Source organism: Geotrypetes seraphini, chromosome 12 (genome assembly GCF_902459505.1).
Source record: "Geotrypetes seraphini chromosome 12, aGeoSer1.1, whole genome shotgun sequence".
NCBI lineage: Eukaryota > Metazoa > Chordata > Amphibia > Gymnophiona > Dermophiidae > Geotrypetes > Geotrypetes seraphini.
In genome coordinates, this window is record NC_047095.1 from 96082353 (window position 1) to 96154441 (window position 72089).

The window sequence follows — 72089 nt, forward strand, 5'->3', positions numbered from 1 at the left end:
TGAATTTTGAATTTGCATCCTCTAACCGGTGGGGAAATAAAATTCAAGTTTGAGCTTCTTTTATGTCTGTTGGTTGAAAAGGAGAATAGGTCGGTTATGTATTTTGGGGCTAGACCGAAAAGAACCTTGAAGCAAAAACAGCCGGACTTAAACCTCACATGTGCCTCCATTGGCAACCAATGCAGAAGTCGGTAGGAGGGAGTTATGTGATCAAACTTCTTCAACCCGAAGATCAGCCTGACTGCTGCATTCTGGATCAGTTGCAATCGCCGCATATTCTTCTGGGAAATTGCCAGATAGGCGATGTTTCAGTAAACCAGTTGGCTCAGTATGAGGGATCGTTCCAGGATTGTAAATGATGGTGTGTCAAAATATGCTCTAATGGACCGAAGCTTCCAGAGAGTAGAGAAAACTTTTTTGACCAAAGAGTCTACCTGGTTTTTCATGGTTAGGCCCTAGTCCAGCGTTATGCCCAGAATCTTCAGAGTGGGTTGAATGGGGTAACAAAGATTATTGATGCGTATTGGAGTTGTAGTATCTAATAATAATAATAATAACTTTATTTTTGTATACTGCTATACCACAAACAGTTCAAAACGGTTTACAGAGGAAGAGACTGTATATATACAGCGAAGATACAGAGAGGAATTGTCAAGTGTATTGGAAATCAGTTTTCAATTACAAGGAGGGACAGGAAAAGGAGGAGAGATGGTTAGAGTTTGGTAGTTTGGCCGGGAGGGAAAGGGTTAGAGAAATTTATCAAAGAGGTATGATTTGAGAGATTTCCTGAAGGATAGGTAGGATGGAGCATATGAAATGAGGGTGGTCAGGCAATCATTCCATTTGCCAGCTTGGAATGAGAGAGTTTTGTCAAGGAATCTTTTGTAGATACATCTCTTTGGAGAGGGTTAGGCAAACAGGTAGGCATTGTGCCTGGAAACACAAAGTGGTGTTGCAGGTATATGAGCCAGTTAAGGTTTTGAAGCAGAGGCAGGCGAATTTGAAGATGACCCTTGCTTCTATTGGTAACCAGTGAAGTTTTCTGTAGAAAGGGCTAATATGGTCTGACTTTTTGAGGCCATAGATGAGGCGGACAGTGGTGTTCTGAATGATTCTCAGGCGTTTAATGGTTTTCTTGTAGGAACCCAAATATATGATATTACAGTAATCCAGGGTAGTTAAAATTAGGGATTGGACCAGCAATCTGAAGGAGGGGAAGTCAAAGTAATTTTTGATAGTACGGAGTTTCCAAAGGGTGGAAAAGCATTTTTTGACTTGGGCATTGGTATGGTCTTCGAAAGTGAGGCAGCAGTCCAGGATGACTCCGAGAATTTTAATAGTGGAATTGATTGGATAAGTTAGCCCGTTAAGTTGCAGGGTGGTGGTCTTTAATTTATGGTTGGGAATTGCAAGGAAAAACTTGTTTTTTTCTGGATTTAGTTTCAGTTTGAACCGTGTGATCCAGTGTTCAACCATGGTAAGTATAGATGAGATGTGTTGTTCAGTGAAGTAATAGGGATGATGATAGTAATGTCATATGCATAAATGTAGGATTTCAGATTTCGGTCCAATAACATGTGACCCAGTGATGCCATGTAGATGTTGAACAGAGAAGGAGATAGTGGGGTGCCTTGGGGAACTCCACAGGGGTTACTCCAAGTATGGGAGAAGGTTCTATCATTGTGGACTTAGTAGGTGCGGTTTTTTAGGAAGCCTGTGAGCCAAGTTAGTACCTGTCCCGAAATGCCAATAGAGTCGAGGCAACTAAGCAGTATGTCATGGTCTACAAGGTCGAATGCACTGCTAAGGTCAAACTGGAGTAGCAGTGCGCTATTTTCCAGGGAGAATAATTGGAGGAGGTGGTCGGTTAGTGAGGCTAAGACGGTTTCCATGCTGTAGTTAGTGCGGAATCCTGACTGGGAGTCATGAAGAATGTTAAACTTCTCTAGGTATGACATGAGGTCCTGATTAACAAGACCTTCCATAATTTTGAGTAAGAGAGGTATGTTGTGGGTATCTAGTGAGTGTGGCGAAGATATGAAGAATTTTATTTTTTCTGGATTGAGCTTCAGTATAAATTCAGTCATCCATTGATCCATCGAGTTTAGTGCTTCTGTTGCCGTGGGAGTACTTTAAATTGAGCTCTACTGCTTCAATGATTCCTTCTTCTCTTTAAAATCTCGGACAGACGCCGAGTTGCCATTTCTTAAGGAGAAAATCATTTAAGCAGTAGAGCTCAATTTAAAGTAGGTAACATTGCAATAAGGATATAGTTTAAAGAAAATAGTTGTTCCTAAAGGTTATTAGATCTAATGTGTTTTTCAGGTATTCCCCTGAGGCAGCAGATGCACGAAACAGGGTCTGTCAGAATATCTAAATGAAATCTATATATGAAATTTAAACTAGTTTCCTGAGTGCGGTAAATCGGCACTTGGTTTCAACTGCAGACTGTGGTGATTTTGTAATATCAGAAGATATAAGACAAAGAGATAAGTGCCCGTTTCTTTTTTGAAATACATTGAATACTTATGATAAATGATGGAATAGTGATCATTTTAAAGAAACATAATAATGGATGCTATAAGAGATTACGGAGTTTTTTCTAAGACCAAGGATGTATTTCTCTATGGCAATTAAGTATTTACCATAGAAAGTTTCCCAGGTTTGGACCTGAGAAACACTGAGGTCTTTTTCTCCGGTTAAATATTATAAGAAACGTGGCATACAGTTTCTGATATTAGGAGTGTGGATGAATATCATTTAGGTGTGGATATATTGATTTAAGATATTCAGCTTGTACATATATACATTTTTTACATATATACATTTTTACATATATACATTTTCAAACATATTTCTATTTTGTATGCAATCAGAAATAACAGTAACACGATACTCCAATTCTTTTCTTTATTATAGAATTAATTGTTCTCCTTTGAAAAGAAAATGCTACTACAATCATTTTTAGGCCTTTCAAGGTCTTTAAGTGATTACATTTTTTGTTACATACTTCTTGCTGTTCTTTTCAGGCCTCAGAAGAATAATATAGCATTTAGGGAAAAAGATACAACCCAACAGTCCAGTGCTGGAGGCCAGAATAGCAAATATCTCCACTGCCACCATGTACTTGCCCTTCGCACTCAAGTATGTTGGGATGAAGGAGATCCAGACGCTGCAGAAGACCAGCATGCTGAAGGTGATGTACTTGGCTTCATTGAAACTGTCAGGTAGATTTCTTGCTAGGAAAGCTATGATGAAGCTGACACCAGCCAGAAATCCTAGGTAGCATAGAACACAGTAAAATGCAATTACTGACCCTTCATTACATTCAATTAGTATTGTTCCAATTTCTGATCTCATATTAGAATATGCAAATGGGGGAGCAGTGCACAACCAGGCAAGACACAGAACTGTTTGTATAAGGGAACAGGAAAGGACTATAGAGTTAGATACCCTGGAACCCATCCATTTCTGGAGTTTGCTTCCTATTTTGGTAGCTTGGAAGGCTGTGACCACAGTGATGGTTTTTGCCAGTATAGAGGAGAGAGCGATGGAGAAAGTAATCCCAAATGTAGACTGTCTGAGAATGCAGGTGATATCCTCAGGATGCCCAATGAATAACAATGAGCAGAGGAAGCAGAGCATGAGGGAAATAAGGAGAATATAGCTGATGTGTCGATTGTTGGCTCTCACTATAGGAGTGTCTCTGTAATAAATAAAGATTCCCAAGATGACAGCAGTGATGAGAAAGAAAAGCATATTGATGGAAGTTAAAACAATCCCTAGAGGCTCTTCAAAAGACAAAAAAGTTATCACTTTTGGGATGCAGGCATCTCTTTTCTGATTTGACCATTGATCATCGGGGCATGTTGTACAGGTGTCCATATCTGAGAAAGAAGATTATCATCTCATTATATCACATATATCATGAGGCTCCTTTACAGACAGAGCAGTCTAATTCACACTAACTGCACGGAGAGTGAAGGACTGTGAACTGCAAATTGAGTTAGCACCTGGTAGTTTACCTCTAATGTCTGCAAATAACACAGCTTCATGTAAGAGCAGGTAGTATATGCACTCATGCTACCCACAAGCAGATACCACAGACCATAGCACAAAAAAATGCAACCATTCCCCCAAATCTGAATCCTGAACTTCTCCCATTCCACAGGTAAAGACCTAACTCTTCTCTCACTCATACTGATCATCCGGTTCATAGTTAGTGGCGCACAAGAAACCAGCGTGCTGACAATCCAGCGCTGACAATTCATTGCAAGATAGAAGCGCACTGCCGAAAGCTGGCAAATAACTTATTTTTTAAGAACTCCAACGGGGAGTGTGGGGGAAAACCCCTGCACTTTAATGCATAGTGTTCCCGCTGCCATTAGGGGGGTGGGGGATGCAACCCCCCACATTATAGAGAAAACGGAACAGTTTCTGATTATTTTCAGGATAAGTTCCGTCCCCACTATCAGAGCCCTTAAAAAAATAAGTTTTTCAGCGGTTTTCGGAGGCGCGCTTCTATCTTGTCAGTGCTGGATTGTCGGCACGCTGGTGTCTCGTATGCGATTATCCCATCACCGATCATCCAGCCTCTAATGATGGTGTCTCTGGGGGAATAGGCTGGGGCAACGAGCAATCCTCAGACATTTTTGTTTCTTTTCAAGCTAAAATTGAAAATAATGGCTCTGATCCATGGTAGTACAGTCTACCAAATAAGGATGATTCAACTTTATTTGATAATTTGACCCCTAGAGATAGTTCTGAAATGCTGATAAAGCAACATGAGGTAATGGGATCATTACTGCCCCACTTGTAATGCATGAAAGATACCCATAATAAGTGCTTTGGTTGTGATTCAGGGCATGGGTCTCTGGCCATTCAACAGGGAATTATTGGTCAAAGATATTAAGAGGAACAAATGTCCCAAACCTTATTGGGATGGTGGGAAGGGTGGACTGGTGAATAGTATGGAAATCTAGAATCCTGTCAGGGGTGTAAGTTGAAAACAACAGCATATTCCACACTTCATTCAGTTTATCCTTGGAACTTATTCTCTATATTTTATCACCTTAATCCAAGACAGGTCCAAACAACTGTAAACTGTGCACAACGTGGCTGCTACTTCATTTCAGTTTTTGCAGCCATCCTTGTGGGTTTTAATTAATTAATTTCGATCTTTTTTATATAGTTTATCTTGTTTTAATCCATTTAGATATCTTTGATGGATGTATTTCAATAAACTAATAAACTTGAAACTTATGGAAAGTGTATTCAAGCAACTTTGTATAATGCTGCAAGCAGTGAACCAGTTTAGACAAGCCCACATATCTCTGGAGGAGTCAAGTGATTAAAGAACAGCCTGCACTTGTTGCTAATTTCCACAAGCCTAGCAATGGAAGGCAAAAAGGTGGAACAGTGAGCGAGCAGCACTGAGAAGACACAGGAAACGAAGCAAAAACCCAGCCACATTTGGAAAGGAGAATCACAGCCGCCAAAGAAACCAGGTCATACAGCTACAAGATTTTGTATTTGAATTCCCTGAAACTGAAATGCAGGAAGGTGTTCTCAGGAAAGACAAGGCCATAGTCAAGAGATTAAATGAATGTTTTGTATTTGTCTTCACTGAGGAAGGTAAGGGGCAGATACTGGTTCCAGAAATGGTAGTCAATGCTGATAAACCAGAGACACTGAAACAGATCTCTGAAACACTGGAAGATATAATGGTTCAGTTTGACAAACTGAATATTAGCAAATCACCTGGACTGGACGGTATACATCCCAGAGTGTTGACAGAATAGAAAAATGAACAGTATGAACAAAAATGACAGAACTTGTACATAAGAATGGATTAATGATAGAAAGCCAACATGAATTTAGTCAATAGAAATCTTGCCTCACCAATCTACTACATTTCTTTGAATGGGTGAATGAACATGTGGATAAAGGTGAGCCGGTTTATATTTTGCATCGTTTTTCAAAAGGCATGTTAATTTTTGAACCTATTGGTTATAAAGAAATATATATTTTATAGCTGGCATGGGATAGAAAAGACCTAACAGTTTTTAAAAGACTTAACTTTCTATTATCCAGCAAAGGTAATGTAAATGCGCAGGCATTCCCATAGAATGTCAATGCATGAAACTGATTGGCTGGAACAAGTCAGCAAGCTGGCTGAGGAGTGGCAGTTGAGAGAGTGTCTGTTATTAACAAGGAGATAAGCATACTGAAGGGCTGCTCAGTGAGAATGAGTAAATTGAGAAAAAAAAGAAAATGTATGGTTTATAAGAAAACATCAGACATACCCGATCCCTCTTAGAATCAAACCAACTGAATGTTAACGTTGATCCTCAGATGTACCACTCCACGTTCAAACCATTTCATCACACTAAGCTTGATGTGCAAAATCTTCCCCAGAACAATTTAATTTTTAGTTTTTAATTTTAAATACTGTATTAAGTTAATAAATAGTTATTTCTTAATTTATTCTTAATTATAAATACTTAGCTTTAGTTTTGTGGTCACTGTTAGGGATTGATTTTGCCAACAAGTTTCATGACAAACACTTTTGCAAGGCTGTGTCATAGTCAAATGCGCGCAAGACAACAGCGCGCGGACAAACGGGCGCAAAACAAGTGAGCACAAGACAACTGAACACAAAGACGACTGAATGGCAAGACAATTGAGCGCAAGACATTTGAGCGCAAGACAATTGAGCGCAAATCATTTTCAGTAACAAGCACGAGCAGGACAACTGAGCACAAGACATCTGAGCAAGAGACATCTGAGCGAGAGACATCTGAGCGCCGGCAAGTGAGCGCAAGACATCTGAATGAGAGACATCTGAGTGAGAGACATCTGAGCGCCGGCAAGTGAGCACAAGACATCTGAGCGCAAGACAATCTGAGCGCAAGACATCTGAGCGAGAGACATCTGAGCTCCAGCAAGTGAGAGCAAGACATCTGAGTGAGAGACATCTGAGCGAGAGACATCTGAGCGCCAGCAAGTGAGCACAAGACATCTGAGCGCAAGACATCTGAGCGCCAGCAAGTGAGCGCAAGACATCTGAGCGCCGGCAAGTGAGCTTATAGTTGTCATAATGATTAAATAATTAAATTATTATAGTGATAGAAAATGCATTTGCACACCACAGTATCAGCGCGCGTTTGACCCAGGTGCTTCTGTCCCGTTACCAGACATGCATTGAAAGCAGTGCATGCAAATAGATCTCATATTCATTGGGGACTTTGAGACCTGTTATAGTGTAAGGTAAATGGGCATAGTGGGTGTTTTCAATGGGTTCATAGACAAATGGATGGAAGACATATTGTGCTTTCCATATTTTGTTCTGATGCCCCTAGTCTGATACCTGCAGTGTCTATTCCTCTGATCCAAGCTAATCTGATCCATCCATCCTGTCTCCCAGTTCATGGTCAAATGCTAATGTAACCAGGCTAATGTAACCAGGCCTCCTACTAGAGGTGTGTAACATTCAGTAAGTTATGTTATTTTCATTATTCAAAGTTTCATTATTTCTAAGTTTAGCACCTGTAATCATTTAGTTGTGTTTGTCTATGCACTTCATGATCTTGTAAGTCTCTATCATATCTCCAGTTTCTCCAATCTCTCCGTGTATGAAAGGTTTTCCATACCTTTTATGAAACGGGTCGCTCTCCTCTTAACCCTCTCGAGTATCGCCATATCCTTCTTAAGATATGGCAACCAATATTGAACGCAGTACTCCAGATGTGGGCGCACCATCGCCCGATACAACGGCAGGATAACTTCTTTCATTCTGGTTGTAATACCTTTCTTGATAGTACCTAGCATTCTATCCGCCTTCTTAGAGGTCGCTACACACTGTGCCGACACTTCATTGTCTTGTCCACTATTACCCCCAAGTCCCTTTCTTGGGTACTTTCACCCATTACCAACCCTTCCATCGTATAGCTGTATCTCGGGTTTCTGTTTCCTAAATGCAAGACTTTACATTTCTCTACATTAAACTTCATCTGCCATCTTGTCGCGCACTCTCCTAGTTTGTTCAGGTCCCTTTGTAAATCTTCGCAGTCCTCTTTAGTCCTAACTCCACTAAATAGTTTGTTGTCATCTGCAAATTTTATTATTTTGCACTTTGTCCCTGTTTCTAGATCATTTATAAATACATTGAACAGCAGCAGTCTGAATACCGACCTCGTGACCCTCCTCCAGTCTGAGTAGTGGCCCTTCATTCCTACCCTTTGCTTTCTACCCACCAACTAATTTTTGATCCATCTGTGTACGTCTCTTTCCACCCCATGGCTCTTCAGTTTCCATAGTAGGCGTTCATGGGGTACCTTGTCAAAGGTTTTTTGGAAATCTAAGTATACGATGTCGATGTGTCTCCCTTGTCCATCCATTTGTTTATTCCTTTGAAGAAGTGCAATAAGTTCATTAGGCACGATCTGCCCTTGCAGAAGCCATGTTGGCTTGGTTTCATCAGTTTATTCCTTTCTAGATGCTCATTGATGCTGTCTTTTATCAGCGCTTCCGCCATTTTCCCCAGAACCAAAGTCATACTCAACGGTCTGAAGTTCCCCGGTCACCTCTCGACCCTTTTTAAAAGATGGGCGTAACATTAGCTATCTTCCAATTCTCCGATATCACGCCTGTTCTCAGGGACATATTACAAATCTGCTGTAGTAGTTCCGCTATTTCCTCCTTTAGTTATTTCAATACTCTAGGGTGGATTCCGTCCAGGCCCGGAGATTTGTCAGTTTTTAATCTATCTATCTGCTTGTGTACGTCCTCAACCTTGATAAATGTTAGTTTTTCTGCTTGATCTCCTATAAAGATTTTTTCAGGTTCCGGCACATTGGATGTGTCCTCTTTTGTAAATACTGATGAAAAGAGCATGTTTAGTCTATCTGCCATTTCTTTTTCCTCCTTCACCACTCCTTTCTTATCTCTGTCATCCAGCGGTTCCTCCTCCTCCCTTGCCGGCTGTTTCCCTTTAACATATTTGAAGAACGGTTTGAAATTTCATGCTTCCCTGGCTAGCCTCTCTTCATATTCTCTTTTTGCTCTTCTCACCATGAGATGACATTCAATCTGTAAGTCTGTACTTTGTTTATTCCACTCAATCTGTAACATCTTTAATCATTGTAAACCACATAAAACTTCATGGTCCTGTGGTATATAAATTGTTATTATTATTATTATTCTTTTTGATGCTTCCTGTGCTCTTTCCAGTTCTCCCCTGGATTTGTCCTTTTTTCATTTCCAGAATGAATGTTTCTTACTCCTATCGCTTTCTTTACTTCTTTAGTTGTCCACCCCAGGTCTTTGTTCGGCTTTTTTTGCATCCTTTTCTAAATCTGGGGATATACAGATTTTTTGCCTCACTCACCGTTTCCTTGAATAAAGACCAGGCTTGCTCTACAGTCTGCGATTTCTTTGAGCTGTTCCTAAGTTTCTTCCTTACCATTACTCTCATCGCTTCGTAGTTTCCTTTCATGAAGTTAAAAGTTGTCGCTGTGGTTCTCTTTCCCTTCGATATTCCTATTTCAACTTTGAACTTGATCATATTGTGATTGCTTTTTCCTAACTGTCCCACTACTTCCACTTCCATTGCAGGTCCTCTTAACCCATTGAGGATAAGGTCCAGAGTGGCATTCCCTCTCATCGGTTCTTTGACAAGCTGCTCCATGAAGCAGTTTTGTATAGCCTCCAGGAATCCGGTTTCCCTAGTGCACCTTGAGTTTCCAAGACTCCAGTCTATCCTGGGATAGTTGAAGTCTCTCATAACAATCGTGTTACTGCTTTTGCATTCTCGCTTCATCTCAGCTTTCATTTCTTCATCATTTACTTCTAAAGGTTGGACACATCTAATTAACTATTTTTATAAAAAAATATGCATATTTCTTATTGGTAATTTAATGAGAATTTTGGAATTTTGAAGTTGTAAGAAACTCTTGTAATACTTTTCAGTAGATTACAGTTTCAAATTGTTTAGTATAGGACTTTTATTGGGCAAGTGCAATACATTTATATATGCACTTTACAACCAAGTCTTCTTACTCATTTCAAGTTTTAAATATTTGTAACATGTCATCTGATTTTCAAACCACATTTAGTCCTGGCCAAGTTCTCTTAAATAATTTATTAATTTAAGAGTGACTAGTATTTGTTTGTCTGACCTACTGCTTCCTTTGAGTGTTTAGCTGGCCACTTGTATATCATGACTACAGATTTATTGTAAAAAAAGGAGCTACACCACTTGGAAGCAATGGGAGAAAATCTTTAGATTATAAGCCTTCTTGGGACAGGGCATTTCATTTATTTATTTTTTTTTACATATTAAAAATATATAAAAACCACTCTATTCCAAAGTGATATACAATACCTACAATGTCTACAAAATCTGAATGTACATAAGAAGTGCCTATGCTGGGTCAGACCAGAGGTCCATCATGTCCAGCACTCCGCTCATGCGGCGGCCCAATAGGTCCAGTACCTGTGTAGTAGTTCTCTATCTATACCCCCTATCCCCTTTTCCTTCAGAAAATTGTCTAATCTCTTCTTGAACCCTATTACCTTACTCTGTCCTATCACGCCCTCTGGAAGCTCATTCCAGGCTGGGTGAAGAAAACCTTCCTAGCATTGGTTTTGAATCTGTCCCCTTTCAGCTTTTCTGAATGTCCTCTCGTTCTTGTAGTTTTTGAAAGTTTGAAGAATCTGTCCCTCTCCACTTTCTCTATCCCCTTTATGATCTTGTAAGTCTCTATCATATCCCCTCTAAGTCTCCTCTTCTCCAGGGAAAAGAGCCCCAGTTTCTCCAATCTCTCCGTGTATGAAAGGTTTTCCATACCTTTTATCAAATGCGTCGCTGTCCTCTGAACCCTCTCGAGTATCGCCATATCCTTCTTAAGGTATGGCGACCAATATTGAATGCAGTACTCCATATGCGGTCGCACCATTGCCCGATACAACGGCAGGATAACTTATTTCATTCTGGTTGTAATACCCTTCTTGATTATACCTAGCATTCTATTCGCTTTCTTAACGACCACCATCACTGTGTCGATGGCTTCATTGTCTTGTCCACTATTACCCCCAAGTCCCTTTCTTGGGTACTCTTAGTCAATAACATCCCTCCCATCATATAACTGTACCTCGGGTTTCTGCTTCCCACATGCAATACATTACATTTCTCTATATTGAACTTCATCTGCCATCTCGTATTCAGGTCCCTTTGTAATTCCTCGCAGTCCTCTTTAGTCCAAGCAGCACTAAATAGTTTGGTATCATCTGCAAATTTTATTATTTCGAACTACGTCCCTGTTTCTGAGAAACTGAAGGGAGATAGGTTCAAAACAAACGCAAGGAAGTTTTTTTTCACCCAGAGGGTCGTGGACACTTGGAATGCATTACCGGAGGAAGTGATCAGGCAGAGTACGGTCCAGGGATTCAAACAGGGATTGGACGGATTCCTGAGGGATAAAGGGATCATGGGATACTGAAGGAGGAGCTGGGATGTAACACAAGTATAGAAAGTTAACCAGGTAATGAGTAAAAACCAACCAGGTCGTGCATGTGAAAGACCGGAGGGCTAGGGCTTCGATAGGAAGGCAGGACTTAAATGGGAAGCCAAGGTGGCAAGGGAGCCTCTTCTGATGATTCTGACAGGTCGTGACCTGTTTGGGCCGCCGCGGGAGCGGACTGCTGGGCGGGATGGACCTGTGGTCTGACCCGGCGGAGGCACTGCTTATGTTCTTATGTTCTTATATCATTTATAAATATATTGAATAGCAGCGGTCCGATCCCTGACCTCTGTGGAACACCACTCGTGACCCTCCTCTAGTCCGAGTAGTGACCTTTTACTCCTACCCTCTGCTTCCTCCCCGCCAACCAATTTCTGATCCATTTGTGTACGTCTCCTTCCACCCCATGGTTCTTCAGTTTCCAAAGTAGGCATCTATGGGGTCCCCTTTGTCCATCCGTTTGTTAATTCCTTCGAAGAAGTTCAGTAAGTTTGTTAAGCACAATCTCCCCTTGCAGAATTCATGTCTATGGGGTCCCCTTTATCCATCTGTTTGTTAATTCCTTCGAAGAAGTGCAGTAAGTTTGTTAAGCACGATCTCCCCTTGCAGAATTCATGTAAGTCCTCCTTCAGCTACAAATACAGAAAGTGAGTGTTAAACGTATTATCTTAAAAATTCTACTATAGAATTTTTTAAAAACATTTTGGTGATGGTGTGGCGTGCGGCGAAGTTGAGCGGCAAAGGCACTCGCCTTAGCGAGAGCGCTTTTGCAAAGGGCCTCAAGAAGGGCCGAATCAGTACACCCAAGGACACCAGGAAAGACCAGCAAGGTAGGACAACAACAAGTAACAGCTAAATAATCAAACTAGCACAAAAACCATAGTACACGCAGAGGGAACACACACACATATGAAACAACAACAGGAATAGGGAAGTAGCAAGCAGAGAAAACACACACACACAAGCAAAAGGATATGAGTGATATAATAAAGAGTACTCCAAGAAGGAAGATGGAAGCAATGGAAGTGGAGGGAATCCAGAAGAGGAGCTTTCCGGTGTACTGCACAGACTGCCATATGTATGACTACCTGCCCTCGGGAAGGCAGTCATATGTATGCGGTCGGTGCCAGGAACTAAAAAGCTTGAAGACGGAAGTTAGTCAGCTGAAGTACAGGATTTAGGACCTGGAGGGATTTAACATCATAGAAGACCCAATCAGGATGACTGATGACCCTATGAGAGAGAGGCACATCAAGGAACAAGTCCGGGAGCTCAAGAAGTTTATTGAGGAGGCCTACAGGAGGGTGGAAGACAATGGACAGCATAGGAAAGATGAAGTTACACCGACATGGAATGGAGAACAGGAGCAATCTGACTCCAATGAAGAGGACGCCCATAGAGGTATTCCGTAGGAAGAGGAGGCAAGGTCTTGTCGATGCCTAGAAGAGGTAACAGCAGGGCCGCCATCAGGGCAGTACGACCAGTCCTGCATTCAGGGGCCCGGAGCTGACAGGGGGCTCGGGCTCCCCCAGGGTTCTAGGCCACCGTTCTTCAACCGCCGGTCCCAGTGGCGTACCTAGGGGGTGCGGTCCGCCCCAGGTGCACAGGAGAGAGCTGGACGGGGGACCCACGGAGTTCAATACATCTCGAGCCGCGAGGCTTGTCTTCTGTCCTACCTGCCCTGCCGCTCACATATAGCCGATCGGAAGTGTTCCCCGATGTCAGCGCTGATGTCGGAGGGAGAGCTTAAGCAAAGCCTGCCCTCCAACGTCAGCGTTGATGTCGGAGAATACTTCCGGTCGGCTATTTGTGCACAGCAGGGCAGGCAGGAAACAGGAGACAAGCCTCTCGGCTTGAGCTCTGTTTTGCTGAGAAAGTTGCAAAGATGGGCTGGGAGGCAAACACGGAACACAAAAGGTGGAGGGAGTGCGTTTTGGACACAAGGCATGAACTTGGGAGAGAGGAAGAGAGGGAAAGAGATGCTGAGGTGGGGGATGGAATGGGTTTTTGGACACAGAAGGCATGGACTTGGGAGAGAGGAAGGGAGGGAAAGAGATGCTGAGGTGGGGAGGGAATGGGTTTTTGGACACAGATGGCATGGACTTGGGAGAGAGGAAGGGAGGGAAAGAGATGGTTGTGTACACGGGGAATAGAAGAAAGGAGAATTTTTGGTCATAGGGGGGGAGTGAGGTACAGATAGTGGCATACCAGGGTGGGGGGGCGGTCCGCGCCGCCCCGGGTTTACGTCCCAAGGGGATGCACAGCTGGCCACCCTCCAGTGTTCTCCCTAGGCCGGCAAACTGCGGCTCTTTAGCCACTTGAGTGCCGCCGAAGCCATCGGGAACAGGCCGGCGCCAAGTTCTCCCTGCTTTTCCCTGTGGGGCCGACCAACTCTCGCCACTCGCGTCAATTCTGATGTCGGAGAGGACGTTCTGGGCCAGCCAATCACTGCCTGGCTGGCCTAGAATGTCCTCTCTGACGTTAGAATTGACGACAGGTGGCGACAGTTGGTCGGCCCCGAGGGGAAGAGAACCTGGGCGAACTCGGCGCCGGCCTGTTCCCGATGGCGGCAGTGGCAGCCTATTCCCCAGTGTCAGTGGCAGCATTTTCCCAATGGTGGTGGCATAGGGGAGGGCAGGGAGAAAGAAAGAAAGGGGGGACAGGAAGCCAGAAAGAAAGAAAGGGGGCAGGGTGAAACAAAGAAAAATGGGGCACGGAAAGAGAGAGAAAGACAGACATACAGAACGCAAGAGGGTATGGAGAGAGAAAGAAAGAAGGAGGCAGGGTGAGAGAGAGAGAAAAACAGACATACAGAAAGAAAGGGGGTATGGAGAGAGAGAAAAAGAAAGAAGGGGCAGGGTGAAACAAAGAAAAAGTTTGGGGAGGGAATGAGGTCTGGAGGAGAGGAAGCATACAGGAGGCTGAAAGAAGGGAAGAAATATTGGATGCACAGTCAGAAGAATAAAGTGCAACCAGAGACTGATGAAATTACCAAAGGTAGGAAAAATGATTTTATTTTCAATTTAGTGATCAAAATGTGTCTGCTTTGAGAATTTATATATGCTGTCTATATTTTGCACTATGGCCCCCTTTTACTAAACCGCAATAGCGTTTTTTAGTGCAGGGGGCCTATGAGCGTTGAGAGCAGCGTGGGGCATTCAGCGCAGCTCCCTGCGCTAGAAACCGCTATCGCGTTTTAGTAAAAAGGGAGGGGGAATATTTGCCTATTTTTGTATAGTTGTTACTGAGGTGACATTGCATAAAGTCATCTGCCTTGACCTCTTTGAAAACCCGCAGAATATAAATGATAATTAACATTTTCTCTGCATACAGCGTGCTTTGTGTTTTTAAAATTTTATTGTTGGTAGATCATTTTGACTTGGCCACAAAGGTAAGGGGGAGGGAGGGAGGGGAGCTGCTGAAAGACATCTAGTAATCCTTGCAGGCTTGACTGTGCAGGGAATTATTTTTGTAAAATCATGTTTTGTTATGTGACTTGCATTATCTAGACTTTAATTTCTATGAATGAATAGAATTAAAATGATATAAATTACTTGCTTGTTTTTATGTGCGTGTGTTGAAGGAAAGTGGAGAGAGAGTGGGCTGAGGACACTGAAGGGAAATGAGGAAGAGAGAATGGGGAGAAGACGCTGATTTATAAATTGACAATTGTACATAATATTGTTTCTTTTTTATATTCATCCATAGCTGCATGTTAATGATGTGCTCATATGCACTTATTTATCATCATAACATATACATCATCATTAACATGCAGCTTTGGATGTGTAAGGACAGGCTGAGGAGGATGGATGGGAAGGAAGGAAGGTGCACATATCAACATATCGTACATTTTTAACATGCATGATGCAGCTATAGGCAAGCAGAGGAGGATGGGATCATACAGATGTGTATGTTCAGATATGCGCTCAGATGTGTAGTTTTTTTCTGATATATTTATTAAGCTTACAGTATTTATAAAAACACATTTAATACTTGTTACAAAAAATGTGCAATTGTGATCTACTTCTGGCCTACAAAGGTCAAAAGAAATCCTTAACTGAGATTTTACATTCAAAAGTGAATTATATCTACTAGCACTATTATTTATTAGTTATTTATTATGCAGATGTTTGTTAGTTTGTTATTAGTTCAGTATTATACATATGTTAGTTTAGAATAGATAGGTATAGATTAGTTTAGGTTAGGTTAGGGCCCTGCTGAAAGAATCTACCTTGACGTGGTTGCAGGCTTACAAATCTTTTGGTCAAAGAGTGCGGCAACAGAGAAAAGTATGTGTGTATTCGGCCCATGGAAGAAGGGGGGGTCGGGGAGGGGGGAAGGGGTGCGTTGGGGGCCCAGTAGGATTGCTCAGTAAGGGGCCCAGAAATTTCTGATGGCGGCCCTGGGTAACAGCGAAGCACATGGAGGACACAGACCTACAACCAGAGTGAAAACTGAAGAAAGGAAAGTCTGCGATCCTAGTGGGAGACTCAATCCTAAGGCAAGTAGATAGCTACATAGCAGGAGGGAGAGAGGATCGACTAGTGACTGCCTCCCAGGAGCAAGATCAAAAGGACATCGTCGACAGAATTGAAAGGATCCTAGAAGGTGCAGAGACAGAAGAGGAGGACACAGACCTACGACCAGAGTGAAAACTGAAGAAAGGAAAGTCTGCGATCCTAGTGGGAGACTCAATTCTAAGGCAAGTAGATAGCCACATAGCAGGAGGGAGAGAGGATCGACTAGGGACCTGCCTCCCAAGAGCAAGATCAAAAGGACATTGTCGACAGAATTGAAAGGATCCTATAAGGAGCAGAGACAGAAGAGACTGCAGTGACGATCCACATCGGGACAAATGATGTCAGCAGGAGAGACTACAGAAGAAATGCACTGATTGAACAGTTCAAGATTTTGGGAAGGAAGTTGAAGATGAGGACTTAGAAGATAGTGTTCTCAGAGATCCTACCAGTGCCAAGGGCAGATGTGAAGAGGCAGACAGAACTACAATCAATAAATGCATGGATGAGGAGATGGTGTGAGGAAGAGGGGTTCCACTTCGTGAGGAACTGGACAATGTTTTGGGGCAAGAACAAGCTCTTCAGGAGAGATGGACTACACCTGAGCATGGCGGAAACAAGACTTCTAGCAAACTACATCAGAAGAGGAATAGAAAAGGCTTTAAACTAAGAAGGGGAAAGCTGACAGTCGACCAAGTGTCGATGATTCGGAAAAAGGTATCCCGAGAAGATACTGAGAGGGAAAAATGGTGGAATGAATCGACGGGCAAAAAACAAGACCTGACAGACCAAGAGGATGATGAGAGGAAAGTGGCACAGGGGGAAGACACAATGGGAAAAAAACATGAGCTGACAGCTCGAGATGAGGATGATAAGAAGAACATAACACAGGAAAAGAAAGCGAAGACAAAAAAACACCAGGATTTAAACTGCATGTATAATAATGCAAGGAGCCTAAGGAACAAAATGGGAGAACCTAGACATCATTGGAGTCTCTGAAACATGGTGGACTGAAGAAAACAAATGGAACATAGTACTACCAGGGTACAACTTTATCGCAAAGACAGATCAGGTAAGAAAGGAGGAGGAATAGCCCTATACATAAAGGATAACATGTACTCGACCAGTGGACACAGCGGTGACAATCAACAAATTGGAATCACTATGGGTTAAGATACCAGGAAGAAATGGGCCCGAGATAAAGATGGGCCTGTACTATCGTCCACCTGTGCAATCCGAAGCAAGCAACGAAGAAATGAAAGCCGAGATGAGGCGAGAATGCAAAAGCGGTAACATGATTGTTATGGGAGACTTCAGCTATCCCGGGATAGACTGGAGTCTTGGAAGCTTGAAATGTGCTAGAGAGACCGGATTCCTGGAGGCTATACAGGACTGCTTCATGGAGCAGCTTGTCAGAGAACCGATGAGAGGAAATGCCATTCTGGACCTTATCCTCAATGGGTTAAGAGGACCTGCAAAGGAAGTGGAAGTAGTGGGACCGTTGGGAATATCGAAAGGGAAGAGAACCGCAGCGATAACTTTAAACTTCAAGAAAGGAAACTACAAAGCGATGAGAGTAATGGTAAGAAAGAAACTTAGGAACAACCCAAAGAAATCTCAGACTGTAGAGCAAGCCTGGTCACTATTCAAGGACGCGGTGAGTGAAGCGCAACATCTGTACATCCCCAGATTTAGAAAAGGATGCAAAAAGAACCGAGCTAGAGACCCAGCGTGGATAACCAAAGAAGTGAAGAAAGCGATAGGAGACAAGAAACATTCATTCCAGAAATGGAAAAAGGATAAAACCGAGGAGCACTGGAAAGAGCACAGGAAGCATCAAAAAGAATGTCACTGCGTGGTTAGAATAGCAAAAAGAGAATATGAAGAGAGGCTAGCCAGGGAAGCAGGAAATTTCAAACCATTCTTCATATATGTTAAAGGGAAACAGCCAACTAGAGAGGAGGTAGGACCGCTGGATTACGGAGATAGAAAAGGAGTGATGAAGGAGGAAAAAGAGGTGGCGGATAGACTAAACATGTTCTTTTCGTCAGTATTTACAAAGGAGGACACATCCAACGTGCCGGAACCGGAAAAAATATTCACAGGGGACCAGGTAGAAAAATTAACATCAATGGAGGTAAGCCTCGAAGACGTACATAGGCAGGCAGATAGATAAATTAAAAGGTGATAAATCTCCGGGCCTGGACGGAATCCACCCCAGGGTTTTGAAGGAACTAAAGGAGGAAATAGTGGAACTACTACAGCAGGTTTGTAACCTATCCCTGAGTACAGGCGTGATCCCGGAGGATTGGAAGATAGCAAATATTATGCCCATCTTCAAAAAGTGACCAAGAGGTGACCCGAGGTACTACAGACCGGTAAGTTTGACTTCAGTTCCGGGGAAGATGACGGAAGTGCTGGTAAAAGACAGCATCGATGAGCATCTAGAAAGAAATAAACTGATGAAAACAAGCCAGCATGGCTTCTGCAAGGGAAGATCATGCCTAACGAACTTATTACACTTCTTCGAAGGAATTAACAAATGAATGGACAAAGGGGACCCCATAGACATCATATACTTGGATTTCCAAAAAGCCTTTGATAAGGTACCCCATGAATGCCTACTACGGAAACTGAAGAGCCATGGGGTGGAAGGAGACGTACATAGATGGATCAAAAATTGATTGGCGGGTAGGAAGCAGAGAGTAGGAGTGAAGGGCCACTACTCTGACTGGAGGAGGGTCACGAGTGGTGTTCCACAGGGGTCGGTGCTCGGACTGCTGCTGTTCGGTGCAGGTGATCGAGGCAAACAGCGTGCAAGAATTTAAGAGCAAATGGGATGCCCATGTGGGATCCCTTAGAGGGTTAAGCCAAGGGAACTTGTCACCAGTAGTGGGATCCCTAGGATAGTAGACTTGGGGGTGGGTCAGTAGAGTGGGCAGACCTGATGGGCTATGACCCTTATCTGCCGTCATCTTCTATTTTTCTATGTTTCTATGTAATGTATTCATAAACGATCTAGAAACAGGGACGAAGTGCGAGGCAATAAAATTCACAGATAACACCAAACTATTTAGTGGAGTTGGGACAAAAGAGGACTGTGAAAATTTACAAAGGGACCTGAACAAACTAGAAGAGTGGGCGGTGAGATGGCAGATGAAATTCAATGTAGAGAAATGTAAAGTCTTACATGTGGGAAACAGAAACCCGAAGTACAGCTATACGATGGGAGAGCTGGAAATGGGTGAGAAAAGGGTCCTAGAAAAGGACTTGAGGGTAATGGTGAACAAGATAATGAAGCCGTCGGCAGAGTGTGCAGCAGCCTCAAAGAAGGCAAATAGAATGCTAGATATTATCAAGAAAGATATTACAGCCAGAATGAAAGAGGTTATCCTGCCATTGTATTGGGCGATGGTGCACCGGTATCTGGAGTACTGCGTCCAATATTGGTCGCCGTACCTTAAGAAGGATATGGCGACACGATTGATAAAAGGTATGGAAAACCTTTCGTATGCTGAAAGACTAGAGAAACTGGGGCTCTTTTCACTGGAAAAGCGGAGGCTTAGAAGGGACATGATTGAGATGTACAAGATCATGAAGGGCATAGAGAAAGTGGAGAGGGACAGATTCTTCAAACTTTCAAAAACTACAAGAACGAGAGGTCACTTGGAAAAATTAAAAGGGGACAAATTCAGAACCAATGCTAGGAAGTTTTTCTTCACCCAAAGGGTGGTGGACACCTGGAATGAGCTTCCAGAGGGTGTGATATGACAGAGCACGATATCGGGGTTCAAGAAGGGATTAGATAATTTCCTGAAGGAAAAAGGGATAGAAGAGTATAGATAGAAGCATACTATACAGGTCCTGGACCTGATGGGCTGCCGCGTGAGCAGACTTATGGTCATGATGGACCTCTGGTCTGACCCAGCAGAGGTAATGCTTATGTTATGTTCTTATGTTCTTAAGAATGATGCATGCCGTTTTGAATTCAGATACAGTCTTCATCTCCACCACTTCCATGAGAGGCCATGGAAGGCCATTTCACATATCTACCAGGGATTCAAGACAAAGTTAGGCAAGTTCCTACTGGACAAGGACGTACGCTGGTAGGGCTAGTCTCAGTTAGGGCACTGGTCTTTGACGAAAAGGGCCCCCGCGTGAGCGGACTGCTGGGCATGATGGACCACTGGTCTGACCCAGCAGCAGCATCTCTTATGTTCTTATGTTAAATTACTCCTGAGACTATCACCACTTAGCTTCATCCTATGCCCTCTCCATCTGGTATCCTACCCTATGGTGTTTTGTTTTTAAAGAGACAAAGGGCAGTTCCTGAATTATCACCATGACTGCTTGGCCATCTGGTGAAAAGGGAGGCATCTTATCCAGTATTTTCTCCATTCTGTAAAGAAAAAAATTGTCCCACCCAGCCTGTGTTTCAAGTTTTATTAAAAATTGATATAGTAGCTTATCAAGTGTTCTCCCTTTTTGTATCTCTATCCTATCAATAATTGCATTTCCCACACCTTATCATATGTATGAAATTAAATGTCTTTGTCTGTTGGTTTGTACTTGACACCCCATATTTATTTACATTTTTATTATTATGTTCACAGCTTAGATATCTGTTAAGCGGTATATAAAATTTTAATTAAACTTGAAACTTAATTACACTTTTTTGAGATCTACATCCCTCTGTATTTTCAAGAACAAGGACCATTATATATACCCTATATTTATTTATATCCAATGTTTTCCATGATATCACCCACCAGTTTGGTTGGAGATCTCTCCGTCTGCACACTGAATACAGTCATAGCAGCAGACAGGCTCTCCTTCCCTGATTAATTTCCTGTAACCAGGATGGCAACTTGGACTGCATCTGAACTGTGGAGGTGTCTGAGAATTGAGAAAACATGATATGTAACTTCATTTAATACTGGACAGTTGTTTCTGAAATGGAATGTTCCTTTTATTTATTTTTAAATTGTTGTCATGTGTAACAGCATATTTCATGCTTAGGAAGGTACTTTTAAAAATACCTCAAAAGCGTTGATTTTTGTCAGTGCATAGACAGATTAGACCAGCCTCAGATCAGATGGGACTACGTTCATGGAGATAAATTTATAAAAAAACTAATTAAGTTATATAATAATATTTAGAGCTCACTAAACTAAGGATAGGTTATAGTAATCAATAATTGAACATTCATAATACATCACATTAAAAACAAAAACTGTGCAAGAAAACAACCTATTAAAAAAGGAAGAACAGTCAACAAATACCCAAAAAGTGTTGATTTTTGTCAGTGCATAGACAGATTAGACCAGCCTCAGATCAGATGGGGCCATTTTCATGGAGATAAATGTATAAAAATAAGTTATTTAATAATATTTAGAGCTCAAGAGGATAAGTTATAGTAATCAATAATTGAACCTTCATAATACATCACATTAAAATAAAAACTGTGCAAGAAAACAGCCTATTAAAAAAGGAAGAATAGTCAACAAATAAGAAAAAAACAGCAACATGCCTCTCTAGCATCCCACTTGCTTCCTGAAAAAGAACACCATCTCCTTTCTAAGTGGTGGAGTGGCCAAGTGGTTCAAGCAGCTGCCTCAGCATCCTGAAGTTGTGAGTTCAGTTCCCAAAGCATCTCCTTGTGACTCTGGGAAAGTTGTTTAATACTTCATTGTTCCAAATTAGGTACCTGTCTAAAACATGTAAAACACTTTGGAGACACAGAAAAAAAGCTGTATATCAAGACCTATCCCCAACCTTTCTATTTTAAATGAGCCAGGAGTTTGTTCCAAGTAAGTAGGCAGACATGCCTGTAAGAGCTAATTAGTATGAATTAACCCCAATTCACTAATTATTATATGTACACACCTGGGATCAGCTCTCCAATTTAAATTACCATTACAACATTTGGAAGCTAAAGTTTTGTCAATAAAGCCAAAATACACCATTCTTTTGACCATTATATGATATGTTTCATGAAGACTCTTTAGATCAGCACCTCTCATCACTTAAATCTGACCTGGGTGAATGATCTCTCCCACAAGATGGCCTTCTCATCAATGGTAAAATCCTGTCCTGGGGGCGCATAAGGGTCATAATGTCCAACAACTTTGTATTTCAATGTTCTATCAGAATGAATGTAGAAATTCAAAATATCGTATCCAGTAGCGAGGTCTCCATTTTCATCTAGGTACATCTCTTCCCCTAGACCATTCTTAAAATGGAGGTTCCTCAGATAATGATGGAGCTAAGAAGTGAGGGGTGCATTTTAAGTAGTGCCAGGTTAAACAGGTAATTCCAAGCATACATAAACATTTGTTTCTAACTATGAGGAAAATTAATTTTAAAGCTATTTCTGGAGGTAAAGCACTCTCTATCTCCTCCCACTGACAGATGGACACAACCTTAAAGTACGAACCAACTCCCTGAATAAGCTTAGGAAAATTATTTTATAACAGCCACACAAACTTCTCTGATTCCATTCTAGAAGTGCAGTTTACGGTACAAAAATCCAGTAAACAATGTAACTAGCCAGTGAATGGGGAGAAGGAAGGCACAAAGAAAAGAAATATACATTATCTTTTCAATTCATTATTCCATCTTCAATGACAGATCTATAGGAAGTTGGGACAGTAAGAGCAAAGACAATGCCATTGCACTCATCTTTAAAACAGAAAAATCTCTTGAATGTGGCACCAAATGGCAGATATTTTTTCTTCCATAAACATCAAAATCTTGATTTTTGAACCTCATAATTGGGTTGTTTTTATGATACAGATTGTATAAATGGGCTGAAGATGGCTTTGATTTTAGCTCCAGTGGTTGAATGTAAAGACAGTGCCTCATCAATTTCTATGGTACTTGTCCCAGAAGTAGCAAAGAAAGATGAAGATCAAACATTTTATATCACATTCATTGTTGGTTTAATCATGAATTAATATGAATTTGACTGTTGGGCAGACTGATTAGACCATTGTTTTCTGCAGTCATCTAATATGTTACTATTAGGGATATAAACAAAAACGTAGACATCCAAAAACTGGCAAAAATTGACACTTGGACATCTTACTAATCAAAACATCCAAGTGGTCACTGTGCATTCAGAGTAGAAATGGGCATGTTGGGAGGCATGCTATGGGTGGGATATAGGTGGTCTTAGACCTGGACATCCTGCACCTATAATCAAATCTTTTCCAGGGTGTCCTAGAGGGAAATTAGATGTTTTCAACTAGACCAATTTGAAAACCATCTAAGTGCCAAAAACATACTCAAACTGACCAGATGAGCACTGGAGGAATTAATTAATGTCCCCCACACTATACCAGTGATCACTAACTGCTTCATATCACCCAAACATATGAAAATGAATCAGTACATATCTGTGTCTAGAACAGCAACACCTGGTATGGGAAAGCCCAGAGGTCTTAATTAGCTAAGTGGGTAAGGTAGGGAACCATACTGTAGAGAGGAAGAACCAGGATCATAAATCACTTTAACCAGTATATTTATTTATTCAATTTTCTATACCGTTCTCCCAGGGGAGCTCAGAACGGTTTTACATGCATTTATTCAGGTACTCAAGCAGTTTCCCCTCTCTGTCCCAGCGGGATCACAATCTATCTAACGTACCTGGGACAATGGGGGGATTAAGTGACTTGCCCAGGGTGAAAAGGAGAAGCGTGGGTTTGAGGCCACCAAAACCCTACTATACTACTGCATATAGGTACCACCTGCAGCTAAAAGGACTAGTAGATAGGTAGGTATAATTGATTTGAGTAGAGTTTATCGGGCTCACCATAAATTATATATGTGGCACCCTTTATGTAAAGTTCACAGTAGTTCCTTCTAAGAAGCCTCAATTCTCTGTTGGAATTTGGGCGTGGCCAGTCCATTACAATGGTAGTCCCTCTCATGTCCAAATAGTGTAAAGTTGGAAGTTTCCAACTTGGATGCTTTTGTGATAAAAAAAGAGGTATAAATTTGGTCATCCTGGTGACTTAGATGTCCAAGTACATGAATTAAGAAACAAATTTAGATTTCTAGCAGTCCAGCTTTTAAAAATGGCTGTTGTATTTCCAACTTTTGATGTTTTACAGGAAATGTTGAAAGTTGGACTTAGAGTATTATTTTTGATAGGATGTTTATGTTACACATAATAATAATAATAATAATTTTATTTTTATATACCGCCATACCCTTCGAGTTCTAGGCGGTTCACAACAATTACATTAGGATCCGCATTGACATGCCAATTTACAACAATTTATTAGATTAACAACACATTTTGCCGAACTTGGCTGATGAAGAAGGGAGTGGGTAGAAGAGAGGGAAGAAAGCGTTTAGGAAGTGGGGAGAGGGCCGAACGTGGAGCCAGGTAATGCCGGAAGGGGGCGGTTACAGGTCTTGTTTTTTGAATAGGTAAGTTTTGAGTATTTTTCTGAAGCTGAGGTAAGTGGGGGCCTCGAGTATCATTTGGGCAAGCCATGGGTTCATCTTGGCTGCTAGGAAGGTAAAGGTTTTGTCTAGGAATCTTTTGAGATAACAAAGCTTTAGCGAGGGATAGGCGAACAGTTGAATTCTGCGGGATTTCTTGTTGGTGCAGTAAAGGTTAAAGAGGGGGTTGATGTATCTTGGCGAGAGGCCATTTACCGATTTGTAGCAGAAGCATGCGAATTTGAAAAGCACTCTGGATTCGAAAGGCAGCCAGTGAAGTTGGTGATAGAATGGGGTGATATGTTCCCATTTCTTTAGGCCATAGATGAGACGAACGGCTGTGTTTTGGATCAATTTTAGTCTCCTGGTAGTTTTCTTTGAGGAGTTCAGGTAGATAATATTACAGTAGTCTAGAATGCTGAGAATGGCAGATTGCACTAGTAGGCTGAAAGCGGTGTTGTTGAAGTATTTTTTTATAGTGCGTAGTTTCCAGAGTACCGAGAAACATTTCCTGACGATGAGGTCGGTGTGAGTTTCTAAGGATAAATTTTTGTCCATAAAGGACTGGATTTAATAACTGATGCTTAAAAAATCATTGCTGAGGGATATTCTCTACATGGTTCTTAGAGTGAGAATGAACTCAAGCAAGAAAAAAAAATCCACAGATAGTACAAATAGAGGCACAAAATACTTTTGAGACTCCATTTTCTATGAATTGAATTGGGAACCACAGCTATCATTAGGTGTGGCCATTTACACCATCTGAAATATGCTGCCTTCTTACAGCAGCCAGAGTGTTGAAGCTGCATGTGGCTGCCATAAAGGTCATCTCTGATGCAACCGGAAGTTGCATCAGAGATGACCCTTCCGGTAGCCATATGCAACTTCAACACTCTGGCTGCTGTAAGAAGGCAGTTTAGAAATCGCTGGCCATGAAGGTATAGGACAGGGAGATTTGTTTGCACAGTTGTCAGACTGGGCCTATTTTCTGGGGGGGGGAGGGGTGCGGATGCATGAGAAGTGGCTAAGAGGTGTTTTTGCTGCGGGGGGGGGGGGGAGTGAAAATGCCATGAAGGTAAGGAGCAGGGAGAAAGAAAGGGAGGAAAGGTGGGGTGGGGAGGAATAGACACTGAAGGGAAATGGGTAAACAGAATGGGGAGAAGATGCTGAAGGGACATGGGGAAGACAGAGTGGGGAGAAGGATGCTGAAAGGAAATGGGGAAGACAGAGTGGGGAGAAGGACACTGAAAGGACATGGTGAAGAGAGATTGGGAGAAGATGCTGAAGGGAAATGGGGAACAGAGAGTGGGGAGAAGATGCTGAAGGGAAATGGGGAGAAGACGCTGAAGGGAAATGGGGAAGAGAGAGTGGGGAGAAGACGCAGAAGGGAAATGGGGAAGAGAGAGTGAGGAGAAGATGTTGGCAGGGAAGAAGACAGAGATGCCAGACTATGGGGGAGTAGAGGGTAGAAGATGGGTGTCAGACCAATTTGGAGGGGGGAGAAAGGGAGAGGCACAGTAACAGAGTAAATGGAAGATGCAGAGAGACAGTGGATGGAAGGAATTGAACGAGAAGATGAGGAAAGCAGAAACCAGACAACAAAAGTAGAAAAAAATTATATTTCTTTTTCTTTTTTTTTTGCTTCAGGATAAAGTAGTATATTAGTTGTGTTGATAAAAATATATAAACAAAGCCCTGCCAGATGAACATCTCTTTCTCTAGTTCAGCAGTCAGAACTTTGATTTATAAGGAAGGAATAAGCTAAATATTGCAGTACTGAGGCTTGTATGGATGCTGTGTGAACAGTGACAGGGCAGTGAATGGGATGGCAGTGATGGTGACAGGGCGGTGAAGGGAATGGTGGTGACAGGGCAGTGAATGGGACAGTGGGCTGGGGACGGGGCAGTGACAGGGACAGATTTTATCCCTGTGTCATTTTCTAACATGAAGATTTTAATTAATACCATTAACACCAAGATTTGCTTGTTTGATTGATTTTCTCAGGCATGCAGAGGCTCTCAGGTCATGTTGCCATCTTGTGTATATCCAGATCAAGCCCCCACCTCATCTTGGGGTTTAAATTTATTTATGCATTGAATATTCTTAGATACCAGAACACAACTTATTTAAAATGAATATGAACTTTTCCTGGTCATTTAAATTGCTTTGAATATTTGTGGTTGGTTAATCATGATTGTTGAGTGTATGTATCAAAATAATGGAGGGAAGAGGGTGCTTAATGATGAAGGGTCATCTTCAATACTCCTGTGAAAGCTCCCCTCTCACTCTGTGCCAAAGTGTACAATACTTTTCTTTTGAATAAAGAACTCTGGTAACAAATTCTAAAATTACCTTCCATGGCAAAAAGTACAAAAGTTCTATATTTTCTCTAGTCCATATGGTGCCATTTTTTGAGCCAGACATAATCATATCATGCAATGCGTGTGCCACGGCATACATTGCATTGTATACACTGTAGATGCACCCAAAGCTTGTGCTGAAACAGTGGAAGAAATTAAGGTTCTTATTGGTAGTTTTGCAGTTTCTTCTGATATTCTTTGAGCAACTGCTGTGACACAGGTCCTCCCACCATTGTTTACCTCTGTAATCACTTGCCAGCCAGACAGGTTTCATCTTACGGATAAATTTAAAATAATTTGGTATAACTTTCTTATATGGGTTGAATATAAAGAATTTGTTGCTTATTTGAAAGTGTGTTTGAACTATTTTTGTTATTTCTACCTCAACTATGGTGATAAAAACCTGGGCACTTTTCACATTTCTTTCAAGATCCTGTAAATAGCTTAGTTGAAGTATTTTGCCTTTATTATAGTAGTAAATGTTCACAGTAGATGGTTTATTTGCTCTATGTATTTTCAGCAATTCTGACCTTGTGATAGCTCTCTGATGAGGAAAGGTTTGATGTAATGCAATGCAGCCACCATTCCGTTTAATCCCTTCTTTCAGGATCTGGAGAGCTTTCATACTGCTTTCGTCATCGGTTGAAAATATAGTGACCCATTTCCAGCCAAAATACTTCAGTAGCTTGCCTATCCCAGCACAGAGATGCAACTCATTGGGGACAGTCCGGTAAAAATAAGGATACTGAACAGGGTCACTCATATAAAGATTCGGTGAGATATAACTGACCTGTCAGGAAAATATAAAATAATGAACATATAATCATTTTACATCACTCTAAGAGAAGAGTTTATATCATACAGGTCATATGATTTAATAGCACATAGTTTGCAGGAGGATGCTTGTGTCTAGGCTCCTGTTAGGCTCTCCTTTATAAAATTGGGTGTCATTTTATAAAGGGATATATTCTGTACCTTGTATTACATGCTCCTTCTTTTGGGAGATTTAGTCATTTACACATAGACAGCCCACTCTTCACACAAATATAGGGACACTCTTAAGAGGGTGGTACATAAATTTATATAACACTCTCTCAGGAGTGTCCCTAAATTCACAGAGATGCCAAGGATGAACCACCCAAAAGAGTGAGATTTATCACACCAAGGAGTGAGATTGAGCTGAAAATTTTCTTCTACCCAGTCATTAAAAAGTATGTATATTTGTTTTAGAGTGAATGTACTTGGTGAAGGTACTTGAAGTAAAGGGAAAAAGGGATAAATCAAGGAGAAGCAGTAGGCTTGAAGATGGGCTGATATTTTTTCCTACCAGTTGCACCACTTGGTTTACATTTCAAGGCACCTTTCTCTTGAAAATAGAAATTAGTGCACGGGTATATGATGCTAAATGTGATCAAGTACAAAGTGATGTATGTGGGAAAGAAGAACATGTACTATAGCTATGTGATGCAGGTTTCCATATTAAGACTCACCACCCAGAAAAAGATCTAGATATCATCACTAAGGATACATTGAAACCCCCAGCTCAATGTGTGGTGGCAGCTAAGAAAGCAAATCAGATTTTAGAAATGGAAAAGAAAGATGCAGAACCATCTGGGACTCATTCAACCAGGTCACAGAGGAAGATCTTGAAATAACCCTGAAAGGCAAATGGCCTACAGCCTGCCCCCTAAATCCCTGTCCAATAAAAATAGTACAAGTGAGTATAGGCCTCATTGAAGGGGCCAATTAAATTGTTAATGCCTTGTCTGGAGAAGGGCAGCTTCCAACAACACAAAAAAAGATCTGTGCTGCACCTCTTGCTGAAAAGGAGCTCCCTTGAGGAGGACATAGAAACATAGAAATAGACGGCAGATAAGGGCCACGGCCCATCTAGTCTGCCCACTCCAATGACCCTCCTCTACCTTTCTCTGTGAATAGATCCCACGTGTCTATCCCATTTGGCCTTAAAATCAGGCACGCTGCTGGCCTCAATAACCTGAAGTGGAAGACTATTCCAGCGATCAACCACCCTTTCAGTGAAAAAGAATTTCCTTGTGTCCCCTTGCAGTTTCCCATCCCTGATTTTCCACGGATGCCCCCTTGTTGCCGCGAGACCCTTGAAAAAGAAGATATCTTCTTCCACCTTGATACGGCCCGTGAGATACTTGAATGTCTCGATCATGTCACCTCTCTCTCTGCGTTACTCGAGTGAGTACAGCTGCAACTTATCCAGCCGTTCCTCGTACGGGAGATCCTTGAGTCCCGAAACCATCCTGGTGCCCATTTTCTGGACCGACTCTAGTCTCAGCACATCCTTATGGTAATGCGGCCTCCAGAATTGCACACAGTATTCCAGGTGGGGCCTCAAAATGGATCTATACATGGCATAATGACTTCAGGCTTACGGCTGACGAAACTCCTGCATATGCAACCTATGATTTGCCTTGCCTTGGATGAAGCTTGCTCCACTTGATTGGCAGTCTTCATGTTCTCACTGACGATCACACCTAAGTCTCGTTCTGCTTCAGTTCTTGTTAGGATCTCGCCATTAAGGGTGTAAGTCTTGCATGGATTTTGGCTGCCCAGGTGCATGACTTTGCATTTTTTGGCATTGAAGCTGAGTTGCCAGGACCTAGACCAACGCTCCAGTAGGAGTAGGTCGTGCATCATGTTGTCGGACATTGAATTTATGTCTGTTGTACTTTTGCCCACTACATTGCTTAGTTTGGCATCATCGGCGAATAATGTTATTTTACCTCGCAGCCCTTCTGCCAAGTCTCTTATAAAGATGTTGAATAGGATCAGACCCAGGACCGAGCCCTGCGGCACTCCACTGATTACCTCCGTCAATTCGGAGGGGGTGCCGTTCACCACTACCCTCTGAAGCCTACCTCCAAGCCAGTTCCCAACCCATTTGGTCAATGTGTTGCCCAATCCTATAGAACTCATCTTGCTCAGCAACCTGCGGTGTGGTACGCTATCGAATGCTTTACTGAAGTCCAGGTATACGATGTCCAGGGACTCCCCAACATCCAGCTTCCTTGTCACCCAGTCAAAGAAGCTGATCAGGTTGGATTGGCAGGATCTCCCCTTAGTAAATCCATGTTGACGGGGATCCCGTAGATTCTCCTCATTCAGGATCGTATCCAATTGGTGTTTGATTAGAGTTTCCATTAGTTTGCACACTATTGATGTGAGACTCACCAGTCTGTAGTTTGCTGTCTCCATATTGGAGCCTTTCTTGTGGAGTGGAATGACGTTAGCCATCTTCCAGTCCAATGGGACGTTACCTGTACTAAGGGAGAGATTGAAGAGCGCGGATAGCGGTTCCGCCAAGACATCACACAACTCCCTGAGCACCCTGGGGTATAGGTTGTCAGGCCCCATTGCCTTGTTAACCTTAAGCTTTGACAGCTCGCAGTAGACACCGCTGGATGTAAACTCAAAATTACTAAAAGGGTCATCTGTGTCAACCCTTGTCTGTAGCTGTGGGCCGAGTCCTGGCACCTCACGGGTGAAGACTGAGCATAAGTATTCATTTAACAGTTGGGCTTTTTCCGAGTCCGCTTCTACATAGTCTCCGTCTGGTTTCCTAAGACGTACTATCCCGCCTGAGTTCTTATTTCTGTCACTGATATACCTGAAGAAGGATTTATCTCCTTTCTGGATGTTCTTCGCTAGAGACTCCTCCATGCGGAATTTGGCCTCCCTAACTGCTGTTTTAACGGCTTTTGACTTGGCCAGATAGACTTCCCTAGAGTCCTGTTTCCCTGATTGTTTGTAAGAGATGAATGCTTTTTTCTTCTCCTTGATGAGGTCCGAAATCTCCGCAGAGAACCACTGTGGCTTATTGTTCCTTCGCCGTTTACTTACTGATTTAACATAGCGGTTTGTTGCTTCTTGTATGGTGGCTTTCAAATTCAACCACATTTTTTCCACGTTATCGGTTTCTGCTTGGCTTTGTAGCGCCTGGTGAACAAAGTCTCCAATTTCTTTGAAGTTTGTGTCCTTGAATTTGAGGACCTTGGTCAGTGTGGTAGATTTAGTGAAACCTTTCCTGAGATTGAACCATACCATGTTGTGGTCACTGGAGGCTAATGTGCCGCCCACCGAGACCTCTGTGACACTTTCTCCGTTGGTAAGTATCAGGTCCAGTATTGCCTGATCCCTTGTTGGTTCCAACACCAATTGCCTGAATCTTGCTCCCTTCATAGAGTTTAATAGCCTCCTGCTGCTGCCGGAAGCAGAGGAAAGCATGTCCCAATCCACATCAGGCATGTTGAAGTCACCTAACAATACTGTGTCCCCACGCAAGGTGATATTTTCCATATCTCCGATTAATTCCATATCTAGGTCATCCTGTTGTCTTGGGGGTCTGTATATTACGCCAAGATATTTGTCCTTCCCTCTGGCCAAATTTACCCAAAGGGATTCCCCAGTGTGGTGGACATCTGTGATTCTGGTGACCTTAATGTGATCTTTAGTATATAATGCTACACCTCCTCCCATTTTGCCCTCCCTGTCCCAGCGAAGCAAGTTGTAACCCAGTATGACCATGTCCCACCCGTGGGAATCCGTGAGCCAGGTCTCAGATATTGCCACCACATCCAGTTCGGCATTCCTCATTTCTGTTTCTAATTCCAGGATCTTGTTTCCCAGACTGTGGGTGTTTACGTACATAGCCCTCCATGTTGTATGTTTGTTATGTCTCAGTGGGGATGTTCCCGCTTGAGCTACTTGGACACCTTTAGCATTATTCGCATGTTTCCCTAGACCCAGAGTTACAACGTGCACCTATCCCGGACTCCCCAAACCCAGAACTACTGTATGTTCCTATCCCAGACTCGGAAATGTGTGTACCCTGTGGGGGTATTCCCGCTTGGGCTACTTGAACTCCTTTAGTACAATTTGCAATGTGTGTTCTCTTGCTGAACCCAGAATTACAATGTGTACTCCCTCTAGACCCAGAATTACAATGTGTACTCCCCCTAGACCCAGAATTACAATGTGTACTCCCCTTAGACCCAGAATACAATGTGACCCAGAATTATAATGTGAGCCAACCCCAGACTCGAAAGTGTGTATACTCTCCCCTGACCCAGATCGGTGTTTACTTACCTTAGTCTCAAAAAAGTATTGGCAGCTTAGCTCGCCAGGTAGGTTGTTTGTGCCCGTACCAACCAGTCCCTAACATGCCTTTCCTGACAAAACTTATAGAATGGACGTTCTGCATTCAACTCAATAACTGGTTAACTGAACATAATTATCTAGATCAGGATGTCAATCTGGCTTCAGACCTGGGTAAAGAACACAGATAGTTATTGTGTCCCTTCTTTATAATCTGCACAGGAATCATTACAAAAGATTAGCCTTCAACACTGTGAATCATAATATCATGCTTACAAGACTGATAGAAAAAGGTTTTGTTGAATAGTACTTACATGGCTCAAAACCTATTTTTTAAAGAGACAACAATGAGTTTTGTTCAGCAACTGCACATCATTACCTTGTGTAGTGATCTGTGGGGTGCCACAGGGGTTCATAATCTCTCCCATCTTATTTAATATCCACCTTAAACCTCTGGCTGAACTGCTTTAGTGAATGGACTCAAAACTCTATATTCATGCCAATGACATGCAATTTCTCATAACCATTGAATGAGATCTATTCACAGCTTTGAGTAAACTGACTGCCTGTCTAACCACAAATCAGGAATAGAAAAACAAAAACAAATTTCACCTGACCCACACAAACATAGATTTTTTGGGTTCCTAATAGAATGGGACAAATACCTGACTTCAAAATTTATTTGGGAATGTATGAACTCCCCCTAAAATGACAGGAAAGGACTTATCGCTCACTCTGATCCTGCAAATTCAAGCAACCTTTAAAAATAGTCTGTATCAACTTGGGCAACTATGAAATATCTCTCCATATATTGAAAAGACAAGTCTAAACAGTGTTGTCCATGCCATGATAGCATCTTGACTAGACTACTACAATGCCCTGTGCAGTGGTCTAAACAAAAAAGAGTTTGAATCAACTACAAATTCAGAATTTAGAGTGAAAGCAGCATGAGCACATTACAATCTTCTTCAGAAAGCTACATTGGCTACCAGTACCTTACACGGCTAAATTTAAAACTCTATTTTGATCTTCACTAGGACTAGTGGACATACAATGAAGCTACTAAGCAGTAGATTTAGACCAAAGTGGATAAAACATTTTATCACACAACATGTAATTAAACTCTGCAATTTGTTGCCAGAGAATGAGGTGAATGCAGTTATCTTAGCAGGGTTTTTTAAAAAACTTTGAATAATTTCCTAAAATAAAATTTCATTAGCCATTATTAAGATGGACTTGAAGAATTCCACTGGTTATTCCTAAGATTAGAAACATAAAATATATTTTACTCTTTTGGGATCTCTCCAAATACTTGTGACCTGGATCGAACACTGCTGCAAACATGATACTAGGTTTGGTGGACCTCCAGTCTCCCAGTATTGCAACTCTTTTATTCTTATGATGTTATGGTACTGAAGCTCTGATGATTGAAAGATAAGATTGAAAGAATATGAAAGTGATAAAGATTTCAAATGTCTGTTCACCATACAATATAAGCAGGTTATAGTGACATGTGTACCTTGGATTGTGCAAGGTCTGGTCAAAAAATTATAGGACAATTTGAATTACACACCAACAAAAACTCTTTTAGAACATGCTAGATGACATTGCGAAGCTTTAAACATCATGAGTAACTTCCTTTTTCCTGTTTGTTGATAACTGTTTTTGTCTCAAACCCCTACACCAGTTATTGTGAGTGTTTTCTTGTGATTGACTTTTTTCTTTTTCTTTTGTAATTCTTTATTAATTTTCAAATCAAATACAAAGTGCAAAGAATAAACAATCAATTAATACATTAAACAACACTTGCATTCAAACAAATAATGATACAAGTATATTTTCCCCCCTCTCCCTCCCACCCTCCCTGGATGTGTATAAAGGTCAATTAGGAATTAAAGGATCATTCGATTATTCAGTTTTAACAAATTCTGCTAAAGGACCCCATGTTTCCTTAAATTTTTTTATTATGTCCCATTTGTTCAGAATTCATTCTTTCAAATCTATAATATTGAAATAAAGTTTCCCACCAAAAATTAAAGTTCAATCTTTCCCAGTTCTTCCAATTTCTTGTTATTAACTGCATAGCTACCCCATCATAATAAGAAGCAGTCTATTTTTCTTTGCATCAATTGGACTCTTAGGTTGCAATAATGTCCCAAATAAAACAATGTCATACAACAGTGGAATAGAAGCCTCCAATATCCTATTAATTTTACCCCAAATAGACTTCCAAAAGTTGAGTATCAAGGGACAATAAAACAACAAGTGATCCAGTGTCCCTACTTCAAAATGACATTGTCAGCATCTATTAGACTTTGAACTATCCAACTTTTGTAAACGAACAGGGGTCCAAAAAATTTAATATAACTGTACATCTCATTCTCCAAGTCCAAATCCATGGTCACTGAGTAGCAGAAATCTGCTGCTTTGTCTCAAAGCTCTAAATATCTTTCAAACTTGTTTTAGGTTTCTTACTCAAATATTCCAATATTAATTTATACCACTTGGTGGCCTGATGTCCTTGCAAATCTGTCTGAAAACATAGGTCCAGCAAACTATACAGATTTTTCAAAGTTACGCCAATCAGGAAACCCTAACCCAGTAGCCAAGGTAGAAGACATAGTGAGCTGCATCGACAGTGTGGAAGAAGAAGAAACGGTGGCGGTGATCCATGTGGGGATGAACAACGTGAGCAACAGGAACTACAACAGGGAAGTACTGAAGGACCAGTTTCGGATGCTGGGAAGAAAGCTGAAGACCAGAACAGAGAGGATAGCATTCTCAGAGATCCTGCTGGTACCCAGGGCTGATGAGAAGAGGCAGATGGAGCTGCAAGCAGTCAACGCGTGGATGCGGCGCTGGTGTGAAGAAGAAGGATTCCACTTTGAGCGCAACTGGATGACTTTCTGGGGGAACAGCAAGCTATACAGGTAGGATGGACTCCACCTCAGCAGAGATGGAATGAGGCTACTTGCATGCAACATCAAGAGAGAAGTTGAGAATTTTTTAAACTAGGAAGAAGGGGAAAGCCGACAGTTGACCAAAAGAGAGAGTCGATGGTTCAGGAACCAGGATACCCAGATAGAGGGAAAGAAGATAGAGGGAAAGACTCACTATATCACAGGCAAGACAGATCGAAAGGGACTCAAGAGGGAAGGAAATGCAAGAAAGGAACAGGCTACAAACTCACACAGGGGGATTGTGAAGATTTGCAATGTGACATAATCAAGCTCGAGGAATGGGCATCAACATGGCAGATGAGGTTAAGTGTATAAGTGTAAAGTGATTCATGTAGGTAACAAAAATCTCATGCATGAATACAGGATGTCCGGGGTGGTACTTGAAGAGACCTCCCAGGAAAGACACTTGAGGTATGATTGACAAATCGATGAAGCCATCCACGCAATGTACGGTGGTGGCGAAAAGGGAGAACAGAATGCAAGGAATGATAAAGAAGGGGATCACGAACAGATCAGAGAAGGATATCATGCCTCTGTACTGGGTCATGGTGTGCCCTCACCTGGAGTACTGCATCCAGCACTGGTCGCCATACATGAAGAAGGGCACAGTACTATTATAAAGGGTCCAGAGAAGAGCGACTAAGATGGTTAAGGGGCTGGAGGAGTTGCCGTACAGTGAAAGATTAGAGAAACTGGGCCTTTTCTCCCTTAAACAGGAGATTGAGAGGGGACATGATCGAAACATTCAAAGTACTGAAGGGAATAGACTTAGTAGATAAGGACAAGTTGTTCATCCTTTCCAAGGTTGGGAGAATAATAATAATAATATACTACTAATAATTTATTTATATACCGCCCTACCGCAAAGTTCTACGTGGTTTACTTATGTTAATAACTTTATACAAACAATGATTAAAAGTACAGTACTCTAAATAGTACCAAAATTATACAATAAAAATGCTAAAACTGTACTATAAAAATTCTAAAATTATACAGTAAAAGAAGAATAAGATACAATTTGCTAAAATACAGTGAAAAAACCTCAAGAACCTTCTGGCGTTAAGATCAATATACTACTTGCCTACCAGTATTCTGAAACATCATTTTATAAATTTATCGAATAGATCCGTTTTTAGTAATTTCCTAAAGGACATGTAAGAGTAGGCCTGGGAGATAGTAGTACTTAGCCATTGGTCCTTTTTACCTGCCTGAAAACTGAGCATTTTATCAAAAAATCTCTTATATCGACAAGGTTTGATGGTTGTAATAACAAATAAATATTGCCCTCAAGTAATTCTGTTAGGTTTATAACGTTCAAAACATATCGACAAGTAAGCAAGTGCCATGCCAAACAACAATTTGAAACAAGTATAATCAAATTTAAATAGTATTCTAGCTTCAAAAGTCAACCAATGCAACTCTCTATAAGATGGAGTAATGTGGTCATACTTTTTTAAGCTGAAAATTAGGCGGACCGCAGTATTCTGTATTCTGTTTGCAACATTTTATGAGATCCCAAATATATTATATTACAATAATCCAGTGTTGACAAAATTTATGATTACATCAGCAATCTAAATGACGTATTATCAAAAAAATTTCTTATCATCCAAAGTTTCCACAAGATTATGTAACATTTTTTACTAGAGAATTTGTTTGATCTTCCAAAGTTAAATAGCGGTCCAATATAATGCCTAAAATTTTTATCAAAGCGGATATTAAAAAAGTTTGGCCATTCAGATGTAATTCTTTTTTTTTTTCTTGCCAGAAAAAAAATTTGATTTTTCCGGATTCAATATAAGTTTTGCCCTATTTGTCCATTGTTCAATATGAGCTAGTACTGAAGGACATAAGTGGGATTATTATAGTAATATCATCTACATAGATGAAAAATTTGACTCCCAAACTATACATCAATCTTTCCAATGGGGCTAGATAGATATTAAATAGAGTAGGTGATAGCGGGGAGCCCTGGGGTACCCCACAAGAATTGCTCCAGGGAAAAGAATAACTTTCTTCACTAAACACTTGATAGCGTCTTGTTCTAAAGAAGCCCTCAAACCAGTTCCAAACTTTCCCTGAGATGCCTATTGAATCTAAACAGTCCAATAATATCTTGTGATCAACTAGATCAAAAGCGCTGCTTAGGTCCAGTTGAATGATCAGTGCACTTGAGCCTTCACTGAATAAACAATGGAGATAGTTCATCAAAGAAGCGAGTACCATTTCCGTACTATACCCTGATTGGAACCCTGAGACAATCATGAAGAATATCGTGTTTCTCTAAATATTTCACCAAGGCAGAATTAACCATCCCTTCCATAACTTTTGTAAATAACGGAATACTGGCTTGTTGTCCAGTTAAATAGGTCGGCTTTGAAAGCACGTGGGGCAGCTTTAAGTATGTTTAAAGGACAGTTGTTCAGATGACAGTTCTTTTTTGCATATTTAGTTAACAATGAGCAAAAAGAATTCCTTTATCCATGAAGATTTATTAGTTTTCCAAAAACCAGATAACAAGAACAAAAGAAAAAGGTACAGAGTACAGTGGCAAATTGCATTTACAATTACAAGATGGAAAGGGCAAGATTAAGCTTAGGAAACTCAGGTACATACATTTTGTAAATATGCAGCTAAAGGAGACCATCTCATTGTTACAGCTCGAAATTGACCTCTTTTCCTGTATAGATGTAGTTCATATTTTTGATGTTGCAAAACCATATTCCACCAGTGATGGACATGGAGTAAATCGGATGATTTCCAATTTGAAAGGACTATTTTTTGCGCTAATATCAATAGAATATCAAATAGTTTTTTATGTTGTTCTACAAGAAGAATATGCGGAGATTGAGATTTAAACATTACTATTGAAAAAGACAATTCTTGTTTCAAATGGAAAATCGATTGCATAATAGTCCATACATCATACCAAAAGGAATGAGTAAAAGAGCAGTCATATAACATGTGAATCATGGAACCAGGGTGTAATTTACAATTCCAGCAAATGTCAGAAGAACTAAGGCCAGATGTTTTAAGTTTATAAGGAGTCCATATTGCTTTATGATACAAGAAGTACATAGATTGTAATGCACTGGCTGAAGAAACAGCTTTTATGGTTTTAGACCATAAAAGAGACCAGGACTTAGTGTCAATTTGACAATTACAGTCTTTTTCCCATATTTCCTTAAGTACTAGAGTGGATGGTATGTTGTTCATTAATAACAATTTATATAGTCTAGAGGCAACATGGCCTGTTGTCAAGTATTGTGAAGCTATTTGAGGCAAGGTTGGTATATGGGAAAAAGGTTTCTTATTTATAAGAATGTGAGTGTTAAACCACAAGGAGATTGACAGCGACCGGAGATATGGATGATCTAGCTGGGAATCAAGTTCTAGTAGGCATTTTGACGTCTGTTTTAAAATGGGACTGAGGAGATTAATTGTAGAAGTCGTTAATAAAGTTGAGGGAGGAAGTGGTTGTATAGCTTGTTTTTCCACTTCGAACCATATTGGTGAGTATATATCACTTTCTGTGAACCAGTAAAGACCTTGGTGAGTGATGAATGCTTTATGGTATATAAGAAAATCAGGGAACAAAACACCACCTTTGTCTTTAGTTCTCTTAAGTTTTTGGAGGGCTATACGTGGTTGTTTATTTTTCCAAAGGAAAGAGGACAGGAGTGAGTCAAGTTTTTTGTAAAAGACAGATGGGAAAAGCGATGGAATCATGAGTAAAATATAGTTTATTTTAGGCATTAACATCATTTTAATTGTTTCAAGACGGCCCCACCATGATAAGTGTAACGGATGCCAAGAGTGAATCAGAGCCTTGACTAGTTGAAGAATATGTTGAGAGTTGATATTTATAGTATCTTCAATAGATGTGGTGAGTTCAATACCAAGATACTTTATTTTTGTGGGCGTCCATTGGAGCTGATAGGGCTTAATCATGGAGGAGTTGGAATAATGATTAAGAGGGAAAGATTCTGTTTTATCTTGGTTGAGCTTATATCCTGAGAAAAAGGAGTAATCTGAAATGGTTCGAAGAAGTTCTTTTATAGATGTCTCAGGATTAGAGATGTACAAAAGCACATCGTCTGCGTAAGCAGAGAGCTTTACTTCAAAGGAATTACATACTATACCTGAGATATTCGGGTTCTGTCTAATGTGAAGTAATAGGGGTTCAAGCGCAAGATTAAATAAATAGGGAGACAAGGGACATCCCTGCCTAGTTCCCCTATGTAGTCGAAAGGATGTAGAGAGGGTATTATTTGCAATAATTCTAGCAGAAGGATCAGCATATAGAACTCTGATCATGTCAATAAAGGAAGAGGGAGCACCAAACCATTTTAAGATAGAAAAAAGGAAATTCCATTCAATTCTATCAAAAGCCTTCTCGGCGTCAAGCGAAAGGGCAATAATAGGATGCTTAGAATGTTCCGCAATATGTGCCAAATGGAAAAATAATCTAGTATTATCAGCAATTAACCTACCAGGCATGAAGCCTATTTGGTTTGGGTGGATAACTTTGTGTACTAGCATTTTTAACCTATTAGCTAGAATCTTCGCATATAATTTGTAGTCCACGTTTAATAGTGAAATGGGTCTGTAATTCTGTACCAGAGCAAGATTTTTATTAGGTTTTGGTAAGACAGTAATAATGGCTTCAGAGAAACGTGAATTTATGACATTTTCAGGGGTCAAGAACTGAAATAGTTGGTGTAGATGGTGTATTAAATCATTCTGGAAAATCTTATAAAATTCCGCTGGAATTCCGTCAGCTCCAGGGGATTTATGAGATGGTAGTTGTTTCAGAGCGATTTGTAATTCTTCTAGTGTAATAGGTTTCTCTAGGATATGTACATCTGTTGCAGACCAGTTGGGTTTCTCAATTCCCTGTAGAAAGGAGGATAAGGAAGACGACACGGAGGGTGAGTCAGACTGATACAATTTTTCATAAAAAGTTTGAAACTCTGTCAAAATCTCAGTGAAGGAGGTTACGGTTATATCATCACTATTCTGGATGGCAGGAATCTGAATTTTATGTTTTTTCCTTTTTAGATAAGAGGCCAGTAACTTACCACTCTTATTTCCCTCTGCATAATACACAGCTTCGGTCGTAAAAATTTGCATTCCAGCCTGTTTAGAGAGGATAGAGTTATATTGATACTTGAGATGACATAAAGTATTATACTGGAGAGGATCTTTTGTAATGGAAAATTTGTTTTCTAATGTTGAAATTTGATTTTCTAAGTCTGTCAGAGCGGATTTTTCCAATTTGTGTTTATGGGAAGCAAGAGAAATAAATTCCCCTCTTAGCGAGGCCTTAAAAGCTTCCCATGTGATTAAAGGATTGGTATCTGAATAGGGGTTTTGTTTAAAATAAGTATTAATAAAGGTTTTTATATGTTGCACAGTCTGATCATCCTCCATAAGTGAAATTGGCATTTTCCATAGAGGGGATTTAGGAACAAGGTTAGGAGCCCAAGTTAAAACACAGGAAATTAGAGAATGATCAGATATGAGTATCGGTGATATAGAAGAGTTGATTAATGATTGGATGAGATGCTGTGATATGAAAATATAGTCTAGTCGTGAAAAACTATTGTGAGGTATTGAATGATAGGTATATTCTCTAGCGGAAGGGTGCTGAGTTCGCCAAGAGTCCATAAGATGCAATTGCGAAATAAGCGAATGAAAAGATATATGAGATTTAAGCGGAGTTATTTTAGTGGTAGATTGTTTATCAATATGTAGATCAAAGGGAATATTGAAATCTCCTGCTAAAATAATCGGTAGAGGATCAAAGGACTGAATGTGGGTAAGGAGAGTTAAGAAAAACTCCGGAGAATCCCCATTAGGCGCATAAACATTTATCAATAAGAAGTTGATATTATGGACTTCTACTTGAGCAATTATCCATCTACCATTAGGATCTATCTCCTGTTTAATAATGTGGGGTTTGAAAGATTTTGAGAATAGGATAGAGACTCCTCCTTTTCTCCCAGTGGATGGAGAATCAATAGCAGATTCAATCCAAGGGCAGGATTTGGTTAGAATAGAAGTAGATGAGAGGTGAGTTTCTTGTAACATGACTATATCCGGTTTTTTTCTTTTTAAGTGTAGTAGTATTTTCTTCCTTTTAATGGGATTTCTCAGTCCATTAATATTCCAGGAGACAACAGTGACCTGGGATTGTTTTGTCAGTGACATAGAGATAAGAAAGCATAATATTCAAATGCAGATGAAAAGTAAAAACCTTCAGAGATAGAATGTAGAAAAGAAAAAAATGCAACATGCCCTGTACTATAACACACTAACACACATAACCTCTGTAACACAGAGCAACATGCTCTAGCAAAAGTAACAGGCATAAGGACTAAAAAGGTCCAGCCAAGAAAACAGAGAAAAAAGATTGGTTCCATTCACCAAAAGAGACTCCGTGGCACATAGGAGTCCTCTCTCCATATAAACATATCAAAACCAGTAATGGAGCAAAAAGAAGAAGTAGCTCAAGAAAAAAGTCTAAACATATAGTCAAAGAGACCTTTAGATTACAAGGAAGCAACAACATGGTGTGAGCAATATTCAAGGTATAACGATCAATACAGTCAGATTAGAAGAAGGAAATTCAGATTAAGACATTACTATCTTTGATAAGAGCAGACAAAGAAACAATACCACAGTGCAAGCAAAAATATTGCAAAGAAGTAATGGAAGTCCGTCTGCAAGGCAGTGGCAGACCACATAGTAGTGCCATGGCTACGGCCCCTACCCGCACCGATCACTCTCTCCAGCGAGTCTCTTCTGCTGAGGGATTGCTTTGAAAGACGCCATGTCTGCAGTTGTCTAGTGTTTCGCCGTGTTGATTCTTGCCGCGCTGCGCTCCGCTGCTCTTGCCGCTGGGGAAGGCTGTCGCTTCACTGCCCATTATAATGTCCAGAAAATAGACAGCAGCAGTAACTTGGCAGTAACTTGGATTGAAAGTCAGTTATTTTGGCAGTCAGCAGCATAGTGAGTTGAAGCAGTCAGTGAGCACTAGCGCCATTAACAGCTGGTCCACGTGCAGCCGGACACGAAAGAAAATCTTCGAGGGTCAGTAAGTATATTAAACTGAGAAGTCAAGTAGATCAGGAAGCAGGTTAGTGAAAATTTTAAGCGGACGACATGCCTTGTGTTTGAAGATTATCCAGAAATGACTGTAACAGCTCCGGGGATTCAAAGTGCTTCGTCGAGTTATTTATGGTTACAATCATTCTGGCTGGATATTGCAAGCCGTATCTCGCGCCCATAGACTTGAGGCGCGCTCTCATTTCAAGGAAAGATTTGCGCTTCCGTGCTGTGGTTTGTGCAAGGTCAGGAACAATTAGAAACTTTTTCCCTTCAAACGATAGATCCTTTATTAGTTTAGCAGCAGTGAGGATTTGTAGCGCTTGCGGGTATTTCAAGAGCTTTGCCACAATCGGTCTTGGTCTGGTTAATCCTGGTTTCAAGAAAGATGGCGCTCTATGCGCGCGCTCAAACTGCAGCGGGAGGTCAGAAGTGATGTTGAGTATTTTTGGAAGAAAGTTAGTTAGGTATCCGATCATGTCCGTTCCTTCGGCTTGTTCTTTTAGTCCAATGATTCTAATGTTATTCCGTCTATTGCGGTTACAAAGATCCTCAAAATCTTGATCCAACTTTTTAAATCTTTGTTGCACACGTTCTTCAAATTGTGTGAAGGAGAGTGCCGCCATGTCTGCCCTATTTTCTAGTGTGTCGACACGTGCTGTGCAAGCAGCAAAGGAGGCAGTAAGTGAAGTTATATCATTTTTCATTTCACAAGTGATGTCGTATTGCTTTGTTATTAACTCTTTCAAAGCACGTAATTCGTCTAAGACTGCATCGGAGGAGGCATAAGCTGACTTACTGATAGACGATTTTTCCGGTGAAGGAGGATCATGCTTCGTTCGTTTAGAACCGGAATTCGGAGAGGTCTCAGATTTAGAGGCTTTAGAAGTAGACATCTCACAGAGAGATTGAGCTAGAAATACTTAGAAAAAGTGAATTTTAAATCTTGCTCCGTATCGATATTCCAGAGATCATAGGAGGAGAGAGGATACTATGCAGCCATCTTGTCTCTCGGCTCAATAGCGCCCCCGAGCAAAAAGAATTCCAATCAGGAGGGTCAAAATGTGATCAAAACATATCTGCTCTTCTGCCTTCTGTCTGTTGTTCATTTAATATGTAGGGAAGGTCATTTGATGGTAATAAAGTTGCTCTAAGATTATTAATTTTCTTATTGAAAAAAACCTGCCAGATCATTTGCAGAGGTGGATTTCCTTTTTAGAACATATTTTTGATTCTAGTTAGCTCATTTATCTGTGATGTTTTATATTGCTTTAATTTATTTTTCCAGTTTACCTTATCTTCGTTCTTTCCTGTTCTTAACCAGATTTTCTCTAATTTTCTTAATTCCTTTTTGAGCAATAAGAGTTCTTCATCAAACCATTTGTTTTCAGGCTTATGTTTGATTAAATGAAGTTTTAAAGGTGCTATTGCATCTAATGTCTTTAGATTAAATTCTATCTAATCTATAAAAGTTTCTATTTTATCAGAATTTTTAAAATTTAATTCATAATGTGTCCAATATTCTACCTGATTTACAAATCCTCTACTCATCCTATCTTTCTTAACTTTTTGAAAACCCAATTGGATTTGTTTGTTTTTCCACCCCAGCTCTATAATACATGATAGGTGGTCTGACCAAATGGCCAAATCCATCCAGGAAGCTTGTTTAAAATTAATTATTGTTGGGGATAAGCTTTTATAGGAAAAAGTCACTAAATCTAAATGATGGCCCTTTTGATGGGTTATGGTTGGGGCTGGTTTAAAGAACCCTAAGGAGGTTAGTATAGAATATAAATCATTGGCCTCGGGGTTATCATCCTTCTCAAGATGGATATTGATATTCCCAGCTAAAAGGTTGTAAGAACCTGCTAATGTATTTGTAGAAGAAATTATTTAAAAACATCTGTAGCTACTTGCCACTTCTATGGCGGTATGTAAAATAAAGTAACCATCAGTGCATTATCTAAGTTGTTATGTGATAGTCTACAAGTAAGAATTTCACATTCAGAAGTGGATCTAGAATCCAGTTTTTCAAAATCAAATGAATCCTTTAAAATGATTGCTAAACCTCAGCCCCTCTTCCAATTTCTAGACATTGTAATTATTTTAAAACCTTGAGGTAAAAGGTCATTTATGATTATATCATTATCCAAAATTAACCAAGTTTCGGTCAATAGTAAAAAAATCAAATTGTTCCTTCTCTAACTAATACCTTACTATTACAGCTTTTTTCCTTATGGAACGAACATTCATATAAACCCCTCAGATATTAGCATAGATAGAGTCTCGTTGTTCAGTTATAATTTCAGAAGTAACATCAAGATGTATTAACGTACTGTGTCTTTTTGTCTGAGTTCTTGAATGATTGTGAAAGGTCGTTATTACTGGGATAGGAAAAGGTCCCTTTTCAGTACAATCATACAGGTAATGAGCAACAGTTGATCTACCAATAAAAATTTTTAGGCTGTTAATCCTATTTGAATAATGAACTGGAATCAGGTTATAATAAGAAATCACTAAAAGCCCAGTTTTAAAACATAGCAGATACAAAATCAGAAATATCAACTTCCTTGAAAGGAATGCCATTATGCAATTAACTAAATAGACTTTAAGTTCAGAAACAGTCTTGCTTTCAAAATATAATTATCAGTCCATCCCTTCACACGTCGTTTCTCTAAGGCACTCGCAAAGGCGAGCACCTTTGCCACGCAGCTTAGACGGCGTGCCGAATGGCATGCGCCATTCCCGCTGGTAGATTTAATGATCACAGTGCTCATGAAACACCCAAAAGGCAGAGCAAGCTGACAAAATTGGTTGCTGTAGGCTTTAAACAGAGCCGGTAGAATGTAGCATTCAGAGACAGTTTTTTCCGCTGGTAGATTTAAAGATCCCAGCGCTCACGTGACACCCAGAAGGCAGAGCAAGCTCGCACGCTGACAAAATTGGCTACAGTAGGCTCAAAACAGAGCCGGTAGAATGAGAGGGCACTCTCTAAAATTGAAAGGGGATAGATTCCGTACGAATGTAAGGAAGTTCTTCTTCATCCAGAGAGTGGTAGAAAACTTGAATGCTCATAGGGGAAAACACTCTCCAGGGATTCAAGACAAAGTTAGACAAATTCCTGCTGAACCAGAACATACACAGGTAGGGCTATTCTCGTTAGGGCGCTGGTCATTGACCAGAGGGCCGCCGCATTTGCGGACTGCTGGGCACGATGAACCACTGGTCTGACCCAACAGCGCCAATTCTTATGTTCTTATGAATGGCCTGTTTCAACTACAACCATTTATAACTTTGAGATTTTGATATGCTGAAGAATTTTTGCAATTGTAATAAATTTACCATTTTCCCTTTCTGATTTTTTAAGTTTTGCCAATTAGGGAACCCCTTCTGAATGGCCTAGTTCAACTGCAAACATTTATAAACTTGAGACTTTGTAATGCTGAAAGATTGTTGCAATTGTAATAAATTTAGCATTTTCCCATTAGAGATCACATCATCTAAAGTACACATGCCTGTCTGCATCCAGTATTTCCAGAGGATTTTAGACTCGCCAATTTTTATCTTTGAGTTTAACCATAGGGATTGACACGTGGATTGATGTACTGAAACCAAAGTTGAGGCATGAATAAATTTTAATATCTTCCAGGTAGATTGAAGAATAATATTGTCTTTGTATATTTGAGGAAGCTTAATACTCAAAATATGGTTAAGACATAATACGTAGTCGTTCAAAACAATAAATCAGGTTTCTACACCAACTTAAAAGTTGTACAGTTGAGAGGAAGGGTCTCAGAAATCCTGCAACGTTCAATTCTTGAATGCCAAAATAGTAATGCAGGTAGGATTCACGTTCATCGACCGGACACTCTCACTCATTGTTTAAAGTGAATTGATTAAATAATCAATAAACAAAAAAACACTTATCTTTGACTTTGTATGAAAAAATGCTGATGTGGATGATGCTGAGGGCAATATGATCAGTTGCCCATGCAGTGCAGTAACGATCCGACGGGGCCCGTTTCACCACTTGTTAGTGGCTTCCTCGGGGGATTTGTTGAAAACTGCAAAAGATATGTAATATAATCACCAAACAGCTTTTAAATTGTATAACAATTAAACAATGTCAGCTTATGACAATGATATACATAACAAAAATGGCACCGGTGAATTTGAGATGCCACGCATGCGTATTAAATGCAAAAACATCTGAGTGGGCCAGCCAGCTCATTGGAGAAACATTGAATCACATTGAACAGTCTATGTGTTAATAGCCTCTTTATATAAAAAAAAGGTTTTAAGGAGCACTTACATTTTCTAATTTGATGACACCTTGAACTAACATGCTGATCCATGAAAAGTATATGTGTCAAAAGAACGTATATGTCAAAAGAATGTTTTACAACTAATGTTGTTGTTCAATCCATTTGGTATCAGGGTGTTCAATCTGTGGATCCATCTGGCTTTTCTTTGAAGCAATTTCTTTTGGTGATCACCGCCTCTAATATTATGTGGTTCTTTGTCAATGCACCAACATTGAAGTTGACAAAAAGTGTGGTTGAAAAGTTGGCAATGAAGAAGCCACTAACGAGTGGCGAAACGGGCCCCATCAGATCATTACTGCACTGCATTGGCAACTGATCGTATTGCCCTCAGCATCATCCACATCAGCACTTTTTCATACAAAGTCAAAGATAAGTGTTTTTTTGTTTATTGAATATTTAATCAATTCACTTTAAACAATGAGTGAGAGTGTCGGGTCGATGAATGAGAATCCTACCTGCATTACCATTTTGCCGTTCAAGAATTGAACGTTGCAGGATTTCTGAGCCCCTTCCTCTCAACTGTACAACAACTTTTAAGTTGGTGTAGAAACCTGATTTATTGTTTTGAACGACTACTCATTGAGGTTTCTGTAAGCCGTAGCTTGATACAGTGTTCCACTATCATTTATAATGGCTACCAATGAATGGAAAACTGTTTTCAGTTTTTCAGCAGAGCGGGCTGGCCCTTTATTAGCGGGCCCAACTCATTTTGACATATCACAGTCTGGGACTTTGAAATCGAATACACTAGATAACATCACTAAATCATTCAAAAGTTTGATTGGTCTAGAAACCAACAGTGGTATCCTCATAGAATATTGCAAACTAGAAAGAATCCCTCGGGGTTTGAGAGTATCTAAAGCTCCTCAAATTTTTAAAGAGGACACAGAATTTGTAGATACATGAAACCGGATTTTGAATAATTGCTCACTTGATCTCGTGCTACTCATCATTGAATGTAGAATGAAGAGCATCAATGATCAAAACATCCAATTAGATCAACAAATTCAGGATCTAAAAGCCTCTATGCCCATTGAAGATTTTGATATCCAATTTAAGAATCTCAATGAAAATATGGACAAGTTCAGGGATAACCTTAAACGAAACAAATTGAAAAAATTTAAGAGAGATGAGCATGACTATTTGCATAACCGCGTGTACGCATGGATGTTCAAGGATTGGATGGCTACAGATCAAAATACTATCAGTCAAAGCATGTCGGATCTGTCCACGTCCTCGTCAGGCACCAGCACTACCAGTCAACCTTTTTTAAGGGGAGGCTTACCACCCTGAAGGGGCCAAGTCAGAAGAAGAGCAGGAAATCAAAGATCAAGACCCTGCACCAGATCGTAAATATCGGGCCAGTGGTAGTTAACCTATCTAATATAATTCTTACATCTCAAGAAGTTTCTGTTTTAAATAATGGATTATCCTTCGTTCCTTCTACCAAATTTGACCTTTTTCAATTTAACATTGATCTTGAAAGATTCATACGCAAATTACAACTACAAATATTCTTTGCTGATCAAGCAATGGCACATGATAGGTCAATAGTTAAATTAAAATCCACATGGTATACCCCAATTCCGGTGGACCCGTTAGTGAATGCATTTAAACAGTGCATTTTGAAACACAAAATTCAGGGGAATCTGTCGTTTGAACAGAAACAATCCTTGACTGCCCTCAAGGAGGATGAATCAATCATCATCAAAAAAGCTGACAAGGGAGGAGCCGTTGTAGTTTTAAATAAAATTGATTACCTTACAGAAATTAGTCAAAAGTTAAGTTGTAGTGATACATACGGGAAGATAAGATTAGATACTACTAATCGCCTACAACGTATGATTTTGAGAATCACCAATCAAGGCTTAACTGATGGTTTTCTTACAAAAAATGAACACAGCTTTTTGAACAAACCTTTTCCATCTACAGCGGTTCTTTATACCCTTCCTAAAATTCATAAGAATGCAGTTCATCCGCCAGGCCGCCCCATCATGTCATCTCGGGGATCGGTTCTAGAACCATTATCCATCTTTGTTGACCAATTTCTGAAACATGAAGTGATCAAAATTCCATCATATATTACAGATTCCACTGATTTTTTGATCAAAATTTCCAATATCCATGCAGATGATTTTCCATTCATTCTGGCTACATTTGATGTTAAGTCCCTTTATACATCAATTCCACAACAAGAAGCATTGAATATCATTTTGAACACCTTAGAATTACGCACAAAACCAGTATTGATTCCCACAAATTTTTTGCTCACTCTTGCTCGTTTAGCCATGACAGAAAATTTTTTTCTATACAATGGCCAGCTATACAAACAAAAATCAGGAGTGGCCATGGGAGCCACATTTGCTCCCTCAGTGGCAAATCTTTTCATGGAAAATTTTGAATTCGAGTGGGTGATCAATTCTCCTTTCAGTCACAAACTCCATACATGGTTTAGATTCATAGACAACATTTTTGTCTTATGGAAAGGTTTGGATGAGGAATTAGGGTTGTTTTTTCACTGGTTGAATTCGTGCAATGAACATATACAGTTCACCATGAGTAATTCCCACGATTGTGTCACTTTCTTGGATCTTAACATTCATCAGGTCTGTGATAATTTTGAAACAGACACTTACACCAAACCTACGGATTGCAATACCTTTTTGAATTACCATAGTTGCCATCTGCAGAGATTAAGAGATAGTCTCCCATTCTCTCAATTCTTACGTTTAAAAAGGAATTGTTCTTCTAAAAGTTTTAAAGCGCAATCCAATGTATTAATGCAAAAATTAATCAGTCGAGGATACCCTTATACTGTCATTAAACGCGCCTTCAAAAGAGCCAAATACACAAACCGTGATTTAGTATTGCATAATACAAAGAACAATAAGGACGATTGCGATAAAATCCTCACGTTCGTTATGAGATATACAGCTGATTCTCAGGTTCCAGCATCAATCGTGAGAAGAAATTGGAAGATATTACAGACCAATCCGATTTTCCAAGAAGTGGCCCTTAGACTAGCATTTACAAGAGAAAGAAATCTTAAAGATATTTTGTGTCCAGCTGTTTTTAACATGCAAACAGCGGAAAACAGCAACATTTTACCAAATGGCTTTTACAAATGTGGGAAGTGTAGTATACGTACATCAACCAGACAAACTAAAGAATTTTTAAATCCATCTGACAATAAAACCTACAACATCAAACATTTTCTAACATGTGATTCAAGTTTTATCATGTATGTCATTCTTTTCCCTTGCTCAAAAATTTATGTGGGAAAATCAATCAGACCATTCCGCATCAGAATCTGTGAACACCGATCTAATCTTAAACGTGGTATCACCAATGCTCCAATTGTTGAACATTGCCAACTTTTCAACCACACTTTTCGTCAACTTCAATGTTGGTGCATTGACAAAGAACCATATAATATTAGAGGCAGTGATCGCCAAAAGAAATTGCTTCAAAGAGAAGCCAGATGGATGCACAGATTGAACACTCTGATACCGAATGGATTGAACAACATTAGTTGGAATACGTTCTTTTGACACATATACTCTTCATGGATCAGCATGTTAGTTCAAGGTGTCATGTGATTCAATGTTCCTCCAATGAGCTGGCTGGCCCACTCAGCTGTTTTTGCATTTAATACGCATGCGCTGGCGTCTCAAATTCACCGGCACCATTTTTGTTATATATATCGTTGTCATAAGCTGATAACAGTGAGTACTACATTGTTTAATTGTTTATACAATTTAAAAGCTGTTTGGTGATTATATTACATATCTTTTGCAGTTTTCAACAAAACCCCCGAGAAAGCCATTAACGAGTGGCGAAACGGGCCCCGTCGGTTCATTACTGCACTGCAAGGGCAACAGATCGTATTGCCCTCAGCATCATCCACATCAGCACTTTTTCATACAAAGTCAAAGATAAGTGTTTTTTTGTTTATTGAATATTTAATCAATTCACTTTAAACAATGAGTGAGAGTGTCCGGTCGATGAACGTGAATCCTACCTGCATTACTATTTTGGCATTCAAGAATTGAACGTTGCAGGATTTCTGAGACCCTTCCTCTCAACTGTACAACAACTTTTAAGTTGGTGTAGAAACCTGATTTATTATTTTGAATGACTACTCATTGAGGTTTCTGTAAGCCGTAGCTTGATACAGTGTAAGACATAATGGGGCCAAAAGATGACTTTCCAATAGCAACCAGTCTGGCAGATTCTCCATGAGTTCAGAGAGGATCCAATACATACCCTGTCACTTGATGATACCTGTAAAAATTTGGAAAATTTACCCATCCCCTGATTGTGATTTTTGCAAAGATACTAAGGATATTCTAGCAATTTTACCCAGCCAAAGAAATTTTTGTAAGAATCCCATTTAATTTTTTATAAAAGGAACTTTGGAAATAGACTGATAACATACTCATTTGGTAACAAACCACAGGCAAAATCATCATTTTGATGGTTTGGACTCTCCCCCACCAAGAAAGATGTAAAGGGTTCCAATTTTCACATATTTCTTTAACTTTCAAAAATAAGGATTTTTCATTTAGCTAGGATTTTCCCATCCACATTAATGAAAGAAATAGGTCTGTAGTTTAAAACCAACATGGGATCTTTGTTTGGTTTTGGAAAAACAATAGTTAACTATTCCACCATAGTACCTGATATACAACCCTTAGTCAGTTGTGATTGATATAAATTTAAAAGATGAGATAATAGTAAATTTTAAAGACTTGAAAAACTCCACTGTAAATCCATCACTACCTGGAGTGGATACAACTCTGAGAGACTACAATGCTGCCTGGAGCTCCTTAAATGATATAGGCACTTCAAGATTTCTTTTTATATGCTCGGAAATTTTGGGCCCATTAAGTAAATGTAAAAAATCTCTTCCTTCAACTTCTTTATTTGAATAAAGCCCAGAAGAATATAAAGCTTTATAATAATCCAAAAATTCTCTTAAAACATCTTCAATAGAATTATAAATTTTACCATTTTCATCTTTAATGGCCACAATCTTTACTTTTCTTTTTTTAGCTTTAAGATAATTAGCCAATAATCTTCCCGCTTTATTCGAGTTTCCATAATACAGAGCCTGCTGAGAAAATAACTCTATCCTAGCCAATTGTGAGGAAATCTCATTATATTTATATTTAGCTTTCATTAAGGTATTCAAAGTATTTTGTTCCCATTTTGAGGCCTATTGTGACTCTAAAGTCTGAATAGTTTGCTCCAAATTAGAAAATTCTAATTTAAGCAATTTCCCAATATGCGCCGAATATGAAATTATTTGCCTTCTCACTGTAGCTTTGAAAGTATCCCAAATGTTTTGGAATAAGATCTGGATTTATTCAAATTATTCAAACTTTGTATAGTTCCCCTTCTGCCAGATTATATATTAACTAGTTTTTTTTTTGTTTTTTATTTATTTATGAATTTTTTAAAAATTTTAACAAGCATTACAATCTTGTACAGAAAAGTACAATCAAGAAAACATATCATTGATTATTCTCAAACTTGAAAATAAATCAAAATTACATCAAGATTACATAAAAGGTAATGAATCCGACTTAATCGTACACTAGTCCTCAACAATGGATCCAAGATTAAGGAATTAGGAGTAATATAGTACAATAAGAAATTTAATCAAAACACGTCATCTGATGCTGAAAGAGAACTTAATTAATTAAGACACAGATGTTTCTCCTTTTTCAAGGCGCTTCATAGAGAGGAAAGCAGTCAGATGAGACGGTTCAAAGAAAATATATTTAAGGGAATTATATCTAATTACACACTTACAAGGATATCTAAGAAAAAATAATCCCCCCATCTGGGTCACACCAAGTTTTAACAATAAAAATTCCCTCCTTCTTTTCTGAGTTTCTCTCGAAACATCATGATAAACTTGAATATGGAAGCCAAGGAAATCCCTGGATCTATTTTTGAAGAAACGTTTAAGAATCCAATCTCTGTCTGGAGCCAAAGCTACAGTCAGTAAGAGAGTGGCTGGACTAGCCACCTCTCTATCAGATTGTTCCAATAAAGCAGTAACATCCAAAGGATTTTCCTGTGGTCTGCCATCACCATCTTTTTTTTGAGAGTCCTGATTTTTTCTATTGGGCAAATAGTACACTCTTGACAATGGTGGAAATGAACTCTCTGGAATTTTTAAATTCTCCAGAAAGTAACGTTTTATCATTTCTCCTGGAGGAATTGACGCAACCTTCGGAAAATTAATCAAACACAAATTATTAAACCGACTATTGTTTTCAAGTACTTCCAATTTTCTTCTCATATTAAGGTTATCTTTCACAATCAAATCTTGGTTGTTCTTTAACATTTTTAAGTCCTTCTTTTCTTCTTGAATCTCAGTTTTTATAAGTACAATGTCCTGTTTCACAATTTTAATTTCTTCTTTCTGAACTTGTAATTCTTTATCCAAGTTCTTTATTTGAGGACTGAGAGAATTCCCAGACTAGAGACCAAATCCCATAAGGATTCCAATGTAACCTCAGGGGGTCGAATAGGGGCAAAGGAAAGTACCTGTGCAATGTTAATTGGTTCATCCGAGTGCTTTACCTCCCTTAAGCCTTGTTGACCCTCAGACATAGTTGTCCCGGTCGCTGGTTCTCTTACAAGGAGAAATTCCCCTTGTGCTGTTCCCTGTAGCAAGCCCTCCGCTTCGCTGGCCTCTCGAGAGGAAAACTCTGCCTCTTCAGACATGCTCTCCTCCCTCAGAGAGCTAGCTCCCAGCGGCAACGGCTGTAGGGGAGGCGTCCTGACGTCGGGGCTTAGCGTGACATCCAGCCCGGGGGTATCCGCCGAAGCACTCCTCTCAGCCGGCGCTCCCATCGGGCGATTCCCCAAACGACTCGGCTCGCTTTGAAGACGTCGGAAAATGTCATCGACGGTAAGAACTGCGGGGCTCGAGCGCTGGGAGGCTCCACCGACGCTTCTACCCCTTCTCTTCGGCATTATTTCAGTAAGCAAAAATACACCCTCCAGCGTCTTTTCAGCAACAGATAGCGGCGGCCATCTTGGATCGTAACTAGTTTTTTAGCACGTTACATTAACGGGTGCTAGAATAGATGTGTAGACAGGCATTTATTTCTCTCTTTCTGTATGTGTCTTTCTTTATTTCTCCCTGCCCCCTTTCTTTCTGTCTTTTCTTTCTGTCTCTCCCCCCTGTCCAGCAGTAGCCCTTCTCCCTTCCTTTTACCTCACCTATGTCCAGAAGCACCCCTTTCCTGCTCCCCCTGTCCAGCAGTAGCCCTTTTCTCTTCCGTTTACCTCCCCCTGTCCAGCAGTACATTAACGGGTGCTAGAATATGTGTGTGTGTCTGTCTTTATTTTTTTCTCTCTCTCTCCTTAGCCGCTTTCTTTCTTTCTGTCTTTCTTTTTCCTTGGCTGTCCATCACCACCCCTTGCCTGCTCCCCCATCCATTCTCTCTTCCTTTTACCTCCCCTATGTCCACCACCACCCCTTCACTGCTCTCCTTATGCTGCAGCAGCCCTTCTCCCTTTGTTTTACCTCCCCCCTGTCCAGCAGCACCTCTTTCCTTCTCCACCTGTCCAATATTAGGCCTCCATTCCTTTTTCTTCAGCCCCCCCTGTCCATCAGCACATCTTTCCTTCTCCCCCTGTCCAGCAGTAGGTGACCCTTCCTTTTTCTCCCCCTCTCCTTCTTATCCCTATGATACAATTACCTTGCTCTGCCCCTGATCAGAGGTTCCCGAAAGCCGCCCAGTTGCACCCATTGGAAAAGTTCCCTCTGCCGCATCCCACACCCCTCCTGACACGACTCCCGCTGTCTTTCTTTCTGTCTGTCTCTGTCCCTGGTCCCCTTTGTCTTTCTGTGTATCTCCCTGCCCCTGCGTCTTTCTTCTTTTCTTTCTATCTCCCTTCCTCCCTCTGTCTGTCTGTCTGAAACAGCATTCCCTCCCCCTCCATTTCCCTCCCCCCACACCCTGTGCACCTGCCCCTGTGTCTTTCTTCTTTTCTTTCTGTCTCCCTTCCTCCCTCTGTCTGTCTGTCCAAAGCAGCATTCCCTCCCCCTCCATTTCCCACCCCCCACAGCAGTTCCCTGTACAGCAGCATTAGCGTTTCCTCTAACCCCCCTTCCCTTCCCGTGGGCCCGACTACCTACCCGGCGATTCAAGCAGCGTGTGCAGCAGTCTTCACACGCTGCTTCGGGTCCTTCTACTGGCCTGATTTAGTCTGGCACGTCCCTGATGACATCATCAGAGACACGGCAGAGCAAATCAGGGCAGTAGAAGGCCCCGAAGCAGCGTGTGAATACTGCTGCACATGCTGCTTGAATCGCCAGGTAGGTAGTCGGACCCACGGGAAGGGAAGGGGTGCGGCAAAGGACTCGGGTCATTGTAAGAGCCGGTGCGGAAAGTTGCTGAGCTCCTCGGTGGGGGCACTGAGCGGCGGCGGCGGCGATCCTTCTCCTCCAAGACACCCCCGCCCGCCCGCCCGCTGGAGGAACATAGATCGGCGGCTGGCTGCGTTCCAGGATTCAGACTGTAAGCCGCGCATGCGCACTTCCTAGCTGCAGCTCACGGAAAACGGACGCACGCATAGGAAGTGCGCATGCGCGGCTTACCATTTTATTATATTAGATAATACATTCTCAGAATATATTTGTCTGCAGAGAGGAGTTAGACAAGGATGCCCTTTATCTCCTTTGCTTTTTGATATTGTTTTGGAAACCTTGTTGTTGGCCATTCAGCAGGAAAAAGAGATACAGGGTATTCCATATTGTGGTCTTGCCGGCGCCTGTGGTTTAAGGTAGGCTCCGGTACAAGCACACAAATACTCACACTTGACGTGCTTCCATAAAGTTGGAAGTCCTGCTGGGCTCAATGTTCATTGGTAAAGCATGAAAACAAAAATTCAAAAGAGTCAGTTTTATAGTTCATGCTACAAGTCACTTTTATTGGCGCTTATATTGGGAGCCACCTTCCCTTCAGTCTGTACTCCAAGTCACCAATACAAATACTTCAAAACAAAATCAGAGTAGATGAAAAACAGTATGTCTCAGCTCTCCTCTCCATACAGGTAAGTAACCAAAACACTTTACAAAAACGTTTGTCATCAGTGGTCAAGATAAATCTTCAAAACAATACTGCTATCTTCAAAAAGAGAGGCAGTTAGCAAGGTTGCTATTAGCACTGCCTATAGTGCTGTGTCCAAGCCTGAGAGTAAAATAGGCTTGGCCCCAGCCAGCTCCAAAGGAGTTGGTGGGGGAGGGGAGTAAGCGAATCCACCAAAATATCTGCTAACACAGAATGCCCAAATGGCCCCACAATCCCATCCAGATGTACAGTGGATTCTCCCCACACTTACTTCCTCATTCTTCAGCATTCAAACACCAAGGTAAACTTAACAGAGCAGATTTCTGCAATTAAAGAAAACGTTTTTTTCTTTTCAAAAGTTCCCCTAAAGGGAGAAGTGCAGCACTGCTCTCTTTCTTCCCTCAACTGCCAACAGCTGCAGAGAAGCAGTTCAAACAATTTGCTCACCTGAGCTGGAAGAAAAAACCAAAAGTTTCACAAACATGTATCCTATTATTCTTCCATAGGCATACCTTCAGGACAAACTGCAGATTCCTGGCAATCCATAAATTCAAGCTCTGCTGGCTGGTTAGTCTCAGGGTCAGTATCAAACTCTAGCATTTCCACATCAGCAGAGCTGTGAGGATCAGGAGCATTGTCCTGGATACCTCCTTCCTGAGCAGGCTCAGGGCAGACTGACTTCTTTCCCCTCAGAGCAGCTTCTATTACGTTCAGCCGGGCACGCCCAGTTCTCTCAGGGGGAGGGCCAGCCTGCAGCTTTTTCCTAACTCTCCCAGGAGTAGCAATCAGCTTTTGCAGCTGCGAGTTGGTAGGAGAGGAGGGAGTGTTCTCAGGCTGTTCCAGGCTGTTACATTCAGCATCTTTCACTCCCTGGAGCTCAGCTACCTGAGATTTAAAGGGAAATGAACCATCTTCCCTATTCTTTCCCTCGGGCTTGCTACATTGATCAGCTCTTCTGACAGTTGTAATAGGTTTAGACAAACCCCTGCCTGACACAACCCGAGCTTTAAGGCTAGGGGTGTGACATACCCTCACCCTTTGCTTCTGACCTTCCCTAACCTCCAGGGGCGTATGGCTCTCCTCCTGCATCCTGGATAGGGTGCCAACGTTTGTGCTTAGTTTGCCCGGGCGATGCACTACCCTGAATCTAAATGTCTGCATGGCAAGATACCATCGTGTTAGGCGGGCATTGTTGTTCCTCATGGTGTTGAGCCATTTCAGCGCCACATGGTCCGTTACCAGAGTGAACTCCCGCTCCTGCAGGTAATGCTCCAGGGTCTGCATCGCCCATTTGGCTGCCAAGCATTCCAATTCCACTGTGGCATAATTCCTTTCATTGGGATAAAGTTTGCGGCTCAGAAACAAAACCGGATGCTCCATCCCCTGGACCTCCTGGCTTAGTATTGCCCCTAACCCTGTCCCTGACGCGTCTGTCTGTAAGACCAAGGGTTTAGTAAAATCTATGGATACCAGCACCGGGTTAGTACATAAGGCTGCTTTAAGGTCCTCGATAGCCTGTCTCCCGCTATTCTCCCATCGAAGCTTGTCGGGCCTGTTTTTCTTTAACATATCTGTTAACACCGCGGCCCTTGTGGAAAATGCAGGAATGAAACGCCTATAATAGCCGAGAAGCCCCAGAAAGCCTCTCAACTGTTTTTTTGACTGGGGTAAAGGATATTCCTTCACGCATCTCACCTTATCAACAAGGGGTCTAACTTGCCCTCTCCCCACTACATACCCCAGGTACTTCACTTCTTTCTGCCCTAGATAGCACTTTTTGGGATTGATTGTAAAACCCGCCTTTCTCAAGGAATCCAGAACTGCCCTTACGTGCTCCATGTGTCGCGCCCAGTCAGAGGAGAAGATAACAATATCGTCCAAGTAGGCTTCCGCATAATGGTGATGCCCACGTAGAACCTCCGTGATTCCTCTTTGACATGACGCGGCAGCACCATGAAGTCCGAAGGGTATTCTCTTAAATTGGTATAGCCCATGGGGAGTGCTGAAGGCAGTTTTAGGCCTGGCCTGGGACGTTAGAGGCCCCAGATATTCTAATATATGCTTTTTTACTGCCAGGTAGTCATTCGCCAATTCAGGGGCTAATGTCTGAAAAGCAGACAGAGTTTCTCCCGCTAAACAGGGTAGAAGCCTAACCGCCCACTGACCCTGAGGCCAACCAGCAGCAGTAGCTACCCTCTCGAATGCGACCAGGAATTCATCCAGCGCATCGGCTGGAGTTATCTTACACAGATTTACCAACGAGAGGGGGGTAGCTGCTCCTGTGGTTTGATGAATGGCACTCAGTCCTGAGTCACTACCCGTAGCTGGCGGGGGTCTTTGCAAAATTTGCGAAAGTACCTTGGTTTGCTCCCCCATGGCCAGTACCATCTCATCATGTTGACGGCGAGACAGCTCCTGGGATCTGTACCAAAGTTCTTGATTGGTTTTCAAGACAGCCTGCAAGTCCTCGCTTTGTTTCTGTCTCTCCGCTGCCAGGAACGCCATCAGTTGTTGCTGGTCCATCTTCTCCCCGGCCTGAAACAGAAACAAAGAGAAAGACCAACCCAAGTGCGATACTTTTTACTGAGGTAGCCAATCTCCCTCACCCCCCCCTGGTCAAGTACCTTACCAGAGAGAAAGGTGAGTCTACGCCTTTTGTTTTTAGGCCTCCTTGGCCCCCAGTCGCTTACTGCATTTTTGTCCTCTTATCAGTGTTGAGGTCCTCCTCCGACTCAGGCTCACGACCGGCACACTTGGATCCTTCTGGTCGCGTGTTCCCTCTGTACTCCCTGTCGTACGACTCTGGATACTGGGCACACCCGCACAGGAACCAAAACAATAAACTAAAACAACAAGCTAACACAACAAATTAGCCAAAGTCCAAAAACTTTTTTTTTTTTTTTTTTTTCCTCCAAAACCTTATTTTTTTTCCTCCAATAATATCAAAAAAAAAATTTTTTTTTTCCCAACAATTCTCCAAATGTCCAGCAGGAGGCGCTCTATCCCACTCCTGATACCAATTGTGGTCTTGCCGGCGCCTGTGGTTTAAGGTAGGCTCCGGTACAAGCACACAAATACTCACACTTGACGTGCTTCCATAAAGTTGGAAGTCCTGCTGGGCTCAATGTTCATTGGTAAAGCATGAAAACAAAAATTCAAAAGAGTCAGTTTTATAGTTCATGCTACAAGTCACTTTTATTGGCGCTTATATTGGGAGCCACCTTCCCTTCAGTCTGTACTCCAAGTCACCAATACAAATACTTCAAAACAAAATCAGAGTAGATGAAAAACAGTATGTCTCAGCTCTCCTCTCCATACAGGTAAGTAACCAAAACACTTTACAAAAACGTTTGTCATCAGTGGTCAAGATAAATCTTCAAAACAATACTGCTATCTTCAAAAAGAGAGGCAGTTAGCAAGGTTGCTATTAGCACTGCCTATAGTGCTGTGTCCAAGCCTGAGAGTAAAATAGGCTTGGCCCCAGCCAGCTCCAAAGGAGTTGGTGGGGGAGGGGAGTAAGCGAATCCACCAAAATATCTGCTAACACAGAATGCCCAAATGGCCCCACAATCCCATCCAGATGTACTGTGGATTCTCCCCACACTTACTTCCTCATTCTTCAGCATTCAAACACCAAGGTAAACTTAACAGAGCAGATTTCTGCAATTAAAGAAAACGTTTTTTTCTTTTCAAAAGTTCCCCTAAAGGGAGAAGTGCAGCACTGCTCTCTTTCTTCCCTCAACTGCCAACAGCTGCAGAGAAGCAGTTCAAACAATTTGCTCACCTGAGCTGGAAGAAAAAACCAAAAGTTTCACAAACATGTATCCTATTATTCTTCCATAGGCATACCTTCAGGACAAACTGCAGATTCCTGGCAATCCATAAATTCAAGCTCTGCTGGCTGGTTAGTCTCAGGGTCAGTATCAAACTCTAGCATTTCCACATCAGCAGAGCTGTGAGGATCAGGAGCATTGTCCTGGATACCTCCTTCCTGAGCAGGCTCAGGGCAGACTGACTTCTTTCCCCTCAGAGCAGCTTCTATTACGTTCAGCCGGGCACGCCCAGTTCTCTCAGGGGGAGGGCCAGCCTGCAGCTTTTTCCTAACTCTCCCAGGAGTAGCAATCAGCTTTTGCAGCTGCGAGTTGGTAGGAGAGGAGGGAGTGTTCTCAGGCTGTTCCAGGCTGTTACATTCAGCATCTTTCACTCCCTGGAGCTCAGCTACCTGAGATTTAAAGGGAAATGAACCATCTTCCCTATTCTTTCCCTCGGGCTTGCTACATTGATCAGCTCTTCTGACAGTTGTAATAGGTTTAGACAAACCCCTGCCTGACACAACCCGAGCTTTAAGGCTAGGGGTGTGACAATATGCAGGTCAAGATTATAAGGTTTCAGCTTATGCAGATGATATTTTGCTTCATTTGAAGAATCCTGAATCTACCATTCCACATTTACTGGAATTGATTGATCGATTTGGCAAATTTTCTGGTTACAAAATAAATTGGAGCAAATCAGAGGTTCTTCCATTAAATGTGCATTGTGTAAAAGGAATATTTGATTCATTCCCATTCCTTTAGAAGGAAGAGGGAATATAATATTTGGGTACTATGATTCAAAGAACTTTGGAAGACACAATAAATGAAAAGTCTTTATTGCTGAAGGTCAAATAAATGTGTGAGCATTGGAAACCACTATATCTTTCTTGGTGGGGGAGAGTCCAAATGATAATTTTGCCTGTGATTTGTTACCAAATGAGTATATTGCCTGTTTATTTTCAATTCATTTTTTTCTGTTATATTGAATCTTTTGGACCCCTGTTCGTTTGCAAAAGTTAGATAGTTCAAAGTCTAATAGATGCTGGCACTGTCATCTTGAAGTAGGGACACTGGATCACCTGTTGTTCTATTGTCTGTAGTAATGTTCTAAAACAGGGATAATATCCTCACACTGATATTATGTGGCCCTGTGAAAGAATTATGAATTATTCCTCTTCCCTCTCCCCTCATTAAAGCAAAGGAACATGTTAAGCACCTTGTGACAGAATGATGAGGCATTCCTGCCTCCCTTTTTGTCACAAGACCCCTATCACATATTAACTCTTATCTTATTTGAGCTGTCCTTATTTGGAAAGGACATCAGCTGACAGACATTGCATATATGCAAAGACTCAGGCTCTGTCCACATGTTAATCAGACCCTTGCCTACATGCAGAAACAGGCATAGAATACATCAGCTGACCAGCCTTGCACACGTGCAGGGTCTGAGGGTGTCCACGCTGTAAAGGCATGAACTTTGTATCCTCCAATCATTAGATATGTTATCGAGGGAGTTACTTTGATTTAATTAGTATATGAAACTCAATAAAAGTGTTCAGAGCTATCCTAAAGGTAGCGCCTCCATCCCGACTCTAAGACTGCATGTGTGTGTTTGCTGTGTCGCATCCCTACATGTGGCGCTGGGAACAGGGACCCTCACCGACCCTCGCCCTGCTTGCTCCATCTGATAATAAAACTTGGTACATCTCATCCTCCAGGATCCCTTCGAGTAAGTATGGGCAATTCACTGTCAGATTTGCAGCGTGCTCATGTGAAAGAGATAGGAGAGCACTGCTCCCTGTATCCAGAAAAGGGATTATTAATATTAGAAGATTGGCTTAGAGTCGGGAAAGTTTTGTATGCTGAGCCTAGTGCCTCAGCAGTCATATTGATATGGCATCAGTGTGAGTGTGCCTTGGAGAAGGTAGGTACAGAGGCACCTTCCAAGGTGGCAACAGTCTCATTAACCGTTCCCCCGACTATTCCAGTCAGAACACATATCCAAAAGTCATACCTCCAGCACAGGTATCCCCAGCTCCTTTAAGGGCAAAAAAGGAAGAAACATTAGCACAACCTTTAGTGCATTTCAAACCTTGATAAAAAAGGCCAGAGAGGAAGGGCAATTAGCAGCAGAGGACATGGAAGATTTAATTTAAGCCTATCCAGTCACATATGCCCCAGATCCTAATGGTCCAGGACAGATAGCTACTTATCAACCATTATCCTTTGCAATGTTGCAAGAAATTAAAGTACCAGCCTCAGGAACACCAGTTAAAACTTATGCAATCATCAAACTGGGAGCCACTGAGCCTTATATAGAAATTATAAACAGGTTACAGGAAGCAATGGGTATTTTAGCAGCTGCAGTACACAAAAGTTCTATTCCAAAAGGTACTTGTTATGGCTGTGGCAAGCTGGGACACTTCAAATGAAACTGCAAGGCAAATAGCAATAAACTGCCCAAATTGAACAGAGGGTGCCCACCTAATACTTGTCCAAAATGTAAAAGAAAAAAAACAGGAGATGAGGCTAGAGGTTTGTAGGTGCAGGAATTAGCTTAGTGGAACTGAGGATTTTGAAACTGCATCTGTGTGTGAGGGGGCTGTCTGCCTGCCTGTCTGCCTGAATGTTTGTTTGTTTTGTGACTGATGAGATGAGTCTGAAGAGAAATTAGTGAAGGAGGAGTTGGTCAAAAGAGAGGATAAGGATTTTAACCTCTTATCTTTACAATCCCTTCTTTTTCTAAATTTAAGACTTGATTCAGCAAATACAACAATAAATTATATTTTTGTAACTGGGTTGAAATACTGGTAACTAAGATGTGGGGTATGAATTATTCCTTATAAACTGGAGTCACTGAATAAACTTTCTAGATTCACTCTGACTAACTACACATCTTATCAAGTTTGTTAACAGGATTCCCCAGGTCTTTTGTTTGCGATTCTTCAATACTGATAACTATGATGTTATCTAGGTTTGTCCAAGATTAGGTATGAAAGTTGTGACTTTCCATAGCGTCTGCTCGCTCTGATTAAGCCAATCATTAACTGGATGGCAGAGCTAACACAGAGGTTAATTTAAACTTTTTTGACAGGTTATCTCTTTAAGATAGGAGCCTTCTATGGTGATCGTAAATGAACTTACAATTTAACAATTGTATTTCACGTCTTTTATTTGTGAAAAGAAAAATGTTTTACATAAAAAAGTGGGTAAGTGATTACAACTGAATGAACTATCCCCAGATATGGAATGCCTTTCAAGATAATTGCAATTAAGGTAAGCTATTTCTGAGTCATGTTATTACAAGAATTAATAGCCTCCTCATTGAGTGGGCACAAATTAAAATTTGGATATTAATTGTAATTTGGCAATTTGATGGAATAACGAATTACTAATTCATAAAGAAAAATGCTGGCTTCGTATAAATGTTATGCCATTGGAGTCTGACTATCAGACCATGTATCCTGCCAGTCCAACTCAATCTCTGGGGAAGGGATTTGTTATTTCAATTCACAGCCTTGCCCTTAAAGTGACTTGTTGGCATTCCATTGTGGGTTAATCAATGGCCATTAACCCAGCCAAAGTTAGCAGCTTTACATCTATTAGTTCAAGAACCTTTGAATGCTAAACATATAGAACCTACTACCAGCCTCTGAAATTCTCCGGTATTTGTAATAAAGAAAAAAAATCAGGTAAAAGGCGATTCCTGCATTATCTTAGGAAAATAAATCAATGCATTCAGCCATTGAATTGACCACACATTTAAAACATTATGAATTGTGTGCACCTGGAAAAATTCAGCAGCAGTATCCTTATATCTATTTGGGTCACAAATTACTACAATCTTATGCTGCTTCAACCATTATTACTTTAAAACTTAATTCTAAAATCATGTATGTTGAGCTGCAACACATCCTAGGCACTCTTAATTCGGTACGCCCCTATTTCAATATCCCTACTGATCTTCTCAGCCTTTTATTTCATCTTTTGTCTAAAGGAAACAACCTGTAGATTTGATCTATCTAACACCAGACATTCAAACAGTGATAGCGATTATTAACCAGCATTTATTAATGCAATGGGTTGATAGGCTTCAAGATAATATAGCACTTTCCTTATTAATCCTTCCACAGAAATGCCAACCTATTGCGGTTTTAGGCCAGCTAACCCCAGATAATCATTTACCTATAGTGGAATGGATATATTTACCACATACACCGCATAAGAATATTAGCTCTCCTCAATACATCACCATTCCCATTTCACAAGAGCAATGGGGTAAAAATGTTTAAGATTCCCTTAAATCAAGCTACAACTATAGTTCAATCTTGCCCACAAATGCTCACAGCTGTATTCGGCTGCTGAATACGGGGTAAACCCCAGGGGACTTGCAGTAAATCAAATGGATGTCACACAATATCCCCCTCTCGGGAAATGGAAATATCTGCATGTTACTATTGACACCTATTCTGGCTATCTTTGGATGATGTCACAAACAGGAGAAACAATGAATCAAGTAATTAATCCAATGTTACAATGCAGTGCCGTTATGGGAAAGCAAAAATATTTAAAAACAGACAATGGCCCTACATATTCTTCCAATGCTTATTCTGAGCTTTGCTCAGCTGGATATCCAGCTGATTCACGGTTTGCCTTATAATTCTACAGGACAAGCCATTGTAGAACGTGCCAACCATACATTAAAATCTTATTTATTAAAACAGAAACCAGTGAAATATGCCATTCCTAATTTGAGACAGGTTCAAATGTCTTTATCCATTATTTTGTTCACTATTAACCATTTGAACTATTATTCAGAGTACTATCTCCTAATCCTGTCTGACATGCACCTGCTCCCTTAATAACCTGGGAAAGGGGTTATGCCACTGTCTCAACTCCTACAGGTTCGGTTTGGGTGCCGAGTAGACACGTGCGACCGGCATGCACAGTCGAGGATACGCCACCTGTTCCAGTCACGGAAACTACAGGAGAAGAAGGGAATGTCCTGGCATCAACAATTGCAGAATCTTATTCCTGAATTTGATTCCATCTTACAGAATCCACAATTTCCCATACCACAGCAAGACAACCAAAAAAGAAAGCGTTATTCTAAGACTGATCCTGTGACTTGGGGACACATTAAAAGCTTCCATTCTCACCTTGAAAAAGACTGATAATTTTTACATTAGGTGTGCAACTGTTGTGCTTTTTCTTTTTTTTTAATTTAACAAACCTGTACTATGGTTTAATACCTTTCTGCCAAGAAATACATCTACACCATGCAAGCTATTTATAGTAGCACTGCAGATCTTCAGAGGATCCTCTACATTTATTGCCATTATACCTTAATTTACCTTCTTTGAATTGTACTTCTGAATTATAATTATGCTTTATTGCATAATCTAATAGGCCCATTATGATATTTTGTTAGCTGTTCTATTTTCTTTATTATTGTCTCATGCATTGTTCTCAGAAAAGAACTATTTGTTTATCCCATAATTTTATTTACTGTAACACCTGTCGTAGGTAATAGGCCTATCCCACTGGTGGCAGTGGTTTACATTTTTGATTATTTGCTGACCCATCACAATTTCTTTTAACGATTTAAATTTAATTTGAGAACTTGGCCTTTGCACCACACTCAAAGAAGATAAAAAATGTCTTGTGGGTGTTTGTTGTTTATATCACCTTCACATGAGTTAACTGTACATATTATGCATATATTTAGGTTTTTTTAGGGTTTGCACTGGGCATTTCTTCTTCATCTTAATGCATTTAATTCTAGGTTACTATGCCCGCCACTTTTGGGTATAGGGAAAGTAATCTTGAGGTTCTCTGATTTTAGGGACATTTAGGGATTTTTTGCTATGCCTCACATATCTACTAGGGAATGCTAATTAATACCACTCCTCTAAGTCTGGCTTAGGAAGACATAGGGACTCACATTTTCATTATAATATATGCACCTTATTAGTAATTATTGAATATGTGATAGATATGTGTGTGACGTGTTTGGATCCCCAGACTGTGTGTGTGAGAATATGTTTGATTAGGTGTGTGAATTGTGGGTGTGTCATTTTATTTGAAATGTGCATATACAAATAAAACATTACTACCAACACTTTAGATTTTGAAACTTCCAGAGGCACTATATGGGAATGGTTAAGTTAGCGCCAAGGGAAATAGAAAAGATTTCCCAATCAACCAATTTTATGATTAGCGATGAAGTATCATATACCATGTTTACATCTTGAGGAAAAGTAGCCCGAAAATTAACCTGGGATGCCATGACCATTTATACCCCCATAGTAGCAAATCACAAAAATCTGTCATGTGCTATGGTACTAGAAATTGCATTAACAGTGGGCTAGCTTTATGGAACTGTTCGCATTTTGTAAATCTTTCATATATTAATGCTCACCTTGTCCTACATACAGGATGTTCCTGCTAATTTAACACACAATACCCAATGCTGCCTGAGTAGATTAGTGCCAGCATTAGTAAATAAAAAACAATTGATTAGTCCCAGGATTGCTAGAGCAAGACGCTCTGTCTCTATAATCTCTGATAGTTATGCTTTAAATGATTCATGTGACAGTAATGTTAACTTGCTCTCAAAAGCTGAAATTGTCTCTTTGGCAATTTCTTTAGTTGGTGTACTTGGGTTAGCATTATAAAAGAACAACATAACTTACCAGAGTGGTGGAATGCTCTATGGTCTGGATTACCAGATGGCCAGTGGTTCCAACAGGTCTTTTTGATTACTCTCTGTTGTTTTGTGCAATGCCTGCCTTCTTTGTTTAACTGATTCATAAGTCCATTCTATGGTCAAATCGCAAATTATCCCAAGCAGATTAGCCTTACCCTTATAAGGCTCTTAAAAATAATAAGGAAAGAGGAGATGTAGTAATGTTCTGAAACAGGGATAATATCCGCACACTGATATTATGTGGCCCTGTGAAAGAATTATGAATTATTCCTCTTCCCTCTCCCCTCATTAAAGCAAAGGAACATGTTGTAGCCCACTGTAGCCCAGGACAGGGCTCAATAGCACTCCCGGTGGATACCAAAATAGAACACCAGCATGTGACCCGGAATGGAGTCACCCTGCAGGACTGGATTCCAAACAGGAACCAAAAAAAAAAAACAAAGTTACCACAATTATAGTTCAAAGGAAAAATACCATTTATTCATTCCTTCATAAAGGTAAGTAGTCCTTCAATACAGCTGCCAAAATTGTCAGAATGCTCCCAAGCAGCAGCAAAACAAAAATACCAAAAGAGGCAAGCAAATAACACAGCACAAAATAAAGTTCATGGCACCTGTTCCATAGCTCTAGTGCCCAAAGTTCCAATAAAGCCTCTGGCCAGTTCAGAGAACTGCCAGGAAAGGAGAGTGTCACAGGTTTTGCAAAGTAAGGCCTCTAAACAGGCTTTCAAAATTCCCTCCCAGGGTGTTAGCAAAACCTCTCCCAAACAATTCACACTCCTAGCTTAAAAAAAAACAAAAATAGTCCCAAACAGTCAAGTGCAAAATCCAACTCACAGTTTACAGATGGAAGCCCAAAGCACACTCTGAAAGCCTTTCCTCACACTCCATGGGTTGTTCTTCCTCTGGAAACAGCAGCTCCTTAGCTTGTCCAGCTTCTAACAATTCCATTGGAATGGGTTTGTTGCTCCTGCTTGGCCCAGGGGACTCCCTAGGGAGAAAAGGCTTAAATCTCCTCCCTAGCTGGCTTCCCTGTCTGCTCACAACTGCTGGTCTAAATACTTTAGGGCGACGCCCTACTCTGTCTGAGTCAGCAGTGTTCCAGGGGCCTCTTGGGCTCCCCCGGTGGCTGGTTGGGTCAATATCACCTAACTCTCCTTCAGTTAATTCGGGCTCCCTCTGGTGGTCAAAGGAGATATGCTCAGGCTCAGGAACCGGAGGGACCTTGGATTTCCCTTCCTGGTTTTCCTTTTCACTTTTTCCCCTGCCTTAACTGGGACCTTGGCAGGGAGAATACCTGGCTGGTCACATACCCCCACCCTTAAACGCTGCTTATCCCTATAAGCATGGGGTTGGACAGTGTTTTCTGGGATCCGGGAAAGAATGTCGACATTAGTATTTAACTTGCCCGGTCGGTGTACCACTGTGAAATGGAAGGTTTGCAGTGCAAGATACCACCGAGTGAGCCGTGCATTATTGTTCCTCATCGTGCTCAACCATTTTAATGCAGCATGATCAGTAACAAGAGTAAACGCACGCTCTTCCAGGTAGTGTACAAGCGTCTCCATCGCCCACTTAACTGCCAAACATTCTAACTCTACTACTGCATAGTTTCTTTCATTAGGATGTAATTTTCTACTTAAATACAGGACGGGGTATTCAAGTCCCTGTTCCTCCTGACTAAGGATGGCTCCTAATCCACACCCAGAAGCATCTGTCTGTAGAGTGAAAGGTTTATTAAAATCCACAGCAGTCAAGACAGGTTGCTTACAAAGACTCCCCTTCAAGTCCTGAAAAGCCTCCATACTGCTAGACCCCCAGGGTAATTTGTCGGGACCCTCCTTTTTTAACATATTGGTTAAAAGGGTAGCTCTGGTAGCAAAATCCGGGATAAACCTCCTATAGTACCCAAGAAGTCCCAGAAATCCCCGCAACTGTTTCTTTGAAGTAGGACGTGGATAGTCCTGGATACACTGGACCTTATCCACCAGGGGCCTAATTTTCCCTCGCCCTACTGTGTATCCTAAGTATTTTACTTCATGTTGCCCCAGAAAACATTTCTTTGGATTTATAGTAAATCCCGCCCTCCTGAGAGATTCAAGTACTGCTGTAACATGCTCTAGGTGTTGGGCCCACGACGCAGAATAAATGACAATATCATCTAGGTAGGCCTCTGCGTAGGCCTGGTGTCCCCTTAGGACCTCGTTAACTGCGCGTTGGCATGTCACAGCAGCCCCGTGAAGTTCGAAAGGCATACGGGTAAATTGATAGAGTCCATAGGGGATACTAAATGCTGTTTTGGGCTTGGCAGCAGCTGTTAGGGGAATCTGCCAATACCCTTTGGTAAGGTCAATGGTTGACAAATACCGCGCCTGACCAAGACGGTCCAACAGCTCATCCACCCTCGGCATAGGAAACGCATCAAATTGCGAAACCTCATTGACCTGACGAAAATCAATGCAAAAACGGGGAGACCCATCTGCCTTTGGGACAATCACAATTGGGCTGCACCAGGGACTCAGTGAGGGTTCGATGACTCCCAATGCCAACATTTCCTGAACTAAACCATTAACCAATTTCTTTTTTTCTTCGGACAATCGGTAAGGTCGGACCCTCACTATCCTACCTGGGGCAGTTATGATGTCGTGGGCGATTCCTTTCGTATGACCCAGAATGTGGGAAAACACATCTGAAAACTTTCCTACTAGGGCCTGCACCTGCTGTGCCTGGGTTACTGAAAGCTCCGGGCCCACATTAACCTTCTCTTCCCGTCCCATGTCGGCTATCTGAGGACCTAAATTGTCCTCTTGGTACCGTTGGGCAACCAATGCTAACGTTTCCCTGTCTTTCCACTGTTTCAGAAGGTTCACGTGATAGGTCTGGAGATGGTTCTTCTCATCTTTTACTCTATAATTCACCGGACCTAGTTTCTCTACTATTGTAGCTGGCCCTTTCCAATGTGCCAGAAACTTGTAAGGGTCCGAGGGCACCAATATCAGCACCTGCTCCCCCACTTCAAACCGGCGTTCCTTAGCCCTCTTGTCATAATATGTTTTCTGTTTGTTTTGGGCCCATTCCAAATTCTCCTTACCTAACCCTGCCAACTGGGCTAGTCTCTGCCTCAACTGGGCTAAATGTGATAACACATTTACTTCCGTTTCCTCTGGAGGATCCCAGCCCTCCTTAACAACATCCAGGAGTCCCCGGGGCGTGCGCCCATACATCATTTCGAAGGGACTAACTCCCAAAGAATCTTGTACCCTTTCTTGGGCCGCGAACAACACATAGGGGAGAAACAAATCCCAATCCCTCATATTACCTTTCAATCCTTTTTTATACATATGTTTCAGGGATTTGTTAAAGTTCTCAACCAGGCCATTCGCTTGGGGATGGTAAGCAGATGTTCTGATATGTCTAACCCCTAGGTCCCTCAAAAACTCTTCCATCTCCCTAGACAGAAAGTTACTTCCTTGATCGGATAAAACCTCCCGGGGAAAACCCACCATACAAAATAAATTCATTAGCTCCTTCATTAATACTTTCGATGAAGTTTTGCGTAATGGAAAGGCCCAGGGAAATCTTGTAGCCACATCCATTACTACAAAAATGAAATTATACCCCCGTGGAGTTCTTTCTAAAGGGCCCACTATGTCCATTGCCAACCGCTTAAGGGGCTCGCTCACCACTGGAATAGGGATAAGGGGTGCTCGAGCCGGCTTACTTAAGGTTAGCCGCTGACAGGTGGGGCAGGACTTACAGAACTCTTCTACCTCCTGTCTCAACCCTGGCCAAAAGAACCTGCCCAGGACCTGGGCCTGGGTAGCTTGTATCCCCTTATGCCCGGCTAAAGGAGAGTCGTGAGCCATCTGTAGTATGATCCTGCGAAATCCCTTCGGGACCACTAATTGTTCCCGTTTTTCCCCTGAGGCCTCTGGGCATACTTCCTCCCTATAAAGGAGACCTCTGGTAATCCTAAGCCTTGTTTTACCTGCCTGCAGACCTGTAGCCTGCCGCCAGAGGTCTTGTAACGAAGGGTCAGTTCGCTGCTCACTAGGAAAAGTGGGAAAAGTATCAACTATCTCCCGGGGTAATCCTGGAAATTCCTGCATCTGACCAGCCCTCTTCAATGATTGAGCCCTCTGTTGCTTCTGCCTCCGGTTTTGGGCTCTTGAAGCTCTCGTTCGCTTCTGAGCCGGCCTTTCTACCACCCCTTCCTGAAAGGGAAATATCTTTCCAAGCTTACCTTCTGTTTCTACCATTGGCAGACCCTGTGAGCGAGTGTTAACCAGGCCCTGCTTAGACCCCATGACTTCGCCCAACCCAGGCCAGTCCTGACCCAAAATTAGATCATATGGGGCTCCTGGGACCAAAGCCACAGAAATCTGATACACCCTATCTTGGTATAATACGGTAGTGGGCCTCAGAGAATACATCACTTCATCACCATGTATACATTTGATAACCACCCTCTGGGAATGGGAAACTTCTTTCTCTCCAGGGAACACTTTCTTCCAAAATTGCATAGCCATCATTGACTGATCAGCTCCTGTGTCGATCAGTGCTTCTGTCTCTTGTCCACCCACAGAGACCCTAACAGTGCATGCAGACTATAGTCCTTGCCCCGGGGTATTGGAATCGGACGATTCAGAGTTACCTCTGGCGCCCTGGCTGGATAAATTAATCATTTTACTTCCATTTTGTATATGTCCCATCCACCCTTCCCTATAACCTTTCCTATCTTGGTTTGGGGGACTAAGTCTATGAGGAGAGGACTAAGGGACTCTGTGAGCAGCTTTCCTCACTCTTTTCCTACCAATCTTGGCTGAGTGTGGTTTATATGGTCTTATCTGGGACTGACACATATTTTCGCCTGAGGGTTCAGGAGCACCAAGGTCGGTTCCTACTTCTTCCCTAGCCAAGCAGGGCAACAACCGTTCCATCCCTTGCTCAGGAAACCACCCAACAGGTCCTGCATCTTCCCAGTAGTTGTGTCTTTGGTTGCTATCGGCCATAAGTTAATAGGTGGAAAATCAGATAGTCCTACCGGATCCGCAACCGACACGCTTGGTAATGATGGTCCTTCCGGGTGTATAGTCCTCTGCTCCAAGAAGTGTCTGAAGAGCTTATTCTGCTGTTGCATGGCTTCCAGCAAGCTACCCTGCCGTTGCTTCATCTCCTCCTGGCTAGCCTGTCGGCGTTCGTCCCGCGCCTTCAAGATGGCCTCCAGGTCCTCACGCTGCTGCCTATGCTCTTCAGCCAGCTCTGCAAACATATGGGCCTGCTCCATAGCGAAGACCTAGAAAGCAAACAACAAGAAAGAGGGACCCAAATGTGGCAGTATACAGAGCGTTCCCCTCTCTATAACCTCCCCCAGCCTCCAGTCCTCCCCAACCAGCACTACCTAATCCTCACCAGCTACCCCGGGTACCCTTACCGGAGGCACTGATGAGTCTGCGCCTTTGTGCTGATTGGGTGCACCGCCCGTGCTGTCACCGGTCCGGAACTGGGTTCGGTCTGGATCCACTGGTCCCTCCGGGTCTTGGGTCCTCCTGGAACTCGGCTCCCGACCTGGAACTGGCTTCCACACGATCCTCCCTCAGGACTGGAACACAGCTCCTGCTCGTACCACGACTGGAACAGGAATGCCGCTCCCTCTTGATCTGTCCTCCTTCCGGTCTTGACTTGCCTTGGCTCCTCCCACAGATGGGTCACAGGAACAAACAGACAGTCTCTCTGGATCCAATCAACAATTAATTTCAATCCACAAATAATTCAGCCATGTATTTCCAAACACAGCCCCCAAAAAATAAATAAATAAATAAAGTCCAGAACCAAAACTCTTTTTTTTTTTTTCAAAATTGCAGTTCCTTGGGTGTCCTGCAGGAGGTGCAATATCCCCCTTCTGACACCAAATTATGTAGCCCACTGTAGCCCAGGACAGGGCTCAATAGCACTCCCAGTGGATACCAAAATAGAACACCAGCATGTGACCCGGAATGGAGTCACCCTGCAGGACTGGATTCCAAACAGGAACCAAAAAAACCCCCAAAGTTACCACAATTATAGTTCAAAGGAAAAATACCATTTATTCATTCC

At 41.4% G+C, this 72089-nt stretch overlaps 1 protein-coding gene across 1 annotated transcript; it reads right to left on the minus strand.

The window, feature by feature from the left end:
- Positions 1-2982: 2982 nt before the first annotated feature.
- LOC117346142 (extracellular calcium-sensing receptor-like) lies at positions 2983-40388 on the minus strand. The gene is made up of 5 exons (XM_033915545.1): positions 39561-40388; positions 27236-27643; positions 22080-22307; positions 20812-20938; positions 2983-3887 (listed from the first exon to the last, which is right to left on the minus strand). Exons 1-5 carry the CDS (start codon positions 40386-40388, stop codon positions 2983-2985), a joined length of 2496 nt encoding a protein of 831 aa, XP_033771436.1.
- Positions 40389-72089: the final 31701 nt, after the last annotated feature.

Coding starts and splice junctions, on each gene's coding strand:
- LOC117346142 (XM_033915545.1), bottom strand. CDS start 40,388: ATGCCAATTTCACTTATGGAGGATGATCAGACTGTGCAACATATAAAA. Junction 22,308..27,235: donor TTTTTATCACCATAGTTGAG/GTAGAAATAACA, acceptor CTCACTTCTTAG/CTCCATCATTATCTGAGGAA. Junction 20,939..22,079: donor GGGAGAGATCATTCACCCAG/GTCAGATTTAAG, acceptor CTCAATTCTCAG/ACACCTCCACAGTTCAGATG.